Raw genomic sequence first — 71,783 nt, forward strand, 5'->3', positions numbered from 1 at the left:
ACTGCAATTTAATTTTTCTGCTGGCCTTTAAAGAAGGGCCAGTTAAATATTGAATGATTAGATGTCTCCAATCATGCTCTTCTAAGTTATTCTGGTTAACTTCTACCATGATACCCCCTTCAGCCAAAGACAATATTAACTTCTGATATGTTGCCTGACTTACGTCCACTTGGGTGTTTCCCTTTCTTCTGAAACTCGAGGCCTTTTGAGCTATATCATTGGCCTTATGATTCATGAATCTTGGGATATAAGTCATATTGGCTATCTGAAATTGAGAAAGCAAATGTAGTGCATCAACATAATATTATAACATGCTTGCACTTTGACATTTGAAGATTCCTTTTACTTGGTTGATTACTAATTGGGAATCCCCAAATATATCAACTGCATGAGCTTGTAATCCCATGAGTATCTCAAGTCCCGTTATTAAAGTTTCATATGCTGCTTGATTATTGGAACAAGTAGTTTCATCAACTTGGAAACCATGTGTGGTTTCTACCCCTTGTGGTGACTTAATGATAACACCAATTCCAACCAGACCATTGCTTTTGATCCATCGAATCACATTCCCCATGGTTCAATATTAACTAAACCAAGATCCATTATTTCTTGGCTCTCTATTTGATATGGATGATCTGCCAAAAAGTTAGCCAAAGTCAGCCCTTTTATTCCCTTCTAGGGGACATATTCTAGATAAAACTCTGAAAGAGCTAATATCCATTTGCCAATTCTTTCTCTCAACATAGGTCTAGATAACATGTACTTAACCAAGTCTGTAGTTGCAATTACCAAGACAACAGCAGGCAAAAGATAATATCTTAATTTCATTGCTGCAAAATACAATGCAAGGCACAGCTTTTCTACAGTTGAGTATTTACATTCATAAGAATTTAAAAACCTACTAAGGTAATAAACTGCTTGCTCCTTGCCTTCTTCATTGTCTTGAGCTAGAAAAACTCTCAATGAATCTTCTGTTGCAACAATGTATAACTTCAAAGGCTTATCTCTCCTTGGTGGCATCAACACTGGAGGCTTGGCCAAGTAGGCTTTAATTCATTCGAAAGCAGCTAGATGCTCTGCTGTTCACATAAAATCTTCTTCATGTTTCAGCTTTAACAAAGAAGAAAATACTTTAGTTTTCTCTACAGTGTTAGAAATAAATCTTCGAAGAAAATTAACCTGACTAAGGAACTTTTGTAATTCTTTCTTACTTGATGGAGGTTTGGCCTCAATGATAGTTTTGGCTTTATTTTGACCAATCTGTATTTCCTTCTTGTGCACTACATATCCCAAGAAGTTTTCAACCGATACACCAAAAGCACATTTGAGAGGATTAAGCTTCAACTTGAATTTTCTCATTCTTTCAAAAGCTGCTACTAAGTGAACCAAGTATTCCTCCATAGACTGGAATTTTACAACAATATCATCAATGTAACACCCTAGGTATCCTCCAATAAGATCATGGAAGATAGTATTCGTTGCCCTCTGATATGTTACCCTAGTATTCTTTAGACCAAATGACATTTTCACCCATTCTAAAGTGCTGATGTTTTCAGGACACCTAAATGCTATCTTGTGGACATCCTCCTCTGCAATGTAGATTGGGTTGTAACCAGAATGTCCATCCATCATAGACAAAATCCTGTGCCCTATTGAGCTGTTCACCAATAGATCAATTATAGGTATGGGGTATTCATCTTTTGGAGTTGCCAAATTCAGATTTTTAAAATCGATACATACCCTCATCTTGCCATTCTTTTTAACCACAAGCACAATGTTAGACAACCATTCAACATACCTGGCTGTTCTAATGAAACCAGCTTTAAGGAGCTTGAGAATCTCCTCCTTCACTTTCTGAACCACTTCAGGGCTCATCCGTCTTGGTTTCTGCTTGTGTGGCTTGAAGTTAGGCTTCATAGGGAGCCTATGTTCCACTAATGACCTGTCCAATCCAAGCAACTCATTATAAGACCAAGCAAAGCAATCTTTATATTGTTTTAATACAACCAATAACTGGTCCCTGTCATTAGGATCTAACCAAGCACTGATATAGGTAGGTTGTTGTGCTGAACCTTCACTTAGGTTAACTTCTTCCAAGGGGTCTTGTGCTTGGGTATTCACTGATGCTTCCTCCTTACATTCCCCTGCCTTCGAAATAACCTTTTTGTCTAACCCTACCTCTATCCTTTCAAGTTCCACCTCTTTGCTTTCTTTTTCATAGACAAAATCTGTCTACAAGGCTTATTCTTCTTGTATCTCATGGACTTTTGTTTCAATATTCAATGCACAGTACTTACCTAGAGCCAAAAATCTGGCCTTTTGTTGCCTCTGATTTCAGCCAATCACCATGGCTTCTCTCTTTTGTTCCTGCACCTTTTGGCCTATTGATTTTAAGTCCAATACTGAAAACTTGATTAAAGCCAAAGGTCTGGCTTCTAGGTCTTGATCTTCTTGCCTACAACTAGGTATCATTGTCATCTTTGGTGATGAATTCTTCATCAGCACTCTCCTGCACTAAGTGTTTCAAGTGTGCTACTACTTCCTCATCAGCCGTCACTTTGGTTGTTCCATCAGGCTTCCTTAGCACACTGAGTGGTGTCACTCATTCAGTGTATAACTTGGCCTCTGCAAAATCAGCACAGGCAATAAAAGGTTGGGGGTCTGCGTTGATCTCATTTGTCTTTCCATTACATAGTGCTGTCATTATTTTCTGATGTAGATAGGCAGGCACACATTTGTTAGTGTGGATCCAATCCCTGCCAAGCAAAACATTATACTTGGCATTACTATTTATAACAAAGAATGTTGTCATACAATCTCTAGTTCCCACACTCAGGTTGATGGATAGAATACTCTAAGCCATTTGTTTATCCCCAGCAAAACCAGCAATGGTTGTGCTGGTTAGGATTAATCTGGGGTTTCTTTTTCCAAATTTCTTCAAGGAAGAATTCAGAAACAGGTTCATTGCTGCCCTACTGTCCACTAACACCTTGTTTATTTGTATCCCATCGAAGCAAGTCTTGATATACATGGGCTTAACATGCTGAGTCATGGGTGTTGTAGGGTACTCGAAGGGATATGAGAGGTTAATACTCACCTCCTCACTTTCTTCTTCAGTAATCTTCACTAGAAATTGGAATGGGGTCATCTTCCTGACCTTCTTGGTTTCTCTCTTCAGCCTGGAACTCCTGTGACAGTATATATACCATGTTTACTAGCACTGGAGGGAATGAGCCAAACTAAACTACTGGTTGTACTTGTTTCCTTTCCAAACTAGCTTGTTTTATTATTTCGGAAGCATCTTTCATGTTGCATTCTGGTACCTCTGTGCTAGCAAGTTCCTTCGCAGCAGCATGTTGGTGATATACCTCCGTTGGCTTGTTAGCCAGAAAGGTCTGTTCAGCCATGAAGGCCTCAAACATTTCATCTTCAGCTAATGTTTTCTCTTGGCCTCACTCAAGTCCTTCGTCCGTTTCATCATCACTTTCCATTAAAGCCTTCTCGAGACCTGCTAAACTAGATTTTTCTTTGGCTCTCAGTTCAGCATGAGCTTTAGCCAACTGCTTCATGGTAGCACTCCTCTTGATCTTGGGAGCAGGCTTCGAACCTGTCCCCTCATATGTCTGGTCTTTTGCTTGTGCCATGGAAGTGCTCTCTCCACTTTTTTTTAGATCCTCTGATATTGGGTGTATCTTCATTGGATCTACCTCCTTTGAAACCTAGAAATCATAGGAACCACATCTGGCTTCATTGTTTTTGGGTTCTTTAATAACACCTAATTGTTTGGAGCCACCAAGGGACGTTTGATCATTTTTCCCTGGTCTCCAAAAACCTTTCTTTGAGTAGGCATTTCCTTAGGTTTGTTTAACATGACAAACCAATCTAGAACTCCTAGGACCCATGAGCTCATTGGTCTGGTTACTGGATCTGCTGCCCCACTCTTTGAAGCAGTCTTCGAAGCAGTCCTTGGGGGCCAATTATCAGTCCTGGTCTCATGCTTTGCACTGAATCCATGCTTCCTTTCAGACTGGTTATCTACCATGTAATAATTGAGTGGCCTAGTTTCATACAGAGGCCTCTTTCCTTTTGATTAGATTCTGGTGTCTGGTGAGGCTACCAAGGATGAATGTTGTCTAAGGCTAGTTGGGTATAGCCTCTTGTTATAGGTGATAGCTATTCGGTCCCTCTGTACCTCTTTGTAATACTATTTTCTATCAACTAGAAGCCCTTTCAGCCACTTGTAACATATCCTCTGCACTATAGCAGCTTCGAGAGAGTCGTCATCTAACATCTCTTCACTAGAGCCTTCTTTTAGGCTTGTAGAGCTTTGTCCATCAGTTGGTGAACTTCTTATGTTCTTCCTAAAAGCAGCCTGACTAGCCATATACATCTGCACAGTGACCTCCTCTAATTCTTTCAAGGATAAGTTTTGGAAATCTGGCATGCCAACATTGGCTACAACCTCCTCAATCTCTAGAAACGAGTTGGTGTCAATTTCCATAGCTTTCTCAGACTTGGCTGGAAACTTTAGCCTCTCATTTCGAATCTGTTCTTGGATCTTGTTTCGAAAAATAATACAATTTTTAGTTGAATGAGACCAAGTATTGTGCCATTTACAATACAACTTTCCTTTAAGTTCTTCAAGGGTAGGCTATTGACTCCCTTTGGTAACTTTAGGAAATTTGCTGCAAGCAAATGATAAAAAATGTCATCTACTTTTGTTAAGTCAAAAGAATACTTCCTATGCAGGTCTTTCTTTTTAAACTGTTGGTCTATTGTACTGTCTTTCTAAATTAATGCCTTACAGGTCATAGGTTCTTTTCTTACGATCCTTGTTGCATCAATTTCATAATTAGGGTCCCTATAGTAGGTCTTATATGATGCATTACTTCAATCTTGTTATTCCTCAAGTAAAGTTTCATATCTAGATACCTTATAGGTTACCTTTACTAAGTCTTGAAACTCAGTTGAATCAAACTTCTTCCGAAGCCTAAATTCCAAGCCATTTTGAGCCAGTCTTACAAATTCAAGCTCTGGTAGCATGGCCCTGCATTTGTTTCGTGCCTTTTTAAATCTGGCAATAAACTGAGCAACCTTCTCATTAGGCCTTTGGCTTAATCTTGCCAAGTCTGCTATGGAAACTTCAGGTTCTGTTTGGAAAAATTGGGCATGAAAAACTTTCTCCATTTACTGCTAAGTTTGGATAGAGCCAGGTGTAAGGTTTATGTACGATACGAAGCCTGCTCCAGTTAAAGAGTCTGGAAAGAGTCTTAGTTTCATGTAATCATTATTGACGAACTCACCACACTGGCCTATAATCCTAGCAATGTATTCCACCATTGACTGGTTTCCATTCCCATAAAAGAGAACAAAGTCTGGTATTCTAAACCCCTTAGGATACTCATGTACCCTATCCACCCACTCTGGATAAGGTTTTCTATACACTGGTGTCTGGACCCCCCGAGCCATAGGTCTAAACATTTTTCTAACTATATCAGCAATTTGGTCCCTTGGAACCATATTTTGTGCTGGTTGAACCACTACTGGAGGAACCAACACAGGGTTTGGAGCAACTCCATGTGCTTGAGGGCCTCTTGGTCCATATAGGGGTATATTAAAGACTGGCTGTCCTTGTTGCACTAGTAGCTGTTAGAGGTATGGCTGCCCTTTTGAAATTTGTCTTGGGAAAGGCCCTACGAAAGGTGCTATAGGAGAAGGAACAGGTGTTGTTTTTTCTTCTGGCTGCAGGAAATCCTTCTAACCCCCCAGGCGCAAATTCAAATATAGGATTAGTGAAATCCCGTGTGCCAGGTATGGCTTCGAACATAGGATTTGGAAACATCCTCATACCATTCCCTTGTGCTATCCCAAATCTATCAATTTGTATAGTTTCGTTGGTGGGCAATGGTATATTTTGATTTGCTAGTGGTCTTGAAGGGGCTTCATACCATGACTGAGGCACATGTGACATTCTCTCATGGTTTTGATTACCAGTCTGACCATTGGTTTGTTCGTTATTTTGCATAGGTTGTTTATCTCGAGCCAATCTATGCTGAAGGGAATTCATGTTTTTTTCAGCCTGTCGTACGATCATTGGTTGATGGGAGTTTACTCGATCCAAAAAGGATGTTGCCCATCTTTTCATTGTATACCCCATAGCATCTACTAAACATCTTCATGGATTTATTGGGTGGGTAGAAGGGACATTCGAAGGTCCAGTCTCATGGCCCTGTCTAGTGTGTTGGACATGCGTTGTATATTCTGAAGTGTTAGTCTGTTTGACCATTTGTGGAAGATCCTCTAGGTTAGGTATTTTTACCTTTCTTTCCACACCCTCTTCTAGATGTTCATTTTCTCATCTTGTTGTACTTCTAGCCATTTTTAATAACCCCACTGGGCGTGCCAAAAAATATATGTTGGTTTTTTAGGCTTTTGAAAGTTAATTGTGTAATTTTAAGCATGCCAGCAAGGATCAATAAGTCCTTACAGAATTTATAATTGCCAACCAATTATCAGACGATTGTATTGAAGTTCTTTCAGCAACAATGAAGAGGACTTTTACTGGTGGCTTGTTTTAGGAGAAATTTATAAGAAATAACAAGTACAAATCAATTCAAAAACTGAATTTCATTGAGTAAATAGGAACTTACAATGAAATGATCCAGCCTTGAGAAGGTTTACAGCAACGACTACTTGAAACTACTCCTAGGAAATGAAGTACAGTACATGAATTGAAGTGCTGAAAATGTAAAGAACTGAAAATGTAAAAACTGGAAGGAAATATGAAGTAAATAAACTGGTTTGTGGATCCGAGTCTGGGTTCTTCAATTTGGAGCCTTCCCTGCTATTTATACTCTCGAAGGGTAACCGTTGAAGTGGGCTTCCAACCATCGAAATGTCCTCCCATGATTGCTGATTATGCTCTCTCACAGTTAGTTCCACTACGCCATTCATGCAGTTAGGCTTCCCTCTTGGATTTTGAATTTAAATTCGTGAGTAACCATTGGGCCACGTCATTTTGCGCCTTCTAGTTTTTCCAGTGCTGCGCAGATCCATTATAACTAATACGACCTGCCACGTGTTTGTCTTTCACTGGATACTTGTATTAACTCTTCGAATTGTCCTTCATGTATCACGTGTCAAGCTGCGATTTGCTTTTACAACATATGTAGCCAAAAAATATATAAAGAAAAATCTATTAGTTTATTTTATTTTATCAATAGAGACAAATATTAATATTTATATATTAAAATATGTATTCTGTATTTAAAAATATATAAACTGTGTATTCAACTATGGTTAACAAGTGTTTCACAAAGACAAGGTGTATCTCTCCCAAGTTGGCAATCCAACTAGAGAGGGTTGTTGGCCTAAAAATAAATTCTCACCGAGTTCAACTTTGTGATTTGTACGATTCATATTATAGGGCCTGTTAAGTAGTTTTTTTATGTAAATTTTTCTATTGAATTTTGGTAATTATATAATCAGATTATATTTGTTTTTAAAAAAGAACAACAAAATATAATTTGAAATAGATCATCTAATTTTTTGTAGACAAATATGACATAATCTTGTGTTAATCGATATTTGCATAAATGTTTTACTCAATAAATCTTGTAAAATGAGCTATTTAAATCATGGGGAACTTACCAATATGTTCCATATACAAAGTTCAAAACTCATCTAATCCCAAAACAAAACACTTGCACTAATTAGTCCTATTTATTTTTAACTGTTACTAAAAAATCTTTTTATTTTTTTAATTTACAGATGTTGCTACACCCCACTACTATCTAACTTTCGTCAGACGGTCACCGGAGACTCGCCGGAATGTTCAACATCACCGGGAAGTCACCAAAGTATTGCAGGAAGTTCACCGAAATGTTCTGAACGTTAATGGAAGTCGCTAGAATGTCCAGAACGTTCGCTAGACGTTAAAAATATTGTTGGAGACTCACCGGAATGATCAGAGTATTGTCGGGAAAAAAAGAGAGGAATAAATAGAGAAATTAGAGCGACAAAACATAGTAAAATGTGCTAAATATTGATAAACTAAAATGAAAAAAAATGTAACAATGAGAAAAAACATATATTATTTTTCAATTTTTGTAGGGTTTAAGCAAATAATATCCAATATTGATCAAATTGAAAAGTAAGCTTTGAAACTGTAAAATGTTACAGTTTCAAACAAAAATCTATAAGCATTTATCTTTATTAATCAAACTGAAAAACATATTATGAAACTGCAACATCTTGCAGTTTTAAAGAATGTTATGAAACTGCAAAATTTTGCAGTTTTAAACCATGATTCATTCCAACACCAAAAAAAAATTGAAACTGAAAATTTTTACAATTTTCATTATCTGTAACTAAAACTTGAAAACAACTTGTTCATAACTTGAAAATTTGCTCCATTAAAATAGGAAAAGAGAAGTGTATAACAAAGAAAATGTAGAAAAATTAAGAGATCGAAGGAAAGAGATAGATACAGAGAGAGGATTGTACTACGACAACTATTTTTTGTTTAGACTAGTCGAATCTGATGTAGATTTACATCAGATCTAAGTAGATCTACTTATCTTTTTCGTCAGAACATATCTTCTTCACCGCCAGTGAGGGTGAAGTAAGGAGTCAGCAATCGGTGGTTGCCGGTGAACCCCAATTGATAGTAGTCGTCGGTCGCCGGTGACTATATATCAGAAAAAAAAAAAAAAAAAAAAAGAGAAGCGGCAAGATGTGGTTTCCTGTTGATGATTGCAGGAAATCAAAAAGAGGAAAAGGCAAAGAAGAACAAAGGCTGAGAAGAAGAAAAACGTTATAGGACTTTTAAGTGTAAATAAAAGGTTGTGAGACTAAATAGGTTACACGTTTTTTAAAAAGGACTTCTTAGTAATTTGTCCTTAAATCAATGATATGGGTAATAAAATGAGCCCATCTAGGCCCAATGGGATCTCTTCATAACTACTATAGCTTTGGCTTCGTTGGGGAAGCCAAAGGTTGGGTTTTTTTTAGCTAAAATAGTCACAAAAAAATAAAATAGACTTTTTATTCACAAAAAATAAAACATCACATACAATCCAATTATTACATTCTTTCTCTCATAAAAAAGTCAAGTCATTCCAAACGAGATTTTTTAGCCCCAAAGTAAAATAGCAAAAAAAGTCTAAAAGCTAACCCACTTTCCAAATGAACCCGTTGTCGGAAGCTTAAGATTTTTCTTCTTCTTTTCCTTCTTTTGTTTTTTTTATTCTAATTTTTATAATAATTATACAAGGAATAATTTTTAAGGTAATCTCTTAATAACACCATTTTATAATTTACAACTCTCAGAGCTTCTAATTGGGCTTTGATTATTTTGATTTTCGCTTTGAACTATATTTTCTCTTGCAAAATCTCTTCAGTGTCTCAAGTAATAATCAGTTAAATTTCTTACATTATAACTTATATGTACCTCTAAATTATTATCTTAAATGATAGATTAATAGGTTTGATTTATTTTATTATTGTAATGAATTTATCAATAAATTTTAATTTTTTGTAGATTCAAGAAAAGGTTGTATATTTCTGGTAATATTAATGATAAATAGAATGATCTCCGTCTATATTTAAGTGAAAATTTTATAAAATAATGTAATTTACAAATTAATTGAGCATTTTTTTTATGTCGATAATTCTTATAAACGGTGGGCTTTAAATTTTTATACAAAATATTCAAAATCCAAAGCAAATGCATAATGCTGAATTTTAAAAAAGGCACAGAAATAAAATTACAAATTTTTTTAAAGATAAGATAAGTCTTGGTGCTGCTACATGAATTGGGTACGACCACACCATGTGTTCTTCTAAACAGAAAAACAAAAGTTGAGATCCTCCCGCATTTTCTGCTAATTTTTATTAATCAATAAGTTGAGTTACATCGGTGCCGTTTGGTAACACTTACGTTTTCAATTTTTTGTTTATTGAGAGGGTAATTCATATGCGAATTGGGCCGAGCTGGGTTGTTATGGGCCTCGGTGTGAAGGGTGAGTAAAAAGGCCAAAAAGTTACTCCGGTCTTGAAGAGGCTTAAATTTAGTCCGGTCTCAAGGCCAGAAGTTAGACCGGTCCGAAGGACTCTTGGTGATTAGCTCGGTTGAAGGATGCTTTGAACGTATAACGGTCATGGCGCAGCTAAACTAGATCGGTCTATACCTTGGTAAAAAGATAGTTCAGTTTTAGGCCATACCCTGGTAAGTGGAAGAGGAACAAAGGACAGAACCAAACTAATTATAGTTCGGCTAAGTAGGGCCATGTTTACTTCGATTGTATGGTAGTTCGGCCATGGTAAAACCATCTCACTTGGTTTAAGCAGTGAGAGGGGTGTTGAAGGATAAGCATTATCCTTCAAGAGTATGAATCCTAGGAGGACTCTACATGGAGGAGTAGAAGTCCTACTAGGATTGTGCCACACAAAACCTATAAAAGCTCACAAACATCACCTTTGGAGAGGTAACACACCTTTGATTCTTGAATACACAGAGCTTTTGTCTTTGTCCATTTTTCTGACTTAGGCATCGGAGGGGTTTCCGGCACACACCCGCCGGCTAGCTCACGTTTGTGTTTTCAGGGAACAAAGCGACGACATTAGGAGGAGCGCAGACTTGATCAACAGGATTATACGAGAAGAATTATTTCTTTCCCGTACAATTGGCGTCGTCTGTGGGAAAATAATAAAAAACACACCGGATAAAGACTTGAATGATGACGATTTTTTCTGGGTGTCTGGGAACTTTGAGGATCACCAAGCCCAGATTCCTGGGCGAAGTATTAATTGGAAAAAAGGAACACCTGGTATAATTACTTCGGTTTCCTTGTCTGCTTCGTTTTATTTCGGTTTCCTATTCTGTAGCCGAGCTAATAGTGTATTTTTTCGCAGATTCAGCCCATCTTCAATCACTTTACAGCTACCCCAATCTAGGCACTCTCCGCGCCGCACTACGGTATCCAGAACGGAGTTGGGCCAAGCTGTTAAGTTTTGAACCGACATACAGATACAACGGCCGCCGAAAAGCGAGAGTGATCGACTTTCTACTAGAGGAGGCCCCCGAACCGGACCCAACCTTGTCACAAATTAGACTAATCCCACTGACCGCTGAAGAAGAAATGGCCAAGAGAAACAGAGTCAGGGCCCTGTTGACCGAGACAAATAGGGCCGAGGTACCACCACCAAACCAAACACAAGAAGCCGTGGTGGCCTTACCATCCCAACAGCCTTCATCATCTCGGGCGAACAAGCGTGCCCGAACTAGCCAAACCGAGCAGTGCCTTGTGGACGAAGATGAGACCATTCTTCCGCCACCAAGCCTTCCACCGAGCCCTCAGCCGGAGCGATCCGACCGATCTAGCTCTTCCAAGTGGGCACCCAAGCTCACTTTCCAAAACCGAGATATCCAGGACACCGACTCGGTGGTCGCAGAGAAGGATCACGTACTGGCTTTCAATCTGGCCAAGAGTGTGTGTTTTCCAAAAGACATGGAGCACCACCACAATCAACTGAACACCGAACTGAAGTCCATCCGGTCTTCAACGAAATCAATGATTCTGGTAAGTAGCTTTTTTTGATCTTTCTAATTCTTCCAAGTTTCAGTTCGGCTAAAAAAGAAACAATTCTTTTGCAGGCCATTCAGAAAAACAATATCACTCACAGGCGAGTGTTGGAGCTAAGGAAAACAACTAGGCAAGCCATGGCAGAAGCCGAAGCCAGGACTGCCGAACTAAATCAATCCCAACAGAGGACGGCTGAGCTGGAGGCCGAAATAACTCGTCTAACCGGACTAGTTACCTCGGCTAACACCGACAAACAAAGAGCGCTAACCGAGATGAAAGACAAGTATTTGCGGGAACTGGCGAAACTCGAGGGTGTTAAGGATGCCGAAATAAAAGTTATGAAGAAGAAAGCTGAAGACGCCGAGCTGAAGGGCTTTAAGGAAGGCGAAGCTGCATACATCCAGCAGTGTGAAGTTGTGAAGGACTTGTTCTTCAAGAGCGGCTGGAGGGGTGCCATGGAGCAGCTCGGTTGTGGTCCCGACACCGAGGTCTACAATGCTCCTCAGTATTTTATTCCGGCCTCAATGGCGGAGTATGCAGCCAATCTTCAGAAGCAATTCCTTGAAGCGTCTGACGACGATGAAAAGAATGAGCCAACTGATACTCCGGTTGACAATGTTCCAGTTAACCAATCAGTTCGGGCGGAGCCTGTGGTAGAAGATCTGACCATTGAGCAGCCAGCTGAAACCGAGTTCCAGGCCGAGACCGAGCTCCCAACTCAGATTGTAATTCCGTCTAAAACCGGACTTCGGGTTGATGCCGAGATGGATGCCGAAATAGATGACCTTTTTGGCTGATTTTGTATTTTTTCTTTTTCTTCTTTTTGCTTCGACTTGTAACCAGGCTGGGAGCCCTTCCCTTGTAATTGCTCTGAACTTGATCAATGAAAATCATCTTTTCTGTTGCTCTAAACTTGATCACTGACTTTTTCATGATTTTTTCACTTCCAACTGTTATCTCGGTTTAAATTCCTATTTGAGCTTGCTTTCTAATAGTAGTGTGGCCGAGATACTTTATTCTAGTCCTAGCTGATCAATCTGGCTAAGCATACTCGCCAACCACTCTTTAGCCGATATACTTACTTCGGCTTTAGAGTAATGAGAGTTGGTTTAATCCAGCCAACCACTCTTCAGCCTATGTCCTTACTTCTGCTGAAGAGTATAAAAGGTCGGTTTAATCCAGCCAATCACTCTTCAGCCTATGTCCTTACTTCGGCTGAAGAGTATAAAAAGTTGGTTTAATCCAGCCAACCTCTAAGTTGGTTTTTTTTGCCAACTTAAAATAAAATGTTTAGTTATTCCGACCAAACGTCCTGCAGCCTGGATCCTTATCCTGGGCTTAGGAAGTGGTGTTGGTTTAATCCAGCCAACCTCTAAGTTGGTTTTTTCCTGCCAACTTAGAATAAAATGTTTGGTTATTCCGACCAAACGTCCTGCAGCCTGGATCCTTATCCTGGGCTTAGGAGGGGTGTTGGTTTAATCCAACCAACCTCTAAGTTGGTTTTTCCTGCCAATTTAGAATAAAGCCCTTACAATGTTTCGAACTTGCTAAAACTATCTTGTACAGAAAATAACTATGCTGAAAAGAATTGACTTTGTCTTATTGATAAGGAGAAAAAATTACACCAAATTTTAAAAGAAAAAACTAAAAATAAAATAACTTGAGATTGGCAGTATTCCATAGCCTGGGAATCGCTTTGTCATCCGTATCTTCCAAGTGGTATGCCCCTTTGCCTGCTAATCCAACCACTTTGTAAGGTCCTTCCCAATTGGGTCCTAACTTGCCATCTCCCGGTACCAAGGTGTTTCCCATCACTTTGCGCAGTACCCAATTGCCGATCTTGAATTGCCTTGGATGCACTGTCTTGTTGTATTTCCTGGATAACTCTTGCTGATATGAGGCAATGTGAACTAGTGCTCTTTCTCTTCTTTCTTCAGCAAGGTCGAGTTCCAATGTTATGGCTTCGCCGTTTAAGTCTGGATTAAAATTTTCGCTTCGAATTGTGGGGAGGCCAACTTCTAGTGGGATTACTGCTTCCATACCGTAGGCTAAGGAGAATGGTGTTTCTCTTGTTGACCGCCGAGGTGTGGTGCGGTAAGCCCATAAAACATGAGGAAGCTCTTCCGCCCATTTGCCTTTGGCTTTCTCCAACCTTTTCTTCAACCCATCTAAGACTACCTTGTTTGAAGCTTCTGCCTGTCCATTTGCTTGGGGATATGCCGGTGTAGAATTATAGAACTTTATCTTGTACTCTTCACAAAAGTCTCTGAAGATTCTGCCGTCGAACTGAGTGCCGTTGTCTGAGATTAGGGCTTTTGGTATGCCAAACCGAGTGATGATATTCTGCCAGACGAACTTCTTTACATCTTTTTCCTTGATTGATGCCAATGCTTCTGCTTCCACCCACTTTGTGAAGTAGTCTGTTGCTGCGAGAAAGAACTTCCTGTTTCCGGGCGCTGTTGGAAGTGGTCCTACTATGTCCAAGCCCCACATTGCGAAAGGCCATGGGCTAGTCAATGGTAGGGGTTCTGTAGCTGGTTGATGTATTTGGTATGCGAATTTTTGGCATTTCTCGCACTTCTTCACATATTTCTTTGAGTCTGTCTGCATGTATGGCCACCAGTATCCTTGCGAAATGGCCCTGTAAGCTAGCGATCTTCCTCCTTGATGGCTTCCGCACACCCCTTCGTGTATCTCGTATAAGAATGCTTCCACTTTGCTGGGGTGGACACACTTTAGATAGGGTCTTGAGAATGACTTTTTGTATAATGCCAGAGATGGGGAGAGCCAAAATCGCTGTGACTTTACTCTAATTTTGTTGGCTTCTTTCTTTTCTTTCGGTAGGACGCCATCTTTCAAGAATAGTATAATGGGATCCATCCATGAGGGGCCTAGATCGGCGCAGCATACTTCTTCTACTTCGGGGTCTTCGATGCTTGGTCTTGGTAAGTAGTCAATGAGCAATGGATGAGGGATGGATGTATCTGCCATTGAAGCAAAGCCTGCTAGTTCGTCTGCTCTGCCGTTCTCTTCCCTGCCTATCTGTTCTATCCTCACTACTTCAAATTTCTTGATCTCTATTCTGACCAATTCTTGGTACTTGGCCATTCTATCATCCTTTGCTTCATAGTCGCCAGAAATTTGGTTTACCACCAGCTGTGAGTCGCTATAGACCATTAGTTCGGTGGCCTTCATGTAAAACGCTGTTTTGAGACCTGCAAGAAATGCTTCATACTCCGCTTCGTTGTTTGATGCTGGGAAGCCAAGGTTGATTGCTTGCTCCACAACCAGGCCGTCTGGTGAGATGAGGACTATGCCAAGTCCTGCACCATGCCGGTTGGATGCTCCATCCACAAAGAGCTTCTACATCTCTCCAACGAACAATTTCCAGCAAGTGGAAGGGCAGAAGATGTCGTGGGGTTAAGAATGTTGCTGGTGTTTCTTCAAGGTCCATGCTTGTTGTCTGTCCCTCGCTATCTGATTGTACCAAGTCTTTATTTGTTGGTGAGTCTTGGTTCGGTGTAGCTTGGTTTGCTTCTTCCTTGCTATCTTTAGTCTGGTCTGCCATGGGATCTGATTGAGTATCCTCCACCAGGGGTTGCGCTATTCCGGCGTCAACTTGTATCCCTGGTTTGGTTGTATCAGTCAGGTCGACTGGGCAGATATGATGACTTCCTGGTGTGAATTCTGCGACAAAATCTGCCAATGCTTGAGCTTTTATTGCGGTCCTGGGTTGGAACTTGATGTCGTATTGCCCCAACTCTACTGCCCATTTCAGAATTCGCCCAAAAAAGTTCGCCCTTTCAAACAAAGCTTTTAATGGAAAGGTTGTGAGGACAACTATGGTATGGGCGTGAAAGAAGTGTGACAACTTCCTTGAGGCTATCATCAAGGCCAGAGCCAGTTTTTCCAGTGCCAGGTACCTTGTTTCAGCTCCCAGCAATGTCTTGCTGACATAGTAGATGGGCAGATGTTAGATCTTTTCTGCACGGACCAACACTACACTAATTGCGTGCTGAGAGACTGCTAGGTACAGGAAGAGTTCCTCTCCAGGTACTGGGGTGACAAGCAGTGGTGGAGAGGACATATATCCCTTTAAGCTTTCCAGAGCGTGGTCGCATTCTTCGTCCCACTCAAACTTGGCTTTTAGTGCATGGAAGAATGGTCGTAGTCTATCCGATGACCGGCTTATGAACCGATTGAGCGCAGCTACCATGCCGGTGAGATGCTGCACTTCTTTTACAGAGTTTGGTCTCTCCAAATCTTGGATTGCTTTGATCTGAGAGGGGTCTGCTTCTATACCCTGGTTGGTCGTAAGGAATCCCAGGAATTTGCCAGATCCTACTCCGAATGCACACTTGGACGCATTGAGGCGCAACTTGTGCTTCTTCAGGATCCCAAACATCTCGCCTAGGTCCTTGAGATGGTCATTCTCATCCTTGCTCTTGACCACCATGTCGTCGATGTAAGCTTCCATTGTTCTGCCTAACAACGGTTCAAACATCTTGGTGACCATCCGTTGGAATGTCACCCCTGCGTTCTTTAGGCGAAAGGGCATGACCTTGTAACAGTACAATCCTCTTGGAGTTGTAAATGATGTGACCTCCTGGTCTGGTTCATGCATAGCGATTTGGTGGTAGCCTCTGTATGCATCTAGAAAGCTAAGTCGATTGTGTCCCGCCGTTAGGTCTACCAGTTGATCTATCCGTGGTAGAGGAAAGCTGTCTTTTGGGCACGCCTTGTTGACTGTTTTATAGTCGACGCAGACACGCCACTTGCCATTCTTCTTTGGCACTACGACTGTGTTGGAGATCCATCTTGGGTAGTGCACTTCTCTAATTGCTTCTGCCTCCAGCAGGTTACCTACTTCTTTCGCCACTATCTCGGCATGGTGGAGTGCCGATCTGCGTGTGCGTTGGATGATTGGTCTGGCGGATAGGTGGACATTGAGTTGGTGACAGATGAAGTTGAGATCAATACCTGGCATGTCGTATGGTGTCTAGGCGAACACTTCGATGTTAGAGGTCAAAAATTCCAACACCTCTAATCTCTCAGTGCTAGACAACGACGAACCGAGCAAAAAGAACTTATCCGGGTTCTTTTCATCTATTCTTACCTCTACCAAGTCCTCAACCGCTTTCTGATCAGCCGCTTTGCCGATATCTGTGAATAGCTCATTGCTCTCAGGTTCTTCCACCGAATGAATGTATCATTTGGCAGCGCGGCTGCCATTCACCGTGACGAAGCATTGCTTCGACATGATCTGATCTCCATAAACTTCTTCAATTACCCCGGTATCGTTGGGGAACCGCATTACTTGGTGGTAGGATGACGCCACTGATCGCATGGCATGCAGCCATGTTCTGCCCAAGATGATGTTTGTAAGTGGAGGGGACCTTCAATACCCAGAACTCCACTTGTTTCGTCACGCTTCCTGCTCTGACTGGAAGAATTATTTTGCCGACGGGCCATTCTGGTATGGAGTTGAATCCAATTAGGGGAGATACGACAGGCACCAAGTCTTTGTCTTGCAGCTTCAATTGTTTAAATGTTTCGTAGTACATGATTTCACATGAACTACCCTGGTCAATCAGAATCTGCTTGACGTCAAAATCCTTGACTCGGAGAGTGACGACCAAGGCATCATTGTGAGGGCAATATATCCGTTCCAAGTCTTTATCCGAAAAAGACATGACGTTTGTGGCCTTTGTCTTCCCCTTTTTGATGGTAGGTTGGGCACTTAGCACCTCTCTTAAGTGTTCAGCCTTTTTGATTGATCCCCTGAGCTCGCATACACGCTCAGGTTCAAAGACTCCATGTATCACATTGATAATGCCTTGAGGTGGGGCGTCGACCGGCATCCTGTTGGGGTTATTATGGTCCTGGGGGGCGGGTTGCATCCCTCATTCAATGTATTTATCCAAGTGTCCTGCTGCCACCAACTCCTCCAGGTGCTGTCTCAATGGCGTGCAATTCTCAATACGGTGCCCCTTTTCTTTATGGAAGGTGCACCGCGATCTTTCGTCGTAGTCCTTCTGTGCTTCCCCTAGTTTGGCTGGCCATCTGACGAAAGGCTCATCTCTTATTTCACTTAGAATTCGGTAGATCGGTTTCTTGAATATCGTGGTTATGGTCGTGCGGACCCTCAACCATCTTTTATCCTGGTCCTCTCCGTTGTTTCGTCTGCCACATCCGTTTTTGTTCGGACGATCTACCGCGTTGACCTTTGCTGAGGTCTTCTTTTCTGGTGCTGTGGTCGCGCCAGATTTTGCTTTGGCACATGCGTCATCCTCCTCCACCCTGATGTGCTGATGCACTCTTTCCATCAGGGCTTCCATAGTGAAGGGCGGTGTCATGGTGATTGAGTCCCTTAGTCTATTCCCGACTGGAAGGCCTCTTTGTATTGTGCAATGGCGAGATTGGTGGGGCAGTCCCCAATCTGGTTGAATGTCTCCCAGTATCGACTATTGTAGGATCTTAGCGTCTCCTTTTCGCCCATGTCGATGGAGAGTAGTTGGTCAATCTCCACCTGGGTTTTGGTGTTCGTTCTAAACCTTGTGACGAACGCCTCCGCCAATTGTGCCCAGGAGGCTATGCTGCCTTCTGAAAGTTTTTCGAACCAAGTCAAACCTAGGTCGCCAAGGCTTGATGGGAAGAGGATGCACATTAAAGCCTCGTTTCGCCGAAATACCGCCATAACCTGGCGGAAGTGGCTTAGGTGAATGTAGGGGTCCGTCTTCCCCTCGTACGTGGTGAATTTGGGCTGAAGGAAGCCTGAAGGCAGGGGCGCGTTTTCGATCACCGGAATAAACGGCGAGGTCTGCAGCCTTGCTAATGCTTTGTCCGTTGGTTCGTAGGCAGGGTGTGGTAATGGCATTCCAACCTCGACGCTTCCATGCATCCGAGGAGCCAACCGTTGAATGGCAGAAACTCTACGAGGGTCGCGTGCCCTAGTGTCTTTCTTCCATCGTGCCTTTTTTTTCCAGCATGATCCACAAATCGGATGATCTTGGCAACTCCGTCTGCTTAGATGATGTTTGGTGCGAGTGTGAGGGTCGGTAAGTACTTCCCTCTGTGTAAGACCTCAATGATCTCGTTCTCTTAGACCTGGAGTAACGAGTTCTGGAGGTTCTAGACTGAGTATTGCCTGTCTTGAGGCTTCTACTCTCTTCTTGTGATGGTGGGGAATGCCTTCTATGGTCTTCTGAGCGGCGAGGGGCGTCTTGTTTTTGCGCCCCTCTCCTGTCGCCACTCCTCCCCTCATCTGGCGCTTCAAGGCCTCCATGTCCGCCGCCATCTTCCTTATTAATTCGCCTTGCTCTTTCACACGGTCCTCCAGAATTTGAGGGTCAATCCTCCGCCTTTGCCTGTCCGGACTTTGTGAACGAGAGTGACGGGGGCTGTTAGTCCGCCTCCCCCTAGTATCCCTCCTGGGGTTATGTTGTTGGGGCTCCAAGTCCGCCATGGGAGGGATAGAAGGTAGTCCTTCACGCCTTGCACCCCCATCTGGTGTTTGCCCGTCGATGACGGACTGTGGTAGATCTTCATTGTGTGCCATTGTTCCTAAAGAGGTAAAGCTTGATCAAGAGGTTTTGTCCTGTCTGTTTTTCCCACAGACGGCGCCAATTTAAAAAAATTTAAAAAACTCAAATAAAAACTTGTTTGGTAAAATTTTTGATTTATAAATCAGTGGTCTTAGTTTATAAATTTGGCCAAAAAAACGAAAACACAGAAAATGTGTTTCCATTTTGAGTTTTTAGTTTTTTTTTTTACCACCCAACACTAGCCACCACGCGCACCATATTCCACCGCCGTCTTCCACCACCACCACCCATCCCCCACCCCCCACCACCACCTGCCACCACCACTCACCACCACCTACTAGCACCACCCGCCACCACCTACTTGCCACCCACTCGCCACCACCACCCACCCCTCGTCGCCGCCACCACCACCCCCACCCACCTGCCATCCACCCGCCACCACCCACCACCCGCCACTACCATCCACCGCCCGCCACCTACTTCCTACCACTATTCACCACCCACTTGCCACCACCATCCACCACCTGCCACCACCAGCCACCTGTCACCCAGCCATCACCACCACCACCACCAACACCACCACCACTATTACCCACCACCAACCCGCCACCCACCTGCCACCACTACCCACTCGCTACCACCTACCACCCGCCACCGTCACCCACCCACCCACCCACCACCACCACCACCACCCGCTATACGCCACCCACCTGCCACCAACACCCACCACCCGCCACCACCACCACCCACTCGCTACCACCCGCCACCGTCACCCACCCACCCACCATCACCACCTGCCACCCACCCGCCACCACTCACCACCACCCACCTGCCACCACCACCCACAACCCGCCACCGTCACCCACCCACCCACCCACCACCACCACCTACCCGCCACCACCCGCCATCCACCACCCACCTGCCACCACCACCTACCACCCGCCACCGCCGCCACCGCCACCGCCACCCACTCGCTACCACCCACCACCCGCCATCGTTACCCACCCACCCACCACCACCAGCTACCCATCACCCACCGTCACCACTTTCCACCACCGTCTTCCGCTGCCACTTGCCACCACTTGCCATTTCTTACTCTTTTTTATATTTTTAAATTTTTTTAAACATTTTGTCAATTACCAAATGCGGTTGTAGTTTATGTTTTTCTAAAAATAAATAAAAAATAAACAAAAATCAGTTTATAAAATTTTTGTAAATATAAACTGAAAATGTAAACGTTACCAAACACACCCATCGTGTTTTGTTTAGCGAAATTCTTTATTTGTGCATAGCACATTTGAATGTGTAAAAAAATATTACAAAAATATGTAAACAACGGTTAACTTAGCAATATCAATTTTTTTTAAAAAAAAAATGAAGAATAATTAAAGAGAAAGGTTAATTACACTAAATTTTTTTTTGAAAAAATTAGTCTAAGATCCCTATTCTATTTTAGTAATGGAAGAGATTCACAATATTATTTTATAATATCTAAGGTCCCTCAACCCCACACTCAGGTATTATAGAGAAATTTGATATATCTCATAGCTTCAAATCCTCACCCTCCCTCTCTCCTTTCTGCTCTTCTTTCTTTCTCTCTCTCTCTCGTCGATCCAGCTCAATCAGTCCAACAAGCCCTGTGTCAAGAACCCTTCCGCCACTCTTGCTCCGATTGAACCACCGTATGAAGGTCTTCCACCATGGCCCCAAGACAATCTCCGACCACTCTCGAAGCTTCTTCAGAGCGTTGATCCCTTGATCCCATCACCTCTCCTCCTCTCTCCGTCCTCATTCTCTGCCACTACTGCACTCTCACCACCGCCGATCTGTTCGAACCGCCGAAGCAAAGGATGCAAAAGCAAAATCACTTCCTTGGGAACAACACTTCAACCATTTCTTCATTCAGTTCTACATCTTTGTGAGAGAATTCAAAGCCTTCATTAGCCACATATATATGTATAATTCTCTAAATTAGAGAAACAAAGAGATAGATTGATGTTCAAATTTCTCTAGTAGGTCTCTGGTTTGTTCATATTTCTCTGGTAGGCTTTGGTTTATTCAAATTTCTTTGATTGTTCTAATTTTTGTAGAAGGTCTCTGGTTTATTCAAATTTCTCTGGTTGCTCAAAGTTCTCTGGTAGGTCTCTGGTTTGTTCAAATTTCTCTGGTAGGTTTCTCGTTTGTTCAAATTTCTTTGATTGTTCAAATTTTTCTCTGGTTTCTAGTTTGTTCAAATTTCTCTAGTTGTTAGGGAAATTCGGGTCGATGTGCCCAACTCTGGGTTGATTTACTTTGATGTTGGTGTTGTTCATAAGCAATTCTCTTTTTCTTTGTTTGAAACACCAAGAGATTGTATGGCTGTTCCACCCCCTAATATTCAAGATAAAAAGTTCATTGCCAAAACTGTGTCTAAGGTCTTTCTCTTCTCTTTTATATCCCAATTCACTATTTTCATATTGTAGATAATTGGGTATAAGCTTGCTTTTGTTTTGGATAAATGATGAGAAATTTGATTATATTTTCAGGTGCATAAGTTTATCTACATTATATGCTTTAATTTTTTATGGGTTTGACTTATCATAATTCAAATTCTATGTATTGAGATAATTTGTGATCAATTTGATAAAAAAAAAGTTATAGGTTTGGGATTTAGCACTGTGATAATTTCAGAGAATGAAATCATTCTTTAAATTTTTTTGTCTTGCTAACTTCAAGAATTTATGTCCTGTTTGGTTTTATAGTTATTATCTGTGTGCATTCATATATGCTACATGTTCAATAAAGTTTGTGACTTATGAAACTTGTTTGTTGCTCGCTTATAGAGTCGATTTGGCAAGCTTCGATATCTAGTTGATCAGAGTGATTTAGTGAGAGCTGTTTCATAAATTGGAAAGATCAAGATGATTCAATTGGCACAATAGCTCAATTATAACTTGGGTTTTCCATTTGCTGTATGTATATATGCCTTCCGTGAGTCTAGTAGAAGGTTCTATGCTTCAATTTCGGTGTACTTGCTTGCAGTTTTTGTATAGTGCAGAGTCTATAAATTATTCATTGCTAGCTCCTACGAATATAACAGTGGCGATAAATTAAACTGAGAGGAGAAGAAGATATGGAAGTCATTGGTGTCTTTTATACAAAGGATAGAAATAGAGTAGGAGTATCGAATCGAAGTGGTTTCAGGTGATAAGTCTTCCAAGGATTACTTTGTATGTTGAATTTATTATGAATATAGACACAAATATGGTTATTGGATCAAGTCTCTTTTTGTAGTATAGGAATAATGTTGAAAAGATATACATACTTCTATGACTGAAACTGGATTGTAGACAACAAGAATTTCTCTGGGTTTAAACCAGAGAAATTTGAATTTTCTCTGGTTTGAACCCAGAGAAATTCTTTGGGAAGTCTAGAATTTCACTGAAGAGAATTTCTCTGGGAATAATTTCTCTGGATTGAAATTTTTCTGAATCAATGTTGAGGGACCTTAGACATCATGAAAATATTGAATGTCCTTTATACTATAAAATCTTAATATCAAGGACCCTAAAAAGAAATCCCATTTTTCTTTTTTAACAATTAATAAATATTATTTTACTTTTTTAATCTCCAAATTTGTACATTTTAACTCCATCAACAATAAAAATGTAACACTTTTATTCTTTCAGACTCTCTCCAAAAGGGTGTTTGTAAGATTTTCATAATTTATATATTTTTTTAAAAAAATTGATAAGATTTTCATGGTTGAGAGAATTAATATGTATAAATATATAAATAAAAAAATAATAATGTTTATTACTAATAATTAAACAATAATGTTTATTACTAATAATTAAGAAAGTGTTAGAGCATCCGCATCAAAGCTATTGTAGAGAGCATCAGAATCAAATCCTTCCTCCATCAGGCTCAACAATTTTTTTGTAAATTAACGTTTTGTTAAATTTGTTACGGTAACTCATCTGATGAAGCGAGCAACTATTCATCGTTAAAACACGCGATTTGGGTGTAGCCGGACATTCGCCTGGAAGTCCGGCCGGTCAACGGCAATTTTTTTTTTCCCTCTAGTTTTACCTTTTGTAAAACATAAGAATTGTTTGGTTAATAACTCATCAATTTTTTTTTTAATAAAAAAAAAGAATAGCAAATATTTTAATAAGATTAAGTTAAAATAGATAGTTTGATGCAGTGAGTGATTAGATAAAACAGAAAAATGACTTTTTAAGCTATAATTTACTAAAATTTTGAAGAGACTGGTATTGATACTCTTAATATAATTATCTATATTATTATATTAAGTGAGGCCTAAATTTAATATGTGAAACTTCTATCACATGTAAATTAAATAGTAATAATTTTTTTTCCTTACACCTACACAAATGTTCTTCATAACAATTAAACTATTATAACAGTTTTAAATTTTAAAAATTAAATTTATAAATTTACTTTTAAATTTAAATAATAATATATTACCCTTCTAATTAACCTAAAATAAAAAGGCCAAACTGAATATGTGCAACCGTAAAAATCGAATTTCTCATTTAAGCCTGCTCCCTCGCTCGCACTAAAATTAGAATCCAAAAAAACACCCCCCTAACTCAAAAACAGACCTTTATCTGCAAATCCTCGTCGTTTTCTCTCTCCCTCTCATCCTAAAATCTCCATCTATGGCCTCCATTTCCAGGACTCGCCGAACCACCACCACCACCGGCGACCGATCCGCCGGCGGCAAAATACTCCGAAACAGGCGAATCGCCGCCCCCAAAACCCCCTACGACCGCCCTACTCCGGCCCCCACTCCTTCTAGGGCTCCTCCCCAAAACCCTAATTGGCTCTCCGGTCTCATTTTCCCCACCTCTCGCTTGATTGCTACTGGTGCCACCAAACTCCTTTCCTCCGTCTTTGGCCCCAACACTTCTTCCTCTTCGTCTTCTTCCGGCAGTTGTCCTTCTTCTGGTACGTTCAATTTCTTCTGTTTCATCAATAATGTTTTTTTTTTTATTTATTTATATTTTTTTTGAAAGTTCTGTTTTGGTTTATTGCATTATTGGTGTCATTGTGGTTAATATGGGAAGAAAACTGATAGAAGAAGAAAAAACTTGCAGAAATTAAGATTTGAAATCAGGGTAGTTATTTAGGGGTGATGAAAAAAAGGGTATGACATAGCTTCCCCAAGTGAGTTTTGTGTTTTAAATAATAGTATAGAAAATAGTATAGATGATGGGGAAGAATCGGTTTAGGGTTGATGTAAGAGGGTTGTTTAATGTCCAAAGCTTCCTGCAAAACAAAATCGATTAAGTGCTTCATGGTCGGGGTTGATTGGCCATGAGGCATTCTTATACCTAAGTTGGAAACTTCTTAGAGAGAGAAGGAATTTTGCTCTTCAGAATAGAATAAGAAAAAACTGGAGAAATTAAAATTTGAAATCAGGGTAGTTATAGTATAGATGATGGGGAAAAATCCTTGTAGGGTTGATGTAAGAGGGTTGTTTATTTCTAAAGCTTCCTGCAAAACAATATCCATTAAGTGCTTCCCAGTCGGGGTTCGTTGGCCGGAGGGCATTCTTATACCTAAGTCAGATTTTGCTCTCTAGAATATAAGTATGCATATCTTTGTTATGGGAGCTACATCACTGTTTTTATGGTATGGGATTCATTGTCATTCAAGAATTGTAATTGCATGAGAAGCTTTTCTTATTATGACCACTTCGAGAATTGGCAATTCTTTTATTGATAAGGAAGTTATCGATTAAAGGAGTTGTTTTCCTATTCTGTTTCTTCCTTGTACTGGTCATCCGAATTGGGATGTTAGTTGTGGACCCTTTGGTGCCGCCTGGTATGGGTCAGCCTCACCCAAGTCAACTAGTCTTGTCATTGGACCCAGACTAAATATTTCCTCCTTATGAAGTTAGAGGCCCCTTCTAGTTGCTGGACGCCTTTTTTTGCTTGGAGATGGGGCCAGTCACAAACCACTCATTGGCTCTTCAATATGATCCATTTGTTTTTCTCGGTATGAACAATGTCTGTTTCTCCAAGGCTAGTCAGGTTACTCAGTTGACGTCCTCTCTTCTTTGGGTACTTGATCAACTATTTGGACTCATGGTTTGCGTACATCCATAAGTAATCACTCTGTTTCTCCTTCACCGATCTGTTTTTTCAACTTATCTCCATCCTTCATAATCAGCAGGGTTTGCGTGTTGCTCTCTTGTCATTTCAGCAGTCACTTCTCATTAAATGCGGCATACACGAGTTTTCGGGAGTAGTGGATGTTGTAAATAAGATCATAGGAACCATCAATTTTGTCGTTTTCTTTAAAATCCAGAGACACTCCATTTTCATTCTCCATTTGCCCCGCGTTATGAGTTTAATGCTGAACCACACTCTACATTCTGCCATTAGCAAACTTTGAAGACTGAAGATCTTTGCTACTTGGAGCATTTTGGAGCTTCTCTCATCCTTTTCCCTGTTAACCATCCCTGTTAGTTAACTAAGATTCTCTTATCACCTTTTTCATTTTTTTTTTCATTCTACCAGCTCTTCTTTTCCTTACTTGAATGTCAATGGGTTGTCTTAGGTCCTTGGTTGATTCTCATGCTGCTGCTCTTTAGCAGGCAGTTCCAAGAGCGATGCTCCATCCTAGATGATGTTTCTCTTAGATTAGGGATGTCTAACAACCGTAGAGGGGGTGCTAAGGACAAATTGGCTTCCTTGGTAGCTAATCGCCAAAAGGTCCATTTTCTGCTTGACTCCAACGAGGGTCTGGATGGCGGTTTCATTGTTGTGGGAGGCAACTTGGAGTATGCTGATTGCGGTTTCATCAATCTTTACTATTTATTATATTAAATTAAAAGGCATTCAGTATCTAGGTTGTTTTTTAATAGCAAGTAAAACTCTAATGAGATATTGATCTGGAAGCAGCTTATCTATCTTGGTAAAGTGTGGGACCTGCATCTATCTTGGTGAGTTGTGGGACCCACTACTGCACAGACCACATGTACTTAAGAAGGAACAAAATGCTGTCACTTCTTGTGTAGTAAAGCTCGTGCACTTATAAAGGAAGGATGCCATCCATCATTTCCACTCATATACATCCTGACATGAATGTTATTATTTTATTTTTTATTTTGCAGAGGATGACATTGATGATGACATTGATGATGACAATGATAATTATCATATTCAGAGTGATGGAGTTGATGAACTGAATAAGGTACTTCACTATTTGATTTTTAATTTTGTGTTAGATGCATGGTTATTATTGGAAATTACGGCCTTGGCAACCTCACTTTTTAGCCTAAAAGCCAAAAAGTCACTAAAAAAATAAAAAAGTCAACAACCTATACCAAAAAGTCAAAGATTCTTTTTTCTTTTTTCTTTTTGTACATCTTTTCGTAAAAAATCAAAAAGTCATCCCAAACATACTAGTTTTTTTTACATCATATTTTAACCAAAAAATCAAAAATTTACTAAAAAAATCTGTTCCCAAACGAGGCCTAAATGATCAGAAAATAATGCACTTACTAAACATGCTTCCAAATCTCAAGTGATTTTCATTTTACTAGTATGTTGAGAGGTTTGAAATTAGCTCAAAGACAGTGGGTTGCGTTTCCTTCAATAATTCCTTTAACAATTATTATTATTCCTCTTTTTCATTGCACCCTTCTAATTGTGGTTTAAACAGCCTGTTCCACTGGGGATTTCGATATTAATATGGTTTATTGGGGTGTGTTTGTTTTGATTTTAAGATACTTGCTGCAACCACACAATAACAGCTGATGTTTAACTCAATAGACCAGTACATGTAATTGTCTCTGTTCACATTGGGGGATTTATAGGTATATATATAATATAACTATTAAAAACACAGAATTTTATGACATTATTGTTTATATGATACTGTTTTTGTTATATTAGAAGAACGGAACTACATCAGAATTGATCGGATGCTTTAGAAAGGAGCCCCGACTAACTCTAGGAAAGAGTGAAACCAAGCATGTTATAGAAACACTACTTATGCAGGAGACTTTCTCAAGGTAATGAGAAAACATGAGATTTTTTATTTTTGTTTAACTTGTTTTTGGGCTGTTTTTTACTCTCTTTTTAATTTTTTATTAAACTGCCATGTTTTTTGTTTGTTTTCTGTTATGGCTTTTATTCCTCCTTATCTGATACCCAAAAGTTCATTTATTTTTGGTGAACTACAAATCAGCTTTTGCGATTTTTCCTGTAACTGTGTGAAATGTTTTGGCTCGTAATTTTCATATATGTCCATAAAATCTGTTCACGCTATTGGAGTCAATATATGCATATATTATTTTGTTGTACTTATTGGATTTTCATAGGCTTGTAAAATTTATTGCACTCCTCGTGTGACTAGCTAACTGCATAATCAACTTTGAAGAATTGACTAAGAAATTGATTGATCGTAATTTTGAAGATTCAGGAACCTAATGTTGATTCATGTGGTTGTTGTTGTTGAGTATCAAGATTCACAGAAAGAAATGATCTTCAAATCAGTATAGGCAGTGGTTGTTCTTTCTTTATTTTGATACTTTTAGGGCATATATAAATTCACTTTCTTTGTCATTTTAATCTTTTCATTTTGGTTAATTTGCACCATTGTCTTTGGATTGTTTTGTTGATTGTTTTTATTTTTATGCTTTCCTTCTAAATTTGGTGGTTAGAAGGATTTAGAATTATTATACTAAATTACAAACTGTATATTAGTCCACAAAGAGTGTGGTTACTTTGGAGGGAACTGTAGAATATTTGGGATAGGAATTGTAAAATGTTGATGTGGTATTCCAGACTACAGGTCTGGTGGCTTTCAGTGCTCTTGCTTTCACAATTTCAAACAGAGGCTAAACACATTTTAGAGCCTCTGCTTTAATGGTTCTTTTTGTTTGGGTGTGCATTTGATGTATAGTTCATAATTACGCAACATTGTTCATCTTTTATTTTTTGTTTCTCACCAAACTCATTCAGATGTTGTGTTGATACACAAGCTTTTAAAATAATTAAACTCTTATGTTCGGTTGGGAGAGACAGATGGAGGGATGGAGAGGCTTTAAGAAAAAAATTCAAATAATTTTCCAGATGGTAATTTACAAATAGATGAAGAAACAGTAGATTCAACCTAGATGTGATGCTAAGAGGGGAAAGCAAATTTTAAAAAAAAAAAAAAAAAGAAAAGAAAAAGGAAAAAAATGGAGAACCATTGTGTGTGTTTGGTTTGAGTTTTTTGGACTAAGTTTTTTGAAAACTGAGTTTTTTGTTTTTCGTGTTTTTAGTGAATATTTTTAAAATTTTAAGCTTTTTTTTTTTACTTTTTTAGATGCACTTTACTTAGATGTATCTAAAAAGTAAAAAGTTTGTGAAAAATTATTTTAAAAAATTAATAAATACATAAAAATATGAAAAATATATTGAATTCTCGTTTTATTTATTTATTTATTTTTTAGTATTTTTGGTATTTAGTGAATTTTTAAAAGATTTTTTTCACAAAATTATGGGTATGTTTGGTTTGCATTTGGGAGATGAGTTTTAGAAAAAAATTTCTAAAAAGTTGTTTAGTTTAAGTTTTTCTAAAAAAATTTTCAAAATTACTTTCTTTCTCTTACACATCAATCAATCATTTTTTCTTTCTCCTCCCTCCTTCTCAATCACTTTTTCTCTCACACACATTTACTCAAATTCTCTCCAAATATCAAATCATCCCAAACTCCCAAAAAAATAACTCCCCCAAAATATACAACCAAACAAACCAAAAAAATTTCTAAACTCTCCCCAATTTTTTTTTCAAAAACAACTCTCCCAAAAACAAACCAAACAAGCCCTATACTTTTTATGTGTATTTATGTTAGGTGTGCAGTAAAAAAATTCAGTAAAAACAAAAAAATATGAAAAATAAGAAAGTAGAATTTTCTAAAAAGTGTTTTTGGAAAACCAAAAACAAGCAAAGTGATTATGACCCAGCAATTTAGTAAATTAAAGACAGTCTTGGATGCATAAAGATATATGGGCTGTGAGTATCTGAAGGAACCAAAAAGTCATGGTACAAAAAGTTTACTCTTTGACTACCCTTAAATTTGAAATTGAAGTTTTATGGCTTTTAGTACATACCCTTGTATATAATTGTCGAAAAACTATATAAATTTGACAGAGCCCCTTCTATCTGAATGTTTTGTTTCCTAATGATGGCATTGGAATGAAATGAAAACCCATAATTTCCACACTAGAAGTTCTAGTATGAATCTCTAGAAGTGGTAATTCGTAATTGGATATGCTGTGCTCTTGTTTATTCTGACAAATAATGTTTCTGCTGATTATTCTGCCCTTACTTCGCTTCTTAACTACAGTCCAAGTTTTCAAGTTCTGAATGGATGTTAACCTTTACCAGGGAAGAATGTGATAGACTAATAAAGATTATTAATTCAAGAGTTATAGATGATTCCACCATAGAAGAGGGACAGGATGCGAGATTAGGTGGGATACCCAGCAGAACAATTGGTAATGGTGTTTATAATACATCATGCACAGATAGTCGTGATCTGTGCAGTAAAGCTGTCATGGAAGCCAAACAATGGTTAGAGGAAAAGAAAGTGGCATCAAGTTCAAAATTGGACTTGGATCATGGAATCTGTGCACTTAACTCTGTTGTGCTACCACAGGTTAGTAATTCTTTTGTATGATCTTTTCTGCTAGACCTTCACTACTATATACGCCTATCACATATCCTTTATGTGGTGTACCAGATTTTGATGATTTATTCTTGTTATATCAATTGTATGCATATAATTTATTTACTTTTATTTTGGTTTAAAATGAAGAAAATACACTTCAGAGGAAAATACAAAATTATTGATGTTTTTATTTTATAATATTTGGCTTGATGTCGGGCCAGTCTGGGCTTGGGCATAGTATTTCTTTGTTTTTCTAGCTCAGGTCTGGCCCCAAAACCCAGCCCGGCAGCCCTACCAAAGTACTTGTGTTGCAATACTGAATATTTCTCAATGCAGGTTACTAAAGGTGGATTGGGCTCACCAGTGGATATGGCCAAATGGTATATGCAGGCCCGTCCTCCTTGGGCATCTCCTTCTAAAGATTACGTTGAATTCAGAACTCCATCACCAATGGGAAGAGAGATTTTGAAGGAAGAAACACCATTTATTGCTGGAAATGCTCTCTCCTCATCAAAGGTGCTGTGATTTTATTCAATATCTTCTTTTTTACTGGTTTTTGATTTTTTGATTTCTATTGTACGTGGACGGTGTTCCAACCTTAATTTAAATGTCTGATTTGTTTAACATGATGTCTAGTGAAATGTGCTTTATAGAAAGATAGCCCAAGCCAGATTAGTGAAAACTTTGTCAAGCCTCTCCCAAAAACTAAGCCCCCACCTTATTTGACGTGGGTTCGTTTAGGAGTCGAGCTTTTTTTTAGCATTCCTCTCGTATGTTCAGGTCTTTCCGAAAGCTAATTTGTTTAGGTTTTATTAGAGAACCAATTCTTCCAGGGCGATGAAATAGAAACTAAATCATGAAATCCATTGTTTAACAACTGGACTTGATGATCTCACACTTCTGTCCATAGTGGTCTACATGGTGTTTTGACTTGTCTACCTTCAAAGGCCTTCTATGCAATTTTACTAAAAATGCCTTTCAAGATCATCTTCTTCTAACCAAGGTTGTCAATTAATATTTCACAGTCTCTTGTGTTATTTCTCATCAAGCTTTTTTCCTTCAGTTGACTTCATGTTTTCCTTAAAGCATTTGAGGATGCACTTTTTGCACAAGGTAGTCACCTTTTTATTTTATTTTATTTATTTCCCTCCGCTGTGTGTGTATGTGTGTGTGTAATATATATGTTCACGTTGTTTATGTGAACATGTTGACACAAACCTGCCATTATGTTGCTCTAAGGGTCTTCGTTGTGGGAGGTGTAATAGTTCATCTCAATTATCTTATTAGGAATCCAAGGGTGCAGTTTTTTTTCCATTGTCCACTTTTATTACTAATTAGTTTGCACTTTATAATCGAAAAAGCTTGATTGCTTTTTGGGAAACATGAATTTTATTATGTTCAAAATGACTTATTTGTTGCTTGAAATTGAATCCCTCCCAACTTCATTGTTTAGAAAGATAAAAGAGGGAGAATACATGGATGTTTTATTTTCCAAGTTCCTGTTGACTTTGACCTTTGGTGGTTTATGTAATATGAGTCGGATGCAGCAGAAAATGTATTCTCTTGCCAGTGGATCATGGAATATTCAGGAGGAAATACAGAGAGTGCGTTCTAAGGCAACAGAAGACATGCTAAAGACCCCCTCATCTACAAAAATTGATATGTCATCATTTGCTCTGGAACCTAAAAGCTTCCAAAAATCCTTGCTGTCTGGCAAAACAGAATTGGGTAGGGGAGACAAAGTGAACGACTTAAATTTGTTACCAGCAACAAAATCAATAGATGTGTCATCAGAATTGGTTGCAGGAGTGACTACTTGTCAAGGCTTACCAGGTTCGATTCATTCTGTAAGAGAAAAACTTGTCCGGTTGTTCGAGTAATCTGTTGTTCTCTTGAATAGAGTAGATATCAAGTATCATTTCAGTTTCATAATATATGAAAAATAAAATTTAGAAAACCCAAGACATTGAATCTTTTGTTTTGCAGTTTCAGTTGTAGAGATGACACAAGATAGTTTGCGGAATGCAGATTTGTCATCGCAGCCAGTTATGTTTTCTTCAGCACAAAATCAGGTACCTGATTAGTGGGACTTGATTTTTTATAATTTTGTTTATCACAATTGTTTTTGTTGAACATGAGAGGTATCCAACTTGGTTTGTAGTTTTATTTATCTATAAAAAGTTTCAACTATCTAATATCTCTTCAAAGAATTGTATATATAATTCAAGTTGCAGGAACATAAAGTATTAAATGACTAAACTAATTTTTGTCTTTATAAAGGATTCGGAATCCATTTGGACTGTTGAGGGAGAAGAACCTGCTGCTTCTAAATCTCCGAATCTTGCCTTAGAGCAAGGTAGGTTGCCTCTCTGTTTTTTTTGGCAATAAGTCTGGAACTTTATTTTATGTCATATTGTTTGGGTGAGTGTTTAGGTGATGCAAATATCATGCCCGGAAAGTGGGGGCAATTTCTATAAAATAAAGGGGGGGTTAGTTTATTCAATTAATTTTGTCAGATGTCTCCACAAGGGAGTTTCTGAGTTTATAATATCCTGATCCCCTCCCCTCTCCCCTCCGCTCATCCTTGAGCAGAAAGATCTGCACTTACATCATTTTTGGTTATTGTCCTAGTCTCTTAATGACATTTTTACAATTTTCTTTTAATATATTTAATTATTTATTTATAATTTGTTCATCTTGCTGCTTTATACCTCATCTTAGCTCTGAATGTATCTACAGATTTAAGATCAAGTGACAGAACTTGTTCTAATGCCAAAGAAGAGACTGAATCGAGAGGCAAACAAAATGCTAACGGTTTCCCTTATTCAGGATATAGGTGAAAGGCTGACTGATTCCGTTCCTTCCATTGACATATTTGAGTGAATTGGATCTAAATAATTCTGGTTTTCTTTCATTCAGTTCGTTTGCAGGAGATACCAAAGCAAACCCTAGACCCTCAGATGACAAGAACCATGACAAGTTGGCTAATAAAGTCCCCCCTGGGGAGGAGACATGTAAGCTTTTGTGTGAAGCTTCCGTTGATGTCCCAGTTTTATATGAAACCAATAGCGTTGCAAGTGGCTCTGATCACAGTTCTAGCATGCCTCGTGAGGAGTTGTCGCAGGAACTGAATCCAGAACGCAGCTTGATGGGCGAAACCACGAACATGGTTGAAAAACAACAGGGGAGGTATCCGAGCAGGCACAACAGAAAAAGCAGGGGAAGGGGGCAGATGAGATGAAATTGTGGTTTTTGTTTCGTTGTGCCATGTCTGTTGTACATTAGCCCCATAGATGGGATATTCTAGGCAAGACCCTGTGTAGGATTGTAGGAAGACTTACGTCTACTTGTGTTGTGCTTTCTCAAATTGGAATGTTTTGATGTTTACAATATTTGCTAAGCACTTCGTTTTTATGATTAATCAAGTTAGTGTTAGCTGTCTTCGAGATTTCACATAAGAATTATCAATCAGTTTAAATTTTACATGCAAATGCTATTAGTTTGTTGGTAAGATTGCATAGCTAGCAGTTGGGTACATAATGTGATTGTAATTTTCTTGTGAACATTTTTTTGCAATTTCTTCTTTCCTCTGTTGCCTCCTTTGAGGCAGCCTTGGGCATATTTTCAATGTTCAAAAACAAAAACAAAAACAAACAAGAACTGTTACCTTTTCTTTATAAATTCAAGATCTATGTACAGCTTAGATGGTGTTCCGTTAACAACATATTATAAAATAGAAATTTGAAGTCGTTACAAAACTATTGAAAATAATTTTAGTGGTACCAAGGATTTGAATATTTTGAGATTTTTGTTTCTTTTATAATATTGAGGAAGTAAAACATATATTTTTAAAAAAAAAGTGTTTCTTCTCCGTAGACATAATTTTTAAAAAAAAAATAAAAAAATAAAAAAAGAAGAAGAAGAGAGAGACTTGGATTGGAGTGTTGAATCCAGTCTTGAGTGTTGACTTTCATATTGATAATGATTTATTTATTATATCAGATCACATAATTTTATCACATTTATTTTTAAAAATTAAATTACAAGTGTTATTTTAAAAACAAATACTTTACTTTTTAAGATAAATTTAATAAAACTATACCAATTTGATTATATAATCACTTGATAGTTTTCATAAACTATCTATATACACCCAAATAACATAAAAGTTAAATTTTTTTTTTAAATGAATTTAGGTACTGAATTCAACCGTCTAATTTATTAAAATTTTAACTTACATAATTTTTTTAAATTAAATTAAAAATTGATAATCACAAAGTTAAAATTAAAAACACTGTATCCGGCATTTAAAGAAATTATTATATAAAAAAAATTATAAACAATTTTTAATAACATGCAGCAAAAAGAAGTCCACTCTAATCCATTGAAGTGAACTGAAAATTAAAAAAATAAAATAAAATTACAGAATAAGAACAACGACCCAATGCAGTGCCACTGACACTCAGAGCAATCGAAGTGAGAGAAAAACAAAGCTCTCTTACGACAGAGAAATCGAAAGCAAACCCACAAAAAATAACAGAAACAATTCGAATTCCAAGAAGAAGAAGAGCTACGAAGGTCAGAATTCAACGAATCATTGCACACACACACACACAGAGGTTCGTTCTTTCTCTATCTCTGTGTCTCTGTTGGTGTGTTTGTATTTTGCTTTTCCGATTTCTCTGTTATGCAAGTTCGAAACTTTTGAAGTCACGTCCCAACCCAGAAAGTGTTCCCTCTGATCTCTTTAGTTTCACTTCAACTCGCGATCTCAAGTGTGTTGCATCGTAGAATTTCGGTTTAGGAGTCGTTGTTTTGAATAAATGGAGTGTCTTTGGATGGTGCAGCCATGAAATTTACGGGTTTCTCAGCTAATGAATTTCTGTTATGGAGATTTAAAGTTTAGGGTTTTGATATATGAAGAATTTTGAAGATGGGTTTTAAGTAAATATTAGGGATTTGTAACTGAGCTTGATCTCTGCTTGGGTTTGTAATTTGGTTTCTAGGGCTTCTGTTTTTGGTACTAGGATGAGCTTTGACTCTGTATTTTATGGTCTATGGATGGATGAATTTGGGGTTGTTTGGATATTGAGCTAACCGTAACTCTGAAGGGTTTGGGGGGAGTTTATATATATCTGTTGTATGAGTTTGTTCGCTGAGAAATGCATCCCCAGAAGTACTCCCGAATCGATGTGGCTGATTTGAAGGCTCAGATAGTGCAGAAGATTGGACCCAAAAGGTTCAAGCAGTACTTTTATTACTTGACTAGATTCTTGAGTCATAAGTTGACTAAGATTGAGTTTGATAGATTGTGTGTTTGGGTGCTCGGGAGGGAGAATCTACCAGTTCATAACCAATTTATACGTTCGATCTTGAAGAATGCATTTCATGCAAAAACCCCACCTTCAATGCATGAAGTGGGACCCACAAAATCTTCTGTAGTATCTGGAAAAAGTTCTCCCACTATTGAAGATGGCCATGAACAAAATGGGTTGTTTGTTCCAAATCAAACATCAAGTGTGCCGATTTGGTCGAATGGGGTTGTTTTACCAATGTCCCCAAGAAAGGGTAGGTCTGCGATTCGTGATAGGAAACTTAAGGATCGGCCCAGCCCTCTCGGATATAATGAAAAGGCATATGTTGCATCTCATCAATCAACAACTACAGAAGACAGTGTTTTCAAAACCCTCATGGAAAATGGGAATTTGGTTCCATGCGACTACCAGAGGCCAGTGCAGCATATTCAAGGACTCGCTGAGCAGTCTGAAAATGGAAGACCTAGAATAGAGAACTCAACTGGTGCTCCGTTTTCTCTACGTAGCAAAGGTCAAATTGAAGCGGCTGTTGTTGAAGATGGGGAAGAGGTGGAACAGGCTAGCCATTCGTATATCTCTAGAAGTTCTCTTGTTGCTCCTCTTGGGATTCCGTTTTGCTCGGCTAGTGTTGGAGGGTCCCAGAAAGCATTACCCTCGGCCAGCACTAATTATGATGTTTTCTGTTTTGACAGTGGGGGTTTGTCTGATACAGAAACACTGAGGAAACGGATGGAGCAGATTGCACTGCTACAAGGCCTCGGAGGAGTTTCTATGGAATGTGCTAATGTGTTGAATAACATGTTGGATGTGTACTTGAAGAGGTTGGTCAGGTCTTCTGTGCAGTTGGTTGGGGTGAGTTCTGGGTATGAGCTAAAAAGGCAGCCTGCCCCCAAACATCAGATTCAAAGCAAGCTTATTAATGGTATGTTGCCTAGTAATCACGTGCATAAGCAAAGCAATGGTGGGCCCCCAGAAGCCGTGCAAGAATGCAGACCAATATCATTGCTTGATTTCAAGGTTGCAATGGAGTTAAATCCACAGCAACTTGGAGAAGACTGGCCATTGTTGCTGGAGAAGATATGTATGAATGCATTTGAGGAATAGCACACCCAAAAAGATATTGGTGTTTCCTTGGCTTGAGATCTGAGAGACATGGTTGATGCAGCCATATTTCTTTTTATGGCCACGGTGAACCAGATGACTTCTTCTCAGATGTAGCTTAGACCCTTGCAAGATGAACAATGGATCCGAGCTTGCCACATCCCCATGTTCGGTTGCCATCTAAGGGCAATTTCGTGCAGAATGCCGGTGTTTGGTTGCACTGTTGTATGTTTAGCATTTGTGTTGGCTGTCTTACGTTGTCACTGAAGATCTTCTGTGTAAATTACAGCCAATGAGGAGGAAATCTTAAAAAGTTTTGCAGGGGTACTGCTGTGTAGCTTGGTGAAAGGTAAAAGTCGCATTGTAAAAGCTGCAAAATTACTCTGTATGTATTTTTTTTGGGTACATTAGAGGGGGAGGGGGAGTTGAACCTTGACCTCCTAGTGAGGCACGTGGGTTCTGGCCACTGGGCTAACGCCAGTGGTGCTCTGTATTTTCAAATATGAGAATTGATTGAAATCACAATATCAATAACATCGACATACATTGAATTCTTCTTTATGGTTTAAATTTGAATGTTTCTTCTAGATGACAACTGAAAATTTACGTGTTCAAATTATATCACATTGATCTTCTGTATGCATGGGGATATATGATCTGTTGTTGCGATTTACTGCACTTTCTTGGCTTTCAAATGTAGTCAGACTAAACTTCTTGCATATTTCAAGTTTAGACTAGTAAAATTAGCTATCCGTGTTCCGAAGGATTGATGCCATAAATGTTCTTTTTTCAAAATGTTGTTCATGATACTGTCATTATTCATTCCTTTCGAAAACCTTAAGAATGAGAAATATCTCTACAGCTTGGTACATTGATTGGACTAATTTGGACATGATGAGGTTTGTAGCTGGCATTTTGCACCAAATTTCAACTTACTGAATTGATAATGACAATTTTATGATGGGGTAATGTACCACGAGTAAGGAAAAAAAGAGGAAAGATTTTAAATGGGGAAATAATCGTGCACATCATTCACTAGGAAGCCGCAGTTTTCATTCTGGAATTATTCAAAATGATTTTGAACTTCATGAGATATATTAAAGTTCTTTCAGAATGTGGTATAATAATTTTTTTTCTTTTTTAGACTATTCAAATACAGTATAATATCATGTTAGTTATTTTTATTGGAAAAGTGAAGCATTCCCTGTGTCCCCTATCAGGATGGTAAATTTTTGTTACATTCAATCCTTGCTACTTCCAAGGAGTGTGCTCATACAAAGAACTGAATATTTTTGTCCTGTATTACTCAATAAAGGTAATCTTTTTAGGTTTTTTAACCACCTCTTTCTCTCTCTCACCTCTCTCTAGGTTTTCCTGCTTATCTTTACCGCTAATCCACAGGATAATATCAGTGGAGAGCTCAAAGTTATTGGTTGCATTGCTGAGTGCACATGTGGTGAATTTTTTGACTCTGGAAACAAAGTAAGGTGTTGGGGACAAAAATAAGAGTACAGTAATGGTTATTTCATGCCATGCTTCTTCAGAGTTGAAGCGGAAGTTCTTGTGAAGAAATTTTGTTTGATTCTCTACTTAATTGATTTTCATTTGGTGTCAAAGACTTCTTTTTATCCCACATTTTTTTTTTCTTTAGCCATGTAAACTGGATTCATTTTGGTCTATGCTGCTTTTCTTATTACATCAAAATAATGTTATCATGTCACCTGTTCCTTGTGGAATCAATATGTTAAATATATAAATGAAGTTTGAGCTGGTAAGATTGCAGATTGCACTTCTGTGACAGACATTTGTAACAGAAAGCTGATAGGTGGAGAAAATGCTTGATATGCATATTGCATCAATCACTCCCAAAGAAGATAACATTTGGATTTAGAAGTTTGCAGTCCTTTTTTATTTTTCCATTTTCCTTTTCTTTCTCTTGTTTCTATAGTTGTTCAGGTACCTTCCTGGGATTCCTGTTCGAATTTGACTTGTTATCTTTTATTCTTCCTATTTATCAAAAAAAAAAAAAACTTTTATTCTTCCTGCTTATTAGGTATTCACTTGTCTAAGAGTAAGCTTTTTTAAAAGAAAGATACTAAAACCTATCTTTATCAATCAATCTCACTCATCTTAAAGATGCGACATCACATCCAATTTGGGCTCTTATACATACTGCCTTCAGCGAGAATTCAATGTAAGTTTGCTTCTAGCATTATGTTAAGAGTTCCATCCTTCCTTGCTTTGGTTTTATTTCTTATCAATTATTTGCATGCATTTTTTGGGCTCTTATACAAACTGCCTTCAGCGAGAATTCAATGTAAGTTTGCTTCTAGCATTATGTTAAGAGTTCCATCCTTCCTTGCTTTGGTTTTATTTCTTATCAATTATTTGCATGCATTTTTTGTCTTTTATTTTTTCGACAGTCCATTTTTCTGGCACTCTATTAGTTCTATCCTGACTACTTTAGTTTTATTTTTAGTCAATCAGTTCTACACTTTGTAAACCTTTGGACATAACCATGCAACTTCCTAACTGCTCTGCGTAGAATTGATATTGTATACTTTTGGACATCCCTAAAATCACAAAATTTATTACTTCATTATAATTACTAAAAATGTAGTTGTTAAAAATACCTTAAAAACAACAGCTAGAGGGGAGAGAACAGGAGAATAATTACTATCATACTCCAAATTAGTGTCATTTAGTCACTAGGAGAGAATTAGAACATCACATCAACTCTTTGTCAATTGGAGATGCTAAATTTTGGAAAAACAACGGTTCATTGGATTCCTGGTCATCCTTTGATATACATTAATAATGAGCCCACATGAAAATTTGCATAATAGTTAAAAGGGTTTTGGGAAATGGATTGACCTTTATTCTTCTCTTTTTTTATAGCTATCATGAAGCCTGAATGATAGGGGGAGAAAATAAGACTGAAGAGTATCTGTCTATGGTGTGTGTGGGTATGAGTATGGGTTTGTGTAAATGTGTGAGTTGGATATGGAAATTGGAACTTGAAATGATATATTGGAATTGGGCTGGATCACTGTTGTAATGAAATGGCAAGGAAATGCTTATGATCATATTAAAATGGAATGTTGATTGACATACATAGTGAGATATGAAGATTTAATATGTTTTTCCCATACCTTGCACACTTAGACATGTCACCATACTGATGTTTACTTTTGCTAGAATTATTCTACTGCGCACATTTTCCTCACACCTACAGTTTAGAGAGAGGAAACTGAGGCCTAGACTAGACCGCATAAAGAGATGCATTTGTTTTTGGACATTCTTTTTATTTTTTGTGTAGCTGACTTTAACATGGATTATGTTTTTGATGAAAACAGGTTTTTTGAGCATCTTTCTTGGATAGAATGGATTGTATGATGGAATATGGAGATGAATGCTTGGAACATTCAACATTTGGGTATTATGGCATGCAGTATATGGAGGTTGCTTCTTTCCTTTTTGATATCCTTGATAACACATGTTAGTATAGTTGTGGAAAGATTTGGAGCTTGATTTACGAACATTTGTTTGGGAAAACATTTTGTAAAAACTTTACTTTGAAGCTTTGTTTTTTTGGTAATTATTATTTCAAAGTATACATTTTGAATTTTATTTGTATTAGAACTTGCGGATTCGTATGATAACTATAGTGGAGGTTGAGATAATGCCTCTTACCTCATTTGGTTGCTTCTGTGCAAGTCAGGGGCCTTGAACTTTGCCCAAATGAGTTCCAGCGCGATGCTGGTGCAAATTGTTGACAAAAATGAAGCCAAAATCATTTTTTTCCCCTTTTCACTTTGGTGCTTGAGCATCGGTCTGCTACTTTGTGCAGTTTTGCCCTATTTTTGACTGGTGCTGGTGGGTAAGCAGGTGGAGGACGGGAAGGGGTGGCAGCTGGTGACTGGCAGAATTGAGTTGCAGCTGGATGGGGTGGGTGTGGAGAGTTTGGTTTAAAATTCTAAGAATTTTTTGTACTTAAATGGTAATTTAGTTTGGGGTAAAATTGTGCAGAATGTAAAGATTAAGTGGTGTGTAAATAAAGGGTCATCTTTTATGGAGAAATATCTTCAATGACTCCATGAGGAAAAGCTAATTTTTAACAGGATAGAGATTTTCATAGCTTGAGAAACCAAACAGGAAAAGGAAAAAGAAAGAAAAATTGAAAAAGAAAAAAAAAAAGCAAAAGAATTTCAAATTAAAAGAAGAAGAAAGAGTGGAGGAAAATTTGTGAACCTCATTCAACTGATGTGGAAGTGAATATATATAGATTCCCCTTCACATCAAAATGACAAGTAATAGAATGTTCTGATTGGATGTTTTACAAAAATTGTTTCTATATTTTACTTATTTTAGACATTCCAAGAAATTATTTATATTTCTAATTTATTTTTTTTCAACGATTTTAAAGACTTTATCTACAACTTGCATACTGTCGACTCTCCTTGCAAGTTGCACATCAGGTCTACCAATTCACAAGTAAAATTCTACAAAACTCCCAACCAACTAAGCAAGAAATCTTTTAGTAATTTGTGTCTTTCCATTGAATGTTAAATGGAAGTGAATTTGGGAGTTTCCCACTACCACAAAGCCAAAGAAGGCCTGGGCTTATTGTTTATAAATCAAATGAAAAGGATTTCTATGTACATATATATAATCCAAAGAAAATAAGAAAATCTAAAATAAATTGACGCACATGATTTGTGCAGAAGACCAAATGTCAGAACCCTATTTCTTTTTTATTTATTTATTTATTTTTTTGGTATATCAACTATTACGAGGGTGAGGATGACGGTGCAGGCCCTGCCGATGTCTTGCAGATAGGGCACCAATTCTTCAGCCGCAGCCACTGGTTTATGCACGACATATGAAACCCATGCTCGCATCCCAATCTTCCAACTTCATCTCCAATGGCGTACTCTTCCTGTAAAACAGACGTGTCACTAGCGATACCATCACAAAAATAAATAAAATAAAATAAAACAAGAAAGAATTTCAACAGAGAAGGGATGGATGGGTTGTTGCACTTCATCCAGACATCATTTGGATTCCATTAGTAATGAGGATTCAGAATATCAGACATTGATAAAGATTGATTCTTTGGGATCCTTCCTTTCTTCAAACAGAAGGAACGAAGACAGAATATCAAATTTGGTTTATTTTATGTTGCTTCGTATTTAAGTCTACTAGTTTCGTCATTATTTATAACCGTTCTTTACTTGGGCAGCTGAAATCTTTCTATTCCATGCATATTTGTTCCTAAATGGATAACGAGGATGGACCAGCAGTTGTCAGATGGTTATGACACCCTATCTTTAGAGATAAAGAACAACTGCTGCAAAACAACAGTTTTAAACCAAATTGGGTCACACAAGTGCAAGTGCATGAGGGTCAGGCAGGCTGCGGCCCCCACTACATCCAGCAAGCCTTCCCAACGAATATTAGAAAGTTGCAGGTGAGGTGAATTACAGACAAAAGAATCAGTTGATTCAAGAAAACTTAGTAATCATAGGAACAAGACCTGACAAATACTGCATTTGGTATCATCTTCATCTCCATCCTCACTGCATCCCATGGTTCCTTCTTCGGGAGTAGTAGTCTGATAGATGCTTCTCTTAAGACATTTTAATAGTGCTTCTTCTGACAGTGCTGTGCTCACGTTACCCATCTTCTCTTCTAGGGCCAACAATTCCTGTTAAAAGCAAAATATCATATAATAGAAACAGAAAATACATTCATTATAAAAAATGGTTTCCCTCTCTCAAATGCGCCAGACAAACCATTTTTTACATATTTACAAGAGGTGTTGTCGACAGTACATGAGTCAAAGGAATTACAGCTATCAAGATGAGCTGCTCCAAAAAAATAAAACCATAAGCACAAAGAAAAGTCCAAAAGAACCAGACTTGTATATTCTAAAAACCTACGAAGCATGGATACAGATGTGGTACATTGAATTAAAAAAGAAAGTGAGAAAAAAAAAGCTTTTATTATAATGTTATATACATGAGCTCAAACTATTCTTTACGAATTGGATATTAGTTTAAGAGCCAATGCATTAATTTTATACAATCTGAAAAAATAGGAAACTACTTTAATCTTACTATTTTCTTTTTGGGTAAGAAATAAGAAAATATTGAGAAATTATTATTGTATTTATTCTAATAATTATACCCTATAATACTATACAAAATTATTACAATCTCAATTTCATAATAGTTTGGATGTGTCCAGAGTATCAAATACTCCTCAAAATTAACATATAAGTATAGACTATGTTTATGAAGTATCGGATATGTATCCGCGAACCGAAGAGTAGCAGTATCTGATATGACTCCCTTTTAGAAGTATCGTCATAGTTGGAAACAATTCCGAAGCATCAAGTCGAAGAACTATAATAGAAGAATGACAAACCTCATATGACATGTTATCAATGTCCAGTCTCATGTCTCTATGCTGATCATAGAAGCCAAAGCCACCGAGTAATAAATTTGTCTCAAGAGCAAGTAATTCCTGCACGACAAAGAACCAGGGTTAACAAGCAAATGACCAATATGGAGAACTCAAGAACTGAAAAACCCAATGACCAAGTACCGCATATGTTATCTCCTCATCTTGTTCCATCCTCTCGAGCGTGGATAATACCTGCACATGGCAAGAGAATCGTAAACAAACCATTTTTATAACAAAATAAATAAATAAATAACAAAGTGACTTTTTTTTTTTTTTTTTGCCTCTTCCTTCCCTCTCTGCAATGTATAATAGTATGAAAGGATATATAATTCATGCCAATTTTAAACTACAAACAATATACCTCAGTAATCCCATCCATGTTATATCGCGGCAAGCCATCATCATGGCTAAAAGAAGTGGAACGACTTGAAGAAGCTTCAGATGAAAACTGATGTGATGAACTCTGAACATCCACAGCAACGGGTAATTCTCGTTGAGGCACTTGTGGGCGTGGGGCGACAACATGGAGCTCCGTTGGTGACAATCTGTTTCCATTTTTTCGGTTAGAAGAAACACTAGCCCTATTGTTCCCATTAACTGACCTCTGAGTCCAAACCGATCCCACACTTTGAGATGAATTTCTGGCTCGTCTTGAATCAGAAATAGAGATGCCATAGGTAGAAGTCGAACTATGATTGTCTTCAGACAATGGTCCAATCGTCTTCTTACCTCGAACAGAGAAACTGCTTTCTATTTCAGGATTTCTCTTTTTCATCATATCCTTTCTTCTAGTAAGGTTTGATTCAGATAACGAACAACCTGAGGTGACAGCATCGGATGTTGAGTTGCATCGATTATTTCTCAAACCATACTTGCTCGCACTAGCACTGTTTCTTGGCCCTGGGCAGGGGCTTTTAGATGCCAATGGAACAGCAGGACCCAATGGACTATCTCGGGAATCTATCGCCGATTTCGGCCGAAATACCTTCGGAGGTCTACTATTTGATGCTATACTAGAGCTCCCTACTTCAATTGATCTAACTTTGCCAGACTCGGTACCAATCTGAGCCCTTCCAGGTGAGGAGACAACATCTGACCCAACTGGCCCATCCCGAACACTACTAGTTTCAGATGAATCTGTTTCCAATTGAGAAGATAGCTTTTTCTGGGATACCTGAAAAGATTTTCTTGTGTTGGGTACCACAGAACAAGTCCCAGAGGAACTTCCAATTATCTCCTTGCCACTTGAAGCTTGGAAAGGCGGCCTTGTTGATTTGGACTTTTCAGATAATCCACTTTGTTCACTTTTGGTATGCTTAAGTCTGCCTTTGCATCCACGTCGATTGCAAAATTGAGCATTTGTATCCTTGCTTTCTGCTGCATCTCTCAAAACAAGACCAGATCGCTTCCTGGGGACAACAAGACCATCAACAGCTCTTTTACCAGAATACTCTTCCATTTATACTAGCATATGCTCTATATATCTGTAACAGTGATATGTGCAAATTGTCAAGACCTTCAGAAACAGTACTAAATTTCAACTTTTATTCTGAAAACAAAATATTACGACCTTACATTTTTCATAATGCTACAAGTAAATTAGTTCAAGAAGACCCTAAATGAAAGCATGCCTAGTTGAATTGTCATAGTGACTATCATTCCTGGAAATTTGAAATATGTCAGAAAGAATTAATTAGCTACATAAATAATATTAAATTTATACTAAGAACTCAAGGGCTATACCACTGAGCTATTTGTTTCAGATAATGAACATTGTAAACTCTACCCTTGTAAGAAGATAAGCCAAGTAAACAGCCTAGCAATCTAGCGTGTACAGAAACCCTTAAAACTTGTGATCAAGAGAGATGTAAAAGGCTTGATGCTATAAGAAAGTAAAGCTTCATAAACAGGAGAAATTAAACACTGATTGAAACTTGGAAAGAAATCTAGACACGCAAATTCATATGTCACCATCCATAATTGCACTTTCACATTGACATATCATTCTTGTTAGAACACAAGTTATGACTAATAAATTGACCGTTTCAAATGGTCAATCTAGTAAAACTACCAAACTATAAATCACACACTAACTTAACAAAGATACACTATTGCTCCTAAAATATTTCTTTCACTCCATCTTTTTTATAAAATTGTCAGTGACAGAAATTCCCCTGCTTCTAAAATTGACTGTTCAGTGCAGAAGAGAGACACTGTAGTGGATTGACCATTTGAAACGGTCAATTTATTAGCAAAGTTCAAAGGACGAGTTAGTTTTTTGTTTTGCCTTCTTCATATACACTAAACTTTATTCATGATCCCTCTTTATAAAAACCATTTTGGTAGGATGGAAAGGAGGGGAGAAGGGAAGTAAGTAACCTATGCTAGGGAATGGGGATCTCTGCCTTTAAAATTCACTATATTATAACCTTAATAAAAAAAAAAGGCTAAGGAAGAAGTGCTAGGACAAAATGATAAATTCATAAACTTTAAGAACCAACCAACTCTAATGTCCATAAACTCAAGTCAGTATAGATACATGTGTTATATTTGCTGGATTTCAGCTGGAACTACTACTGCTAGACTTCCAAAAAACTATTATTTCTTAAAATAAGACCAGACACTGATGCAAACTTCATACCTTTATGACATGACTTGAATAAGCTTAGAGGGAACATAAATTCAAAATTCACAAACTTCCACAAGGTTGATAATTATTGAAACATTACCAATATTGTATCTATTATTCCATGACAATAATAAATTTAAAATTATCCATTCGATACTCAATTCCTCGACTTTCTTGTCTAAAGATTGATTCCAATGCTGCTCAACCCCAGAATTATTATGCATCACTAAAAGGTTTGGACATACTTCCCTCCATCCCATTTTATCTGTCAATCTTTCTATTTTGGGGTGTATCAAAAAGATTGTCCACTTTGAAAAGTCAAAGCATAAAATGTGTAATTTTCTAGAACTATTCCTTATAAATACTTCCCACTTTTAAAAGTGGAAAATATAGGGAAATTGTTGAAAATAATGTCTTTGAATTTGAATTTCAATGCATTTATTGCATGTTGGTATCCATTTCGTGGGAAATAAAAGGGCAATTGTTGAAAATAGTCTTTCTGAATTTTAATGTACGTATTGGAATCCGAAAATGGACAAACAAAATGGGACAAAGGGAGCATGTAACAACACAGGATGTTATTACTACAGCTGCAGACCCTCCTATAGTTTCAAAATTATATAGTAAGAAGGATTTCTCCTTCCAGAAAGCTACGCAAATGGTAAGGTCAATGAAAGATTCCACAAAAGAACTAATATCAGGCACTTGCGTGCACAATATATGAGTTGTAAGAACCTCCATTCTCCCAAAGCAATGGCCATAAGGAGCGTTTTTTCTAATGAGTGTCAGTGGAACAACATAATTCCTTATAAGTTCCAAGCCAAAATGAATTCAAACCATGTAAAGAACGACAATAATCAATTACCATGCATACCAACATTAGCTTGTGTATAATTATCATGATTTTCATGTTAAAAAAAATAAATAAATTGTATTATCAGGGTTGAGTCTTAACACTAGAAAAAAGTTGAGAAGCATTCAATTCTCAATCGATGATTTGGTTGGATACAATTCTCAATTGATGATTCATCTAAACATGCTGCACATAATTATTTTTTTCTTTTTTCTTCTCCCCTGTTTGTGGAAAGACTATGTAGGAATATTTAAGTTCTGCCATGAATTACCATAAAAAAAGTATGAAACAACAAACACAAACCAAGCACACCATAGAGAAAAGTACAGGTAACAAACCCGAACCATAGCCCAGCAGCAATACAAGACATCAAAACAACAGACAAAGTAAAAGAGTGTGTTCTTGTGTGTGTCCATTATTTGCACACAAACAAAACTTCAAATATCTATATATATACAAAAGAACAAGGATCCATTTAATATATATATATATATATATGTGTGTGTGTGTGTGGCAAACAGCCATTTAATTGCATGTTTAATGTTTAATTCAATTTGAAAAAAAAAAAATTAATTCAAAACAAACAAGCCCGTGTAATTGCATGTTCAATTAAATTCAGATATTGGCCCCAAAAAGAATTTATTAATTAAAAACAAACAAGCCCATGTAATTGCATGTTTAATTCAATCGCAAAATAATAATAATAATAATAATAATAATTAAAAAACAAACAATCCAACAAATTCAAACGGATGATCAAGATTGAGACAAGCACAACATTATCAGAAACAACATAAGCATCAGAATTGCATATACCTTCAATCACCCACATATGACAACTCAGAAAAGAATAAGAAGATTGAAAAAGAAAGAAGAAAGATAGGAGAAAGAAAGCAGATGATGTAGAAAAGACCCAAAGGGCCAAAGACCCATAAGTTTTCAACCAAACAAAGAGTCAAATATGGGTTTTCTTTACCCTTTATATATTGATAAATACAGCTTTTCACTTTCTATTAATAACGAAACGCTTTCTCCGCAATTCAAGCCGTCAAAAAGCTGAAGAAAGACTATCTCTTCCCATAATTTTCTACCCCAATTATATCCATTTATACCAAAATTGAATCAAGAAAAATAAATAATATTAAGTTGGGTTTCCAAAATTGATAGAGAAAATCAATTTTCATGACGACCCAGTACTCGATTATTAAACAAAAAAATATATTATATATATGGGTTAAGAAAATACAATAAAGGAAAACGGAAATTTTTTTTTTTTTTTTGAATGATGAGAGACAAAGGTAGTATTGATTGAAGTGAATTCGTTGGGAATATTGTTGTTCTCTACCTTTTTGATCACTTCTGGTTCTCCTTGGTTATTCTTGAAAAGTAAAGAGGTTCGCTTGGAAGAAATGAGTTGTAGAGAGAGAAGAGAGAGGAGGGAGGAGAGAGACGTGTTGCGAACGTAGGCAAGCAATGTAAAACTCGAGGCTTTGGACAAGAATAATTCCATCTAATCCATCTATATGAGTTCTAAAAGATGGGGGTTGGGAGCTAAGAATTGCATTCAAATTTGTTGTACATCATATTATCCTTTTTATTTGGTCAAATTTGGTGACCTTTTGATTTGTTTTTTAAAAAAATATTTAAATTTAATTTAAAATTTTTTAAAATGCTAAAATAACTTTTCACTCTCTTATATTTTTCTACAATCTCCAACAACCTCTTATCGCTCGCTCTAATTACTTTCTTCTTATTTTTTTACTATCTTCATTAACTCTAATCACTTCTTGACAACTTTTCAATAAGTGCCTATCACAAATGAATAATATCATCTCATCTGTGTCTACCCTCACTATAGGCACCACGTCTAACCTTCCATTACCATCTTTGAAAATTTAACAAACATGTTTATTTGTTTTAGTTATTGTTGACTTTTTTAATTTTTGAGGGTTAATAGTGTAAATTTAAGTCCACCAGTAAGGATCAATCAGTCCTTATAGAATTTTAATTGCCAATCAATTATCAGACGATTGTGTTGAATTTCTTTTAACCTCAATGAATATGACTTTTACTGATGACTTGTTTTAGGAGAAATTGATAAGAAATAACAAATACAGAACAATTCAGGAACTGAATTTTATTAAGCAAATGAGAACGTACAATGAAGTCACAATGACCCAGCCTCGCAGAGGTTCACAGCAACGACTACTTGAAACTATTCCTAGGAAATAAAGTGCAGTACAGGAATTGAAGTGTTGAAAATGTAAAGAACTGAAAATGTAAAATTGGAAAGAAATATAAAGTAAATAAACTGGTTTCTGGATCTGAGTCTGAGCCTTCCATTTTGGGGCTTTCTCTCCTATTTATACTTTTGAATGGTAACCGTCGAAGTGAACTTACAACCATCGAAGAGTCCTTCTATGATCCCTGATCATGTTCTTTCACAGTTAGTCTCCACTACGACATTCTTACAGTTAGACTTCCCTCTTGAATTTGAATTTGAATTTGTGAGTAATCGTTGGGCCATGTCATTTTGCGCCTTCTAGCTGCTTTAATGCTGCGTAGATCCATTATTACCAATATGAACTACCACGTGTCTATTGCTGATTAGAATTTTGCATTAACTCTCCAAATTACCCTTTACGTGCCACGTGTTAAGTTGGGATTGGCTTATACAAAATATTTAGCCAACAGTTATCAAAATATTTGTGTCTACCAAATGTTTTTTTTTTTTTTTTTCCTTTTTTAAGTCAAAATTGTAATTGTTTTATGTAAACAAAAAAAATTACAAAGAAAATTGACATTGTTGTCAAACAACACCTCACTGTGAGATGTTGGGAACCAAACTTCAAACCATCGGAAGCATTTGAAATTACAACCGCAGTTTGGGTTCGGTTTCCTGAGCTTCCGATTGAACACTATTAGAAGAAAGTCCTATACACGAAAGCTATTGGCAAATCGCTAAAAATCGATTGGAATACAGCAATGGCAACAAGGGAAAAGTTTGCTCGGGTCTGTGTAGAGATAGACCTCAGTAAACCTCTTAAACCAAAATTCATGTTAGAGGGTATGGTCTACAGCATTGAGTACGAATCTTTGCACTCATTTTATTTTCTTTGTGGCAGAATCGACCACCGAAATGAGGCATATAGATTCAAAACCCCAAGTGCTCTATCGACGACGGATAATCTAGCCGTTTCAGTTACCGAAAAATCTGACCCTCAACTTGCGATAGACAATGGTCACCTGCATCAGCAGTGTGAGGAAAACGAAATCTTTGGCCCATGGATGCTAGTGACTAAGCGTAATAAGAGAATAGCCTAACACAAGAGGACCCAAAAGTCTACTAGCACAATTACTAACGCTAACTCTTTTCAGTATTTGGAAGTGGGCCAAGATAGCCATGGAAACATCCACAAGGAAAAAAAAGAATTCTCAACATGCAGGGAAGAAGGCCCAAGGTGAGTCCAGCTCCCTAACTGGCCCAACACTAACTACGGACCCTAAAAAAAAGAACAAGCTAAGGCTACAGCATTACAGAGCTAAGGAATCAAACACACATAGCAAACACCAACCAGTCTGGCAGAAATTGGGGGGAAGTTCAAATTCACACACCAAGGATCTGCACACAGAGAACCTATCTCGTGATCAAGTCAAGGTGACAACTCATATCAGTGCAAATCAATTACAATAGAGCTCTGCTGACATGATCTATACGTTAGAGACCACCCCAGCTCTAGAAGACTCTATTATGGTTGAAGTTAACCCATCTCCTACACCAACTCACTTACCGAAATCAACCCTTGCTTAAAACCCCATCAATCCCTTATACTCAGATCGAGAACCTTCAGACCCAGGGGAAATAAACAATGGAAGGGGAACACCACAAGACCCCGAAGGAATCGTTACCAGAGGTGAACGAACATCGGAACTAGAAGGACAATGTGAGCTTATTGTTAGAACTAGGGAGAGAAACAACTCACCTAGTCGCTTTCGTCTGGTGGATCGAATAACTCCGAATGACAATCGCCCTAAATTGAGAGGCTCAACACCAGAATCCACTACACTCGATCCAGCTAGCCTCCATGAGGTCAGCAGAGGCAGATCGGCGACGGATTCGCACCATTGTTAGAGACTTGGTATCTGACTCTCCCCTTCAATACCCCTCTATGGACTTATTAAAACATCTTTTTTGGAATTGCAGCGGAGCCGAAAATAACAATTTCAAAAGAAATTTTGTGGAAATTATCCGCACCCACAAACCTGAAATCATCATCCTTATGGAGACTAAAGTGCCCTTCAGCACCATGGGAAATTTCTTTAACCGTTTGGGCTTCATAACCTCAACCATCATAGACCCTATTGGTAGAGTATGAGGGATTTGGATCATCTGGGACACCAAACCATGTAAATGTTAGAGCCTCATCAGTCAGTCCGCAGGCCATTCATGCAACTATCCATAAAGAGGACTTTGAAGAGTAGGTTCTTGCTGCTGTCTATGCAAGTCCAAACCCAATTATGAGAGAAAACTTATGGGATGAACTAGAAGAGGTGGCAGAAACCATGACCAGACCATGGTTGGTAGCTGGGGATTTCAACGATTATGCAAGCCAGGGAGAAAGAAGAAGCTTCATAAAAACTTCATCCTCTACCCAAACTCAGAAGTTCTTAGAAATGATCAACAACTGTAATCTAATTGATTTGGGTAGCTCCGAACCCAAGATGACATAGACTAACAATAGACAAGGTTTGACTAATACTATGGAGAGACTTGATAGAGCCCTGAGCAACCCTGAATGGAGAACAATGTTTCCAGAAGCCACGGTGAGAGTCCTTCCTTGCACATACTCAGATCACTCCCCCCTATTGGTGTACACCTAAGGTATGCATACTCTTAATCCCTCTTAGAGGCCTTTCAGATTTGAGGCTGCTTGGATCTCTCATCCTGGCTTTCTTGATATTATTAACTCTTCCTGGACTAATATGCACAACAACCTCCTTGATTCTACTGCTGAATTCACTCGTAGAGTGACAGAGTGGAACAAAGAGGTTTTTGGCAACATATTTAAGAGGAAAAGACACCTTCTTGCTAGAATTGAGGGCATTCAAAAAACTTTAGCTAACAACTTCTCCCACAATCTCCACGTCCTTGAGCAAGAACTTTTAAAGCAATATAATGTTACTTTACTTCAAGAGGAAACTCTTTGGTTTCAAAAATCTAGAGCCAAACGCATCACTTTTGGTGACAGAAATACCAAGTTTTTCCATATTTCCACTATCACCAAGAGAAGGAAAACCAAAATCAATGCCCTTAAAGACTCTGCTGGTACTTGGCACATTGAGACTAATGAGATCAAAGCTGTCATCCTTGATTATTTTCAAAACCTTTTTAATTATGAAGATGTTATCCAACTGGACCACTGTAATAACCTAGCTTCAACATATTTGACTTATGATGATAACACTGGGATCCTTAAACCCATTTCCCATGCAGAAATCCTTAGGGCTTTCAAAGCCATTGGTTCTTTTAAAGCTCCTCGGAAAGATGGCCTGCAAGCCATCTTTTATAAGACTTACTGGAATTCTATAGGGTAGTCTGTTTGTGAGTTTGTTAATTACTGCTTCCACCACAATAATGTGCCTTCTGAGGTCAATAAAACCTTAATAGTGTTAATCCCCAAGGTTAATAATCTTGAAACCATCACATAATTTCGACCCATTAGCCCGTGTAATGTTACTTAAAAGATTATAACCAAGATTATTGTGAGAAGAATTAGACCCTTTTTAGACAACATTGTCTCTCCTAATCAAAGCAGTTTTATCCCTAGTAGAAACACGACTGATAATATCATTATCACCCAAGAGATCTTGCATACCTTAAGGCATAAGAAAGGTAAATGTGGTGACATGATTTTTAAAATTGGTTTAGAAAAAGCTTATGATAGACTTTCTTGGACCTTTATCAGAGACACACTTCTGGAGTTTAAACTTAATACTATTCGAGTTGATTTGATTATCAGTTGTGTTACTAATAAACATTCCTCCATCGTGTGGAATGGTGAAATCATTGATGGGATTCACAATAGAAGAGGTCTTAGACAAGGAGACCCTCTTTCCCCCTACCTTTTTGTCCTATGTATGGAAGACTGTCCAACATGATCCACTGTAAGGTTTAGGAGGGTTCTTAGAAAGGTATCAAGGCCTCTTGAAATAGCCCATCTCTATCCCACTTGTTCTTTGCTGATGATTTGATCCTTTTGCTAAAGCTACCCCCCCCCCCAAATTGTGAAATCATCATGGATACCCTATATGAGTTCTGTGATGTGTTTGCTCAGAAAATTAATCTTCTTAAATCCAAACTCTTTGTTTCCTCAAATGTTCCTAGAAATCTTGCCAAAGCTTTTAGCTTTCAAAGTGGCATTCTACTCACACATAATCTTGGCAGGTATCTTGGCTCTCCCCTTCTCCACCAGAGAGTCACCAGAAATTTGTTCACTGAAATTCTTGACAAGATGAAAACCAGACTCTCCGGTTGGAAAGCGAGAACCCTTAATTTAGCTGGTAGAGCAACTCTCATCCAAGTTGTGACTTCTGCCATACCCACTTATACTATGCAAACCATGGAACTCCCTAGAAAACTTTGTGATGACATGGACACAATTAATAGAAATTTCTTATGGGGTGACTCTGACACACAGAAAAAAGTCCATTTGATTAATTGGGACAATGTTTGCCTGAGTAAGGCTGAGGGTGGTCTTGGTATTAGAAAGGCTAGAGACCAAAACACTACCCTTCTAACCAAACTTGGATGGAAGATTTTGAATGACAAAGAAACACTAATCCTTCACACTAAATATTTGAAACACCATACTCTTTACACCTGGCCTTTGAAAAAGACCTCTTCTCACTGTTGGAAAAACATCTGTAAGACCAGACACATCCTCAGAAAATGGGTCAAATGGATAGTTGGGGATGGAAAAAACATATCCTTCTAGAATGATTGGTTGTGTGGCTCTCAACGTCTATCTCAACAGAATAATAGTTATCAAATTGATAAATCTGTTAAGGTTAGTTCCATATTAGATGAAGAAGGCAATTGGGATATTGCTACCTTGTCCACTCTTGTTACTCACCAAGACCTCAATGAAATTCTCAAAATCCATAGACCCAGATATGTTACTTTCACTGATAATCTTGCTTGGGCCCCTTCAACATCTGGTAACTTTACTTCAGCCTCTACTTTTCATTTCATTTCTCAATCTAAGCCAAGACACAGGGATTGGAAATGGATCTGGAAAATTCAGATCCCCCAAAAGCTAAAAATTTTCCTCTGGTTGATCTTAAGGGATAGATTGTTGACAAACCAATTAAGACTGGTGAGACAAATAGCTCAAACTGATGACTGTCCCAGATGTGGCCAACACAGTGAAACCATGACACACCTGCTTAGAGATTGTGCTACCTCTAAAGACTTTTGGACTAAAATTCAAACCCTTAATTGGTGGGAAGAAGGAAATAAACTGCCTCTAACTGAATGGGTTACTTTGAACATGAAAAACAAAGATCTTTTTTATGGAAAAAAATGGAACCTTGTTTTCATTGTCACTCTTTGGCAAATTTGGAAAGACCGTAATAAATTGGTTTTTGATAATATTTCCAACCCACCTCAGATCAATCTCAAGAACATCTTCCTTTATGTTCAAGAGATTGAGGAGGCTTTTCTTTTCCCTCTCTGCCCACTTCTTGCAGCTCCTAAACTAATTAGTTGGTGCTGCCCAATTGCAGGTAAGCTAAAACTTAATACTGATGGATGCTCAAAAAGTGACCCAGGGCAAGCAGGCTATGGAGGACTTCTACTATGGGGATATTATGGCAAGCTAGGTCATTGCTCAAGTCTAAAGGCAGAGATATGGGCCATCTATAGAGGATTAACCATATTCTTCCAGAAAGACTCCAGAGATGTTCAAATAGAATCTGACTCTGAACAGGCCATCAACCAAATCCTAAGTGGACCAACTCAACACTTACCTTATAAAGCCCTTATTGAAGATGCAAGGTTCCTATTAAGGAGGAGTAACAGCTCTCTTGGGCACACCTTACGTGAGGGAAACAAGGCTGCTGATCTCCTAGCCAACATGGGAGTAGCTCAAAACGAGCATGTGATTTGTCTTGATAACCCTCCAGCTAAAGTTACAGCTTTCCTTATTGAAGACATGACTGGAGCTAGCTTTGTGAGGGACTAGCCCTCTCTTTGTATCTCTAACTACTTTAACTCTTGTTCTTTTCTTTCCTATGAATCTAAAAAAAAAAAAAAACAACACCTTGATTAATACGCTTTTATTATCTTGTTTATAAATTATATAATGCTTCCTCTGTTGAGGTAGAAATAATGAATTTCTTGCTTGGTAAAAATGTGTAAATTAACAAAAAATAAAATAAAATGATATATACTAACAGTTAAAAGAACTTAATATAATTAAACCTACAAACTTTATATATTATTTGATTCATCAATTAATAAATTTGTTTTATCCGGTCACACCATCATTCCTTGTATAACTTAATATGATAATAAAAGGCAAAGTGTAATAGTAATTTAAGAAAATAATTTTATTGACCCACCTGATAAATGGGTAATTGAAATCCTAATTTGTTATTAATTAAAATAGTAATATTACCCAATTGGATCCAATCAGTAATTTGATACAATAATAACCAAAGCATAATTCTGAATTTTAGAAAATGATTTTGTTTCACCTACAAATTAAGTGGATGAAAAAAATCTCAATTTTTATTAATTAAAATAATAAATAGACATATTTAAAATAGTGAAATTTCACAGAGAATTTCACCGGCTGGCAAAAACAAAATAAATAAAATTAACACAAAACATCACATCACTTTACAGAATAAATCCCACTCATTAGAGTTTCTTTAAAGCTCACCCATTGGAGTTTTTTCCCCAAACAAATGCCGTCCTGCCAATTGAAAATTTGGATAAGTTTCAGCCGTTGGATCAATGAGTTTTGGTTTTGTTGAAGAGCGACGGCTGTGTGGTGACTGATACGTCAAGGTGGCACTCATTGAAAAAAAACAAACAAATAAAACCAACAACCAAAACGGAGTAACTTATCCAAAAACAAAAATAAAATAAAATAAAAATAATATTGTGCACAAAATTTGCTTTTGATAATTGATTACATGTCATAAAGTTATGTACCAGAGTTTATGCACATAGTTTTATCAAATGAAAAATGCCCCATACCTCCGGTGGTGACCCCATCACCTCACTGTTTTTTGATTGGTTCATAATTTTTTTTTTCCTGCCACTTGCAATCCCCACGTGGAGTTGAAGGTGTTGGGGGTCATCCCCGCTGGAGGTCCCAGCACGGTTGTTATCAAATAATAAGATTGGCTTTTAGTCCATCATCACGATCATCAAATGTCTAATTCTGATAATTTAATTCATTTATTTTTTAAATTATTTTATATAAATTATTTATAAGAACAATTTTATCAATAAAAAATTATAATCACATAATTTTATTATATTTATTTTAAAAAATTAATTAATTAAATTATTGGAATTAGATGTATAGTGAACTCATATATTCAAACATTATGGTCTAGTCCAATCCATCAAACAAGCCTCACCTCTTATTAAAAAAAAAACATTAACATATTGGTATAGATTCAATTCTTGTATGGTCATGTCTATATTAATTGTATGCTAAAATCTGACATGCTACACACAATCAATAAAATATTCTTCCTTTAAATATGTGGAAATAGAATTGATCTTCTAAATAAATTCGCCGAGAATCTAAAAACAAAGAATTGTTAGTGCCTCATTCGTCCATTCTCGGATAGACACTCTAATACTAAATTCAACAACTTTCTCCCCCTAGAAAATACTCAATAATATAAACACAAAAACTGTAATCAATTACTAGAACATACTAATGTGTATCTCAACCCATGGGATATCATCTTTATATAGAAGTGCTCTATCCCGTCATCCTTAGGTTTCTTCCTAATTGGGTTGAGTTTGATGCCATCAAAAGTCTCAAGAGTCTCATTCCTACCCAACTTAAGAGTCATATTTTCATTGAGATTCCACCACCTAGAAATCAAATTTTGATTGAGGTTTGACCAATATCATAATTTCAACTAATATTATCCTACCACATAACACCACAATCTAAGATCATATCATATAGACGAGATCTTGGACTCGCATAATCTCACTCAAAAATATGTCTCACAGTAATCTTTTTGAGTAAATTTTAAAATCTTATTAAAAAGTAAATATGGTTTAAATTCAAGTGCTTTTATAATCAATAATATTAATTTGCTAACATTATATATAAGAATAAATTTATATCACACATTAATTTAATTTTTTGAATAAATTTTTAATATAATTCCTAACTATATTGCATATTATTGTCTCACATGCCGATGCGCACCTTTACAAAAGAATTATGAAATATATTACTCTTTAAAAAATTAAAAGAATAAATAAAGCAGCTGACCTGGTCAGCCCCTCTCTCTACCCCAACACCATCGATAGGTTTGAGGATGATGACAAATTGGTCTGTTTTTGTGAGTTAGTGACATTCCACAAACTCAAACACCAAAACAAAACACACCCCATTACCACCTTGGATTGTGCATAATTCACGGCTCAAACTGTCAACCAACCATTTCAATTACCAATCACCAAATTCCCTCATATATATATATATATATATATATACACACCCATATCTTTCTTTGCTTGAATTCTTTCTTCTCTCTCATTTTGTCTTCTATGGACGAAGAAGTAGTGGCCTTTCTCTTGCTTTTTGTAAGGTATGCATTATGGGTTTCATTCCATCTCTCTCTCTCTGGTTTACAGGTTTTTTTCTTCTTCTTAGTTTCCATAACTATATGCAACATTGATTCTTGTAAATATTGTTTATTCTAATTTGCTACTCCATTTATAGCTCATATAATCGATTTGAAACCAGTAAGACTAATTCGATGGCTATAAAATCTTTATTTCTTGATTGATGATTTTGAAAAATTTATGAGCGTGTCAATAAATTTCAATATTTATAATTGGATACTATCCGTATTACTATAAGTTGATTGACATCAATTCTTCTTTTAATACCATTATTTAAAACATTGATCATAGATATACTTTGTAGAGCCAAGTAATAACAAATTCGATTTTTCACAATTCAAAATCAATTGGCATATTTACTAATTATTAAAGGAAATCTTGACACTGATTTCTTAATTAGGCCTCTTTCTTCGTTCATATATAACTTGGAAGGTTTGAATTGATATGACTCTTATAGTTGTAAGTTTATTGTGATAATTTTTTTTGCATAATGTTATTTTGTATGTGAAGAAAATGAATTATGTTTTTTTTTTTTTTAAATCACTTTAATGCCTTTGACTCACACCTCGCTAGGCATGTGTCAAACTTAAATAATTGTTTTTAAACTAGTGAGTAAAGGCCATCATTTGACTCGAAGACATACGGTCTAGTTAGGCAAGTTGGACTGGCCTGGATAAGGCTTGGATAGGGGCTAAGCCTAAGTGTCAAAGACCAGCCCAATCTAGCTCCTAAGTTCACAAGCTTGATAGAAAATAAGAATAAAAAGCAAAAAAATAAAATAAAAAAATCTAGAAGTAGGCCTAAATCTCAACCTGCTGAGCTTAACCTTCGGCGTAACCCACTAATTCATCTAAGTTAAGCGCACTAATTGGGCTTTGATTTTTGACATTGAGTGGGCCCGGGTTGACATCAAAAGCCTCTGGAGCGGGCTTGGGTACCAATTTCATGGGTTGGCCTCGACCCACCCTTAACCATGAGTGATTTTTAAGTCAAAATGTTCTCTCTCTATCTTTTCTTCCTTTCAAATCATTTATTTCTATGGAATGTAGGTTCTCTTGAATTCCTAGCAGTTGATGGCAACACAAAGGAAAGAGTCTGTTCCTGCTACTGGGAAGGAAAAGAGAGGCAAATCTCCTTCGTATCCGCCACACAGTGACAGTCCCAGGAATAAAAGAAATCCGAATGCACTACACACCACCACCCCTCCTCTTGATCATAATAAACCTGTTTCAAGCTCAACCCCACCGGAGAGGCATGTTCGTAACTACTTGAGACCTACCATAAACTCTCGTCTTGATCTGAATTCTACTATAGATGCCACCAAACAAGCCTCCAATAGCCCCACTCTCAATAGAAGAAGATCATTTGACAAACCCCCATCACCTACTCCACAAAGAGCACATACTAGTACTATTGGCAACAATTCCACAGAGAGAAATCTCAAATCTTCATCAGTTTTAACAAAAACCCAATCTTTACCAAAATCCCATCTTGAGAAGCCATCTTCTGCAAAAACCCATCAAGAGAGGACGTTGAAATCGCTTAAAGAGGCTGGAAAATCTCACTCGTTGCATTCAAGAATACCCAACAGTAGTGTCAAGAAGAGCACAAACACCGGTGTAAATAAGAAGCAAAACAGAAATGCTATAAGTAGTGATGCTCCGTCAACAAAATCTCTTACTGCGCCTGATATAGCGGAGAGTACTCATGTAATTGAACCAATTCAAGAAGATAAAGAATCGTTGGTCACTGATGTTGAAGAAGATAAGGAGGTGAAGGTTGAGAGCGACAACGAATTGCCAGCTGAAATTTCTATACCAGAGGATAAGAAAGCAAAGAACAAGAACAACCAAAATGTAAGTCTCCAGCCTAGTGAGCCATTGACAGTTTTAGAAGATCAAAATGAGGCTATAGATGTTCAGAATGAAGAACCTGAAGATAAACTAGCTGTTGAAACCAGAGAAGAGCACAACAAAGATGAAAGTAATAAGAGCCAAACAGAGCCTAAAGTAGAGGGTGAGGAGGGGGAAAAAGGAGAAGAGAGTGAAAATGAGAATGAAGGAAACCAAACAGTGGGAAAGGGGAGTGAATTGGGAGATGTTGGTACAGAAACAAAAGCAGAGGAGGCGAAGAATGTGACCGAAAGTTCCAATGCAAGGCAAGGAGGACAAGGGAAGAAGGATACACAAGCATACAATGATGTGATTGAGGAAACAGCAAGCAAGCTTTTGGAGAAGAGGAAGAACAAGGTAAAAGCACTGGTTGGGGCCTTTGAAACTGTCATATCCTTGCAAGAGCCTGAGGCTTGGTGATTCCATTTTATTCAACGCCAACACATAACCAACCATGTAGAGTAATTTGAGTGATTTTTTTTTTTTAAATGATTGATTTCATAATCAAGACTGTTTTTTAGTGTGAATAATTTTGTGTGTGAAGAGTTATTGCCATTTTTTACTTGTTAATAATTTGGGTTGAACAGATTATGTCACTCTCAATCCTTAAATTTGTATAACTTTTTTTTTTGTATAGTATTACTTATATTTTAATTTCGTTAATTTTGCCCCAACTTGTCTAATTTGTGTTTAATTGTACAAGTGTTGTTTTCATCAAAATTTGTTCAAATTTAAACCCCCCCCCCCCCCCAAAAAAAAAAATATCCCTACTTTTGTAAAATTTGGATGAAATAGATTTTGGAATTATTTAAATACAAATTAAACAAGTTGAGATCAAATTGATATAATTAAAATATTGATAACCAAAATGACTTCAGTGTATATACTTCAGGTGTATTTAACCCTAGCACACCTAATGTATCTTAATGTTGGATTAATTTCTAATTGGGACCACATATTTAAATGTGTGTTATCATTTATAAGAAGTCTAAAATTTAAGTAATCTAATTGAGTTATAAGTAGGCTTAAGGGTATGGTTGTCATAGAATTAATGTGTAGATACCATTGTGTAATTTTTATTTCTACGAGGGGCAGAAATAGAAATTGTGATAGATAGTTAGTTTTCCAACTGCAAAAAACTGACAGATTGAAAACAACTAAACAAAGAGGTAATGGTCCCCAATCCTGCCAAGAGATATGCAAAAGGAAAAAGTTCTCTCTAATCCTCTCAAGGGAGAAATTCAAAGGCATAAACATAAGGAAAGGATTGAAAGGCTATCCCATAATTACACTTCCATTCAACCATCACAATGGACTCGAGTACGCATCTCTCTTTGATTTCTTAATAATACATATGATACGCGATTCAATATTTCAGATTTTTGAGATTTACTTTTCACAAGTGGTATCAGAGCGATTATATCATGTCTATTGTTAGAAATCGATTCAGTTCTGTTTAAAAATCCATAATAGATTCTGCATTATTCCTGCTTCAAATACAGTTTCTGTTTCATCATGTTTGTTTCTTGATTTTCTGTTCTGATTTCATACGGTTAGTGTCACGACCCAAACCCGGTACTCCAAGGGTTTAATGTCGTAACAAGATAAATGAAATACAATAAGGAAATTCGGAAAATTTTACAACGCAAACGGATAATTTAAATAAATTAGGATAAGTAACTGGGTATCAACTGTTTATTTTGAAGGTAATAAACATAGTCATTGGTGCTTCATAGTATTACAAGAGTTTAATAATAGAAGACAGAAAAAAAAAAAACAAAATAACATAGCGATTCATTTTCCATCTTGATCCCGCTAAACCTCGTCACCTGAAAGGGGTAACAGCTATAAGCACATAGCAGAGTGAGAAATATTATACTATGAGGGCACAAAATAGCCATGGATATTTAAAACATTATAGATTGAGTTGAATTGAATACATAATTTAATTAAGTGCCAGAAACTGAAATAATCACTATAACCACGGTACATCACTAAAGAAACTGAAATAATCACTATAACCACGGTACATCACTAAGTGACTAGCACTACACTGGTCAATGGATCCACGACAAACACTGGACCACAAAGTGGTCAATCACTAAGCCCATGGTTATTTAAGTCCCCCAAGGCATGGGACTCACTAAGCCAACGGTTATTTAAGTCCCCCAAGGCATGGGACTCCCGTGGTGGTACTTACAAAACATATTTTCATATAAGGTTATAGCCAAATATTCTTTAAAAGCAAAACAGACAAATCCATGGGTTTCCTTTTAAGCAAATAGGGTTCAGAAATAAAACCACGTAGTTGAAACCTTTATAAAACATAACTTTTATAAATGTACTAATAAAACATAACTTTTATAAAATAGATTTTGGTAAGTCAAAACATAAGTAAAATACATTTTGGTAACTCAAGGTATAATATAACTCACCTTAATAGTGACCCTTAGCCTTCCTCCACTAACCCAACTTATTTACGTATTTCTTCCACTCTCTTTTCTTTCTTTCTTCTTTCTTTCTTTTCCTTTCTTCTTTTCTGTTTCTTACTTCCACAGATTGAACAACTTCACTATTTATAGTGAAACGAGTCCACTGATTGGCCGACACGTGGCCAATTCGAATCGCTCCCCAGATTATTTCTGATTCACCCGAGATTCATTCCTATCTTAAGAATTAATTAGGATAACAATTAAGATAATTACATTTGACCCAACAATTAAGATAATTACATTTGACCCAATATTTTAATATAATTATATAAGTAAATTAATTTTTTTAATTAAATTACACATTAACACATACCAACAGAAAATTAATTATTTATTTTATTACCATACCCATTATTATTATTATTTATATTATTATTTATTCCCTCTTCTTCTTTTTTTCTCTTTTATTTTATTTTATTTTATTTTATTTGTACTATAAATTTTATAGTTAGCCTCAAATAATAATCCCTAATTAATAACCCAACGCCATTCTAGATTTATACATTTATTCATGTAATAATCTATTATCACGTGCAACCATAATTATATATAAATATAAATATTTATATGGACTTGACTAAACGTTCGAGGTGTCACAATTCTCCCCTTCCAACAGAAGTTTGTCCTCAAACTTGACGTACCTTAACCTTCGAAGAGGTGCGGGTATTTAGCTCGCATTTGTGCTTCGGTTTCCCACGTTGCTTCTTCGATGTGATGATTTTGCCATAAGACTTTTACCAACGGTATGGTCTTATTTCGGAGAACTTGATTACGATGATCGAGAATCTGCACTGGTTGTTCTTTGTAGGTGAGATCTTCTCGAACCTCCAGGTTCTCATAGTTGATGACATGTTCTGGGTCCCGGAGATATTGTCGGAGCATTGAAACGTGAAACACGTTGTGGATATTAGATAGCTCAGGAGGTAGTGCAAGGCGATAGGCTACAGGACCAATTCTTTCTAGTATCTCGAATGGCCCGATGTAACGTGGATTTAGTTTCCCGCGTTTTCCGAACCGGATTACTCCTCTTGTTGGGGAGATTTTGAGAAACACATGGTCCCCTATTTGAAATTCCAAGTCTCGTCTTCGAGTATCTGCATAACTTTTCTGGCGGCTCTGAGCGGTGCGAATTCGCTGTTGAATGAGTTGGATTTTCTCACTAGTGAATTGCACGATTTCGGGGCCTAACAATTTCCTATCCCCGACCTCCGTCCAACACAGAGGTGATCGACATCTTCTTCCATACAGAGCTTCGTATGGTGCCATTCCAATGCTTGCTTGGTAGCTGTTGTTATAGGCGAATTCCACCAAAGGTAGGTGCTCATCCCAGTTACCCTTGAGGTCCAACACGCATATACGTAACATGTCTTCCAACGTTTGGATTGTTCTTTCGGATTGCCCATCGGTTTGTGGATGATAGGCCGTGCTGAATTTCAGTGTAGTTCCCAAAGCTTCTTGTAATCTATTCCAGAAATGAGACACGAAACGAGGATCTCGATCAGACACAATTGATACTGGGATACCATGCAACCGAACAATCTCTTTGATATATATAGTGGCAAACTTATTTAGAGGGTACATGATTTTGATTGGTAGAAAGTGTGCTGACTTTGTCAATCGGTCTACTATAGTCCATATTGCATCATTCTTTGAAAAAGATCGTGGTAGCCCGACCACGAAGTCCATAGTAATGTGTTCCCACTTCCATTCAGGTATAGGGAGTGGTTGCAACATTCCTGCAGGTCGCTGATGTTCCGCTTTAACTTGTTGACAACGCAGGCATTTGGAGACATGGCTTGCTATGTCTTTCTTCATTCCGGTCCACCAAAAGTATTCCTTCAAATCGTGATACATCTTTGTATTGCCAGGATGGATTGCAAACCTCGAGTTATGGGCTTCTACTAATATCCTTTTCTTGAGTTCTGGAAGGTCGGGTACGCAAATTCGATTTCGAAATTTTAGTATCCCATTGCTAATTTTAAAGTCAGGATCAGGCGTATTTCCTTGTTCTTCGTATTTTTCCTTCAAAAGTTTGTCTTCACATTGGCGGGCTCTAATTTCTTCCATCAACTCGGGTTCCACGATTATGTTGGCGAGCAATCCATGGATCTTGCAGGGAATGAGTGTACATGCCAAACTTTTGGTCGTTTTTCGACTTAGTGCGTCTGCTACTACATTAGCTTTGCCGGGATGATGATGAATCTCTATATCGTAGTCCTTCATGAATTCTAGCCATCGCCGTTGCCTCATATTCAATTCCTTCTGTGTAAACAGATATTTGAGACTTTTGTGGTCGGTGTAGATTTCGCAGGCTACCCCATAGAGATAATGACGCCAGATTTTGAGGGCGAAGATCACCGCAGCCAATTCTAGATCGTGAGTTGGATAGTTCCTTTCGTGAGTCTTCAGTTGGCGAGAGGCATAAGCAATGACCTTCCCGTTTTGCATAAGAACGCAACCCAAACCATTGTATGAGGCATCGCTGTAAATTATAAACCCTTCTGCCTCCGCGGGGAGTGCTAGTATTGGAGCCGTTACGAGTCTGTCCTTCAAGTCTTGGAAGCAACGTTCCTGCCTGTCCGTCCATTCAAAGGGTGTGTTCTTTTGAGTTAACCGGGTCAATGGTGAAGCTATCTTCGAGAAGTCTTGCACAAAGCGCCGGTAGTAGCCAGCTAGGCCCAAGAAGCTTCGAATCTCGGATACGTTAGTAGGTCGTGGCCAATCTACGATTGCCGCAACCTTTTGGGGATCAACTGAAATGCCATCTTTGTTAATGACGTGACCGAGGAAGTGTACACTAGTGATCCAGAATTCGCATTTCTTCAATTTGGCATAAAGTTTGTGATCACGTAATATCTGTAGGACTTTTCGTAAGTGGTGTCCATGATCTTCTGGCGATTTCGAGTATATAAGAATGTCATCAATGAAGACAATGACGAACTCATCAAGAAAGGGTTTGAACACTCGATTCATGAGGTCCATAAAGGCCGCTGGAGCATTGGTGACGCCGAATGGCATGACAAGAAACTCGTAGTGCCCATAACGGGTCCTAAAGGCAGTCTTTTCGATGCTTTCCGTTTTGACTTTTAGTTGATGGTAGCCAGAACGCAAATCAATTTTTGAGAACACTTGGGCGCCTTGCAGTTGGTCAAACAAGTCGTCGATTCGTGGCAAGGGGTACCGATTTTTGATGGTGACTTTATTTAGTTCTCGATAGTCGATACATAACCTCATTGTACCATCCTTTTTCTTTACGAAAGCACCGGAGCTCCCCATGGTGAAGTACTTGGTCGGATGAAGCCTTTATTCAGTAATTCTTGGAGTTGAGTTTTTAGTTCTTTCAATTCTGCCATGGACATGCGGTAAGGGGTCTTTGAGATTGGTTGGGTACCAGGTTGAGTTTCAATGGTGAACTCGATTTCCCGATCAACTAGGATGCCAGGCAGGTCTTCAGGAAACACGTCCGGAAATTCTCGAACTACGGGGATCGCATCAAGTGTGGGGGTTTCTTGTTGAGTATCAATCACGTAACAGATACAACCACAACAACCCTTTCTTAGCAGTCGTTGGGCTGTTATGAAAGATATAATACAGGGAGGGGGAGAGGCCCTAGTTCCTTCGAAGACAAGCTCGAGTTGGTTTGGTGACTTGAGGAACACCTTTTTGGCTTTACAATCGATAGAGGCACGATTAGCAGCTAGCCAATCCATTCCTAAAATTACATCAAAGGTACTAATGCCAAGGGGTATCAAGTCTACGTGTAAGGTTTCACCTTTTAAGGATACAGTGCAAGATTTGTATACATCAGTACTAAGAGCGGAATTTCCAGAGGGAAAAGACACAGATAGTATGTATCCTAAGGGTTCGGGCATTGGCGTTAACTTGGTAGCAAAGCGTGGTGTAACAAAAGAATGGGTTGAACCAGAGTCAAAGAGAACATGGGCTAAGTGACCACAAATAGAGAGTGTACCTGACACAACATTTTCAGTAACTTCTGGGTTTCCAGGCACCAGGGCAAAAGCTCTTCCTTGGCGTTTTTGGTCTTTTCTCGCTCCTTCAGGTACCGCGGGTTTTCGGACTGGTTCAAAGGGGCGGACGAGCTTTGGACAATTTCTCAATAAGTGACCAACTTGGCCGCACCTAAAACATGCTCTCGTATCCTGACGGCATGGTCCCCAATGAGTTCTTCCACAGGTAGAGCAAGCTGGAATAACGCCACCTTTAAGGTCTGTAGGACCTTGATTGCTTGGACCGATTGAACTGGTTGTGCTTGTATTTATTCTTTTGGGAGGTGCTACATTGGGTCTTCTGTTATCTCTTTCCCAAAATCGTTTCCTCTGACTTGGCTCTCTAGATCGCAAAGCTTTAATTCCTTTTTCCGCAATGTACGCTCGATCTACCACCGCCGCGTAGGTTGGTAGTTTTAGAACCTCCAGTCTGTCCTTAATTTCAGGATCCAACCCTGCTTCAAATTTCCTGGCCTTTCGGGCTTCGGTGGGAATGACATATGTCGCGAATCGTGCCAGCTGTGTGAACTTACTTTCATATTCGGCCACTGTCATGGTTCCTTGCCTTAGATGTATGAATTCTGACGCTTTTTGTTCCCGTAGTGAATCTGGAAAGTACTTTTCATAGAATACTTCTAAAAACCTCGCCCAAGTCACAATATCTTCCTTTTCCAAGGTAAGGAGCCACCACTCTTGTGCATCGTCTTTGAAGGTGAAAGTGGCAAAAGTCACCTTCTGCCTTTCTGTGCAAGGTAGTGCGCGGAAGATTTTCTCCATGTCCCTGACCCAAGCCTCTGCTACTAATGGGTTTGGACTACCGATAAACGTGGTGGGTTTCAGATCTTGAAATTGTTTGATCGTAGTTAATCCTTCTTGTCTTTCTACTGTCCCATTGGTCATGCTGTTTTGCAAGGCCTGTAAAAAGTTGGTGACTGCCCTTTCCATGTTCTGTTCTGTTGGGATGGTACCGCTGACTGATGATCCGTTTTCGTTTCCTTCGTTGGCCATTACTACAAGGTAAAATGATGTAAGTGTGATATCATATTGAAACAATTTTTGATATAACGTCATATGTAACATATTAGTTCTATTGTTACCACATTTGTATATATTATTTTAATTTTGCTATAATATCACCACCGTATCATCATGTTAACATTACCACATATACATCACATTAATACTAGATAATATAATATCCTTATCATTATGTTAACATTACCACATATACATCACATTAATACCAGATACATCATTATTACCATATATAAGGTGTCAGTCTGGCGGTCATAATCAATGTCTAATCTTACTAATACAAAAGGATTAGACTACTCGTGGTCAGCTCACAAAAAGGGTCTTCTGGTCAGATATCTACAATGATCCATTAGGCCATCAGGGAAACTGGCCTCGGAAAACTGGTCCATGAAACAACTCCGGAAACTCACTTTGCATGCTGGACTCAAACTCCCACCCACTAAGCTCAACTCCGAAGCAGCTCCATACTATCTGAACCACGTAAACAGGAGTACCGTGATCATAACCCCAGAATTCCCGTCCAGTAATCCGTATCGGTGTCTCCAGGTATGATGCACCGTCGGTAAAGTCCACAGCTGGGGTATAGACAATGTGCTGGGGAGGTGGTGTCGTGGTGCGAAGGTGGCTACTAGGATATGCAGGTCCCCTCCTCTCTGCAAAGCCTACGGGTAGAGGTGCGACCAGAAAATGTGGTGGTTCTATATATGGAGCAAGACCAACAACGTGGGTTGGTCCTATGTACCTTTCGCGGGTGCTGTCTCGGCTAAGTCTCCAGAATAATAGGTCCTCATCGGGGTCAGCCTGTAAGTAAACGGATCTTTCCATAAGATGGTCAAGTGTTGGATGGGCTTGCCTGATCAGACTCTCTGAGTCACCCCAGCCCTCTAACTGGTTTGGGAGGAGATAAGCTTCTGGGGGCTCGTACCAGAATAGCTCCAATAGGTTTGCCATGTCCTACAACACAAGAAAACTTAGCCTAGACATATAATAATGCAAGTTTAATTCATTTTTTTTTTTTTTCATTTATTTATTTATTTATTTTCTTTATTTATTTATTATTATTATTATTATTATTATTATTATTATTATTTTTATTTTATTTTTTTAAAAGAACCATTGCTCTGATACCACTTTTGTCACGACCCAAACCCGGTAACTCCAAGGGTTTAATGTCGTAACAAGATAAATGAAATACAATAAGGAAATTCGGAAAATTTTACAACGCAAACGGATAATTTAAATAAATTAGGATAAGTAACTGGGTATCAACTGTTTATTTTGAAGGTAATAAACATAGTCATTGGTGCTTCATAGTATTACAAGAGTTTAATAATAGAAGACAGAAAAAAAAAAACAAAATAACATAGCGATTCATTTTCCATCTTGATCCCGCTAAACCTCGTCACCTGAAAGGGGTAACAGCTATAAGCACATAGCAGAGTGAGAAATATTATACTATGAGGGCACAAAATAGCCATGGATATTTAAAACATTATAGATTGAGTTGAATTGAATACATAATTTAATTAAGTGCCAGAAACTGAAATAATCACTATAACCACGGTACATCACTAAAGAAACTGAAATAATCACTATAACCACGGTACATCACTAAGTGACTAGCACTACACTGGTCAATGGATCCACGACAAACACTGGACCACAAAGTGGTCAATCACTAAGCCCATGGTTATTTAAGTCCCCCAAGGCATGGGACTCACTAAGCCAATGGTTATTTAAGTCCCCCAAGGCATGGGACTCCCGTGGTGGTACTTACAAAACATATTTTCATATAAGGTTATAGCCAAATATTCTTTAAAAGCAAAACAGACAAATCCATGGGTTTCCTTTTAAGCAAATAGGGTTCAGAAATAAAACCACGTAGTTGAAACCTTTATAAAACATAACTTTTATAAATGTACTAATAAAACATAACTTTTATAAAATAGATTTTGGTAAGTCAAAACATAAGTAAAATACATTTTGGTAACTCAAGGTATAATATAACTCACCTTAATAGTGACCCTTAGCCTTCCTCCACTAACCCAACTTATTTACGTATTTCTTCCACTCTCTTTTCTTTCTTTCTTCTTTCTTTCTTTTCCTTTCTTCTTTTCTGTTTCTTACTTCCACAGATTGAACAACTTCACTATTTATAGTGAAACGAGTCCACTGATTGGCCGACACGTGGCCGATTCGAATCGCTCCCCAGATTATTTCTGATTCACCCGAGATTCATTCCTATCTTAAGAATTAATTAGGATAACAATTAAGATAATTATATTTGACCCAACAATTAAGATAATTACATTTGACCCAATATTTTAATATAATTATATAAGTAAATTAATTTTTTTAATTAAATTACACATTAACACATACCAACAGAAAATTAATTATTTATTTTATTACCATACCCATTATTATTATTATTTATATTATTATTTATTCCCTCTTTTTTTTTTTCTCTTTTTTTTTATTTTATTTTATTTTATTTGTACTATAAATTTTATAGTTAGCCTCAAATAATAATCCCTAATTAATAACCCAACGCCATTCTAGATTTATACATTTATTCATGTAATAATCTATTATCACGTGCAACCATAATTATATATAAATATAAATATTTATATGGACTTGACTAAACGTTCGAGGTGTCACAGTTAGGGATGTAAGAAAAATCGAAAAAACCGACCAAACCGATTAAGCTGGATCAAACCGACTATATTTGGTCTGTTTTTTAACAAGAATCGGTCTGTGCGGTTTTTAAATTTGATTTTTTTCGGTGTTCGGTTCAGTATAGGTTTAAGCATCTTGTGCACCGATCTAAACCGAAACCAACCGCTTCAACATATATTGTATTTATAATATATATATATATATATATAATCTAATAATATAATGATATTAATAAGTATAATAAATTATTAACCTTAATTAATTAACCTTATCATCTTTATTACCTAAGTTTGTAACCTCTTATTATATAAAATCTTAACTCCAACTCATTATTCTTGAAACTTTAGTATTTTTAAACTTTTTTTTGTTTTTATTTTTGTTAATTTAGGAATTGAAAAGTACATATTAAATGAATGGATTGGATATATTTGAAATGGTAGACAAATAATTAATTTAATATTTTTATATAGATTAATGATTATATTTAAATGTGACTCAAGTTTGAAAAATTCTGAACCGATTAAACGCACCAAACTGAACCGTTTCAATCGGTTCGGTTTGGTGCAGTTTGATGGGAGAAGCGGTCTGTATCGGTGTTCAAAATAATAAAACCGACATTATCGATTTGGTGTAATTTTTTACCTAAATACCGACCGTACCGAACCGATTACATCCCTACATACGGTTGTCATTCTGTATGTTGTTTGTGATTGAATCACTACTAGATTGTGTTACTGTTGGGACGATCTTTGATTTGTAAAATCAATTTACAATTTTTTTTATTATTTATTATTGAATTGGTACGCCTACGTCTTTGACTTATAATAAAATAAGTTTGCAATTCCCAAAAAACAAAAAAAAAGTGCTTTCGTCTGTGACTTTTTGTGTTTGAAACTGAGCACTATTGTGTTACAACAATGATTCATCCCACTAAAAACATCACCACTAATAGCACTAATGCATTAAAAAAGTAAAAAAAAAAAAAAATACAACTCCAAGACCAAAATATCACATCATTAATGATGGGACCCACTGCCACCTAATTAGTGGGAGCACCAATTAGTGCTCCCAAGCATTTTTCATTGTGTTATCATATTCATATAGAGAATTGATTTGGTCTTTTGGAGTTTTCTGATCAATACATGAATGTGATTTATGGCACTATATATATATATATATAAAAGGAGCTGTTTTTCAGGAACAGTGGTTGTTAGTTTCAGTAACAATTTTTTTTTTTTTTTAAGGAACAATCAATTATAAATATGTGTGCGTGTGTATATATATAATTGGGATTGCCATTAATTACATATATAAGGAACAATAAACAGTTGGGCATGCCACACTTTTGTTTACAATTATATAATATATACGGGTAACGAATTAAGAAATCTTTAAATTTAAGTAATTTCATGCAACGTCTGCCGTTGAAATCAATTGTTTAACATTCTAAATATAAGTCAATTAAAACAAGATGTCACCAAAGCGGCCTCTCTTGTCTATATTGTTTTATATGGAATGTTTTGATGTTCATGTATGTGTATATCATGCTGATATTAACTGGTTCAAAGACAGGATTAATACTTGGCAGAATTGCACACACATTTGTGGTGATAAACACGTGCCAATTGTCAAGGTAACCTAATGTGAAAATAAATCCATCAAAAGATAGATTTGTTATTTGACATAACTTATGCTCAATGTTTGATCATTACAACAAGAGTACCATTTACAGTTAATATCACTACCCAAAGGCTTGGTATTAATATTGTACTAGGTATCTTGAGATATTGTCATTAAATTAATTTATTTAGAGATTATTTGTTTGGTTACTTAATGTGAGCATAATTGTTTATTCGTTTTATTTTATTCTCTATTCAGCTTTAATGTTGACTACTTCAATTTCTGCCAACATGAACAATGTTCCAATGTTAAATGGAACAAACTTTAAGGACTAGAAAGAGAACATATTAATTGTTCTTGGCTGCATGGACATAGACTTGGCATTGAGAATGTCGAAACCGAATGATCTCACTAAACAAAGTACTCTTGAGGAAATTGCGTACTTTGAAAAGTGGGATCATTCCAACAAGCTAAGTCTTATGACCAGGAAGCACGGGATTCCAGAAGTTTTCAGGGGTGCAATAACAAATGATGTTACCATTGCTAGTCAGTTCCTTTCAGAAATTCAGAAACATTTTGCTAAAAACGATAAGGCTGAAACAAGCACGCTTTTAGCAAGCTTGATTTCAATAAAGTATAAGGGCAAGGGTAATGTTCGAGAGTACATCATGGAAATGTCTCATCTTGCTTCAAGGCTTAAGGCACTCAAGCTCGACCTATCTGATGATTTGCTCGTGCATTTAGTTCTTATCTCTCTTCCTGCACAATTTAACCAATTTAAGGTCATTTACAACTGTCAGAAGGAGAAATAGACTCTCAATGAGCTCATTTCATTTTGTGTGCAAGAAGAAGAGAGATTGAAGCAAGACAGGACTGAAAATACTCATTTGGCTAGCACCTCAAAGAATACGGGCAAGAGGAAGAATAAGGGCAAAGAAGTTGCTACTCCTAAGGGTTCGGAGCAAAAGAAACAGAAAACATAGGATGGTTG

The 71,783-nt window shown here is 37.5% G+C and overlaps 5 protein-coding genes across 11 annotated transcripts; 4 read left to right on the forward strand and 1 right to left on the reverse strand.

Moving 5' to 3' along the window:
- Positions 1-23,614: 23,614 nt before the first annotated feature.
- LOC114311222 (flocculation protein) lies at positions 23,615-33,260 on the forward strand. Of its 2 annotated transcripts, none has more exons than XM_028257308.2 (10): positions 23,615-24,082; positions 26,256-26,335; positions 27,040-27,158; positions 29,525-29,795; positions 30,144-30,323; positions 31,358-31,640; positions 31,794-31,879; positions 32,088-32,163; positions 32,547-32,643; positions 32,727-33,260. In XM_028257308.2, the coding sequence occupies exons 1-10, from the start codon at positions 23,794-23,796 to the stop codon at positions 33,046-33,048; spliced, it is 1,803 nt and encodes a 600-aa protein (XP_028113109.2). In that variant the 5' UTR covers positions 23,615-23,793; the 3' UTR covers positions 33,049-33,260. The 2 variants fall into 2 exon arrangements, with proteins under 2 accessions (XP_028113109.2, XP_028113111.2); XM_028257310.2 differs by having other exon boundaries at positions 23,648-24,082; positions 27,043-27,158.
- An 850-nt stretch (positions 33,261-34,110) lies between these two features.
- On the forward strand, positions 34,111-37,943 carry LOC114311221 (uncharacterized). 2 transcript variants are annotated; one of them, XM_028257307.2, is made up of 3 exons: positions 34,111-36,572; positions 37,444-37,538; positions 37,625-37,943. In XM_028257307.2, the coding sequence occupies exon 1, from the start codon at positions 34,970-34,972 to the stop codon at positions 36,224-36,226; it is 1,257 nt and encodes a 418-aa protein (XP_028113108.1). In that variant the 5' UTR covers positions 34,111-34,969; the 3' UTR covers positions 36,227-36,572; positions 37,444-37,538; positions 37,625-37,943. The 2 variants fall into 2 exon arrangements, with proteins under 2 accessions (XP_028113108.1, XP_028113107.1); XM_028257306.2 differs by lacking the exon at positions 37,444-37,538 and having other exon boundaries at positions 37,592-37,943.
- A 2,815-nt stretch (positions 37,944-40,758) lies between these two features.
- LOC114311219 (uncharacterized) lies at positions 40,759-48,000 on the reverse strand. Of its 5 annotated transcripts, none has more exons than XM_028257304.2 (7): positions 47,519-48,000; positions 44,267-44,352; positions 43,053-44,175; positions 42,833-42,883; positions 42,653-42,751; positions 41,760-41,930; positions 40,759-41,162 (listed from the first exon to the last, which is right to left on the reverse strand). In XM_028257304.2, exons 3-7 carry the CDS (start codon positions 44,148-44,150, stop codon positions 41,013-41,015), a joined length of 1,569 nt encoding a protein of 522 aa, XP_028113105.1. In that variant the 5' UTR covers positions 44,151-44,175; positions 44,267-44,352; positions 47,519-48,000; the 3' UTR covers positions 40,759-41,012. The 5 variants fall into 5 exon arrangements, with proteins under 5 accessions (XP_028113105.1, XP_082758993.1, XP_082758994.1 ...); XM_082902867.1 differs by having other exon boundaries at positions 46,990-47,530; XM_082902868.1 differs by having other exon boundaries at positions 47,150-47,520.
- Positions 48,001-50,934: 2,934 nt separating this feature from the next.
- Positions 50,935-51,768, forward strand: LOC114311151 (uncharacterized). Its single transcript, XM_028257216.2, has 2 exons — positions 50,935-50,997; positions 51,082-51,768. The coding sequence occupies exons 1-2, from the start codon at positions 50,935-50,937 to the stop codon at positions 51,766-51,768; spliced, it is 750 nt and encodes a 249-aa protein (XP_028113017.2).
- Positions 51,769-56,738: 4,970 nt separating this feature from the next.
- LOC114311218 (calmodulin-binding protein-like protein) lies at positions 56,739-59,630 on the forward strand. Its single transcript, XM_028257302.2, has 2 exons — positions 56,739-57,027; positions 58,114-59,630. Exon 2 carries the CDS (start codon positions 58,138-58,140, stop codon positions 59,374-59,376), a length of 1,239 nt encoding a protein of 412 aa, XP_028113103.1. The 5' UTR covers positions 56,739-57,027; positions 58,114-58,137; the 3' UTR covers positions 59,377-59,630.
- Positions 59,631-71,783: the final 12,153 nt, after the last annotated feature.

The sequence above is a fragment of the Camellia sinensis genome, chromosome 13 (genome assembly GCF_055761805.1).
Source record: "Camellia sinensis isolate YWXY chromosome 13, ASM5576180v1, whole genome shotgun sequence".
NCBI classification, from domain to species: domain Eukaryota; kingdom Viridiplantae; phylum Streptophyta; class Magnoliopsida; order Ericales; family Theaceae; genus Camellia; species Camellia sinensis.

Bases quoted from the DNA above. Each gene is read 5' to 3' on its own strand.
- LOC114311221 (XM_028257307.2), top strand. From the start codon at position 34,970: ATGCATCCCCAGAAGTACTCCCGAATCGATGTGGCTGATTTGAAGGCT.
- LOC114311218 (XM_028257302.2), top strand. From the start codon at position 58,138: ATGGCAACACAAAGGAAAGAGTCTGTTCCTGCTACTGGGAAGGAAAAG.
- LOC114311222 (XM_028257308.2), top strand. From the start codon at position 23,794: ATGGCCTCCATTTCCAGGACTCGCCGAACCACCACCACCACCGGCGAC. The intron at 24,083-26,255 runs GTACGTTCAATT...TTTATTTTGCAG, and splicing joins CGGCAGTTGTCCTTCTTCTG to AGGATGACATTGATGATGAC. The intron at 26,336-27,039 runs GTACTTCACTAT...TTGTTATATTAG, and splicing joins GAGTTGATGAACTGAATAAG to AAGAACGGAACTACATCAGA.
- LOC114311151 (XM_028257216.2), top strand. From the start codon at position 50,935: ATGGAGAGACTTGATAGAGCCCTGAGCAACCCTGAATGGAGAACAATG. The intron at 50,998-51,081 runs GTGAGAGTCCTT...AATCCCTCTTAG, and splicing joins CAATGTTTCCAGAAGCCACG to AGGCCTTTCAGATTTGAGGC.
- LOC114311219 (XM_028257304.2), bottom strand. From the start codon at position 44,150: ATGGAAGAGTATTCTGGTAAAAGAGCTGTTGATGGTCTTGTTGTCCCC. The intron at 42,752-42,832 runs GTACTTGGTCAT...TTTGTCGTGCAG, and splicing joins ATGAGGAGATAACATATGCG to GAATTACTTGCTCTTGAGAC. The intron at 41,163-41,759 runs GTCTTGTTCCTA...TCTGTTTTACAG, and splicing joins CCAAATGCAGTATTTGTCAG to GAAGAGTACGCCATTGGAGA.